The sequence below is a fragment of the Haemorhous mexicanus genome, chromosome 15 (genome assembly GCF_027477595.1).
Source record: "Haemorhous mexicanus isolate bHaeMex1 chromosome 15, bHaeMex1.pri, whole genome shotgun sequence".
Taxonomy (NCBI): Eukaryota; Metazoa; Chordata; class Aves; order Passeriformes; family Fringillidae; genus Haemorhous; species Haemorhous mexicanus.
The window spans coordinates 6,824,863-6,894,619 of NC_082355.1; the positions used below are offsets into that span (position 1 = coordinate 6,824,863).

General features: G+C 47.5%; 3 protein-coding genes and 1 pseudogene across 6 annotated transcripts; 1 reads left to right on the top strand and 3 right to left on the bottom strand.

Annotated features, from left to right (window-relative positions):
* Nucleotides 1-1,081: 1,081 nt before the first annotated feature.
* Nucleotides 1,082-20,862, top strand: CSF1R (colony stimulating factor 1 receptor). 2 transcript variants are annotated; one of them, XM_059860416.1, is made up of 21 exons: nucleotides 1,082-1,297; nucleotides 5,771-6,016; nucleotides 6,792-7,076; nucleotides 7,789-7,925; nucleotides 8,608-8,767; nucleotides 9,651-9,840; nucleotides 10,812-10,927; nucleotides 11,176-11,296; nucleotides 11,987-12,177; nucleotides 12,759-12,871; nucleotides 14,297-14,423; nucleotides 14,904-15,008; nucleotides 15,337-15,447; nucleotides 15,607-15,769; nucleotides 16,307-16,407; nucleotides 16,550-16,665; nucleotides 17,425-17,547; nucleotides 17,667-17,778; nucleotides 18,075-18,174; nucleotides 18,744-18,849; nucleotides 19,324-20,862. In XM_059860416.1, exons 1-21 carry the CDS (start codon nucleotides 1,249-1,251, stop codon nucleotides 19,453-19,455), a joined length of 2,904 nt encoding a protein of 967 aa, XP_059716399.1. In that variant the 5' UTR covers nucleotides 1,082-1,248; the 3' UTR covers nucleotides 19,456-20,862. The 2 variants fall into 2 exon arrangements, with proteins under 2 accessions (XP_059716399.1, XP_059716398.1); XM_059860415.1 differs by having other exon boundaries at nucleotides 1,105-1,297; nucleotides 5,771-5,824.
* A 218-nt stretch (nucleotides 20,863-21,080) lies between these two features.
* Nucleotides 21,081-40,744, bottom strand: HMGXB3 (HMG-box containing 3). 3 transcript variants are annotated; one of them, XM_059860414.1, is made up of 20 exons: nucleotides 40,555-40,744; nucleotides 39,746-39,893; nucleotides 39,155-39,329; nucleotides 38,247-38,714; nucleotides 37,395-37,493; nucleotides 35,775-35,906; nucleotides 33,559-33,971; nucleotides 33,034-33,209; nucleotides 32,646-32,743; nucleotides 31,986-32,084; nucleotides 31,317-31,466; nucleotides 29,388-29,689; nucleotides 27,932-28,059; nucleotides 27,261-27,392; nucleotides 26,808-26,992; nucleotides 26,000-26,219; nucleotides 24,797-24,930; nucleotides 24,295-24,411; nucleotides 23,752-23,961; nucleotides 21,081-23,027 (listed from the first exon to the last, which is right to left on the bottom strand). In XM_059860414.1, the coding sequence occupies exons 2-20, from the start codon at nucleotides 39,889-39,891 to the stop codon at nucleotides 22,557-22,559; spliced, it is 3,855 nt and encodes a 1,284-aa protein (XP_059716397.1). In that variant the 5' UTR covers nucleotides 39,892-39,893; nucleotides 40,555-40,744; the 3' UTR covers nucleotides 21,081-22,556. The 3 variants fall into 3 exon arrangements, with proteins under 3 accessions (XP_059716397.1, XP_059716396.1, XP_059716395.1); XM_059860413.1 differs by having other exon boundaries at nucleotides 33,040-33,209; nucleotides 38,151-38,714; nucleotides 40,555-40,743; XM_059860412.1 differs by having other exon boundaries at nucleotides 38,151-38,714; nucleotides 40,555-40,742.
* Nucleotides 40,745-49,245: 8,501 nt separating this feature from the next.
* Nucleotides 49,246-50,829, bottom strand: LOC132334451 (E3 ubiquitin-protein ligase makorin-2-like; annotated as a pseudogene).
* Nucleotides 50,830-58,862: 8,033 nt separating this feature from the next.
* Nucleotides 58,863-60,094, bottom strand: LOC132334379 (neuropeptide Y receptor type 2-like). The gene has a single exon (XM_059860385.1). The coding sequence runs from the start codon at nucleotides 60,045-60,047 to the stop codon at nucleotides 58,863-58,865; it is 1,185 nt and encodes a 394-aa protein (XP_059716368.1). The 5' UTR covers nucleotides 60,048-60,094.
* Between the last annotated feature and the right edge of the window lie 9,663 nt (nucleotides 60,095-69,757).

Below are 69,757 nucleotides of genomic sequence, written 5' to 3' on the forward strand. Positions count from 1 at the left end.
TCCTTCCCAGCACTGCCAGGTGATGGCTGTCACTTCCCACCCCAGAGCTGCTGTGGACAGCCCTGAACTTCTGCTGCAGCCTGAGGTTATCCAGAGACAGAACAGAGAGCAAGGGGCTCCCTGTGTCTGACAGGAGCTGCTAATCCTGCTGACCTGAGTGTCCCTGGGAGAACTGGCTGACTTCAAGCCTTCCCTCACACCTGTTTTGGAAGGCCCACAGTCCAGTGAAGGGTTAACAAAGTATCTGATTTATTAATTACTAACACTGCTAATTAGTTTAATTACCACTTCAAGTGCCTGCCAGGTTGCCAATTACAGAACAGCTCCCAGCAGCTTCCCCACCCAAGGCAGAAAGGCTGGGTGGGCTCTGGGGGAGGAAGGGTCTGTGCTTGAACCCTGCAGCTGCCTGGGGGTGACAGGGCCACTCTGAGCCCCAGGACTGGAGGTACTGGGACAGGAAAGGACAGGGGTCCCCTGTGCCCCCATACCAGAAGGGGTCTGCATGCTGAACTCCAACACCCTCCCTGCCAGGGAGGGGGTGAAGCTGGCATGGGGCTTGGGGTGATCCTGTGTGGCCACAGGGCCCCTCTGTGCACCAGGGATCACACTTTTGGTTAGCACAAAATAATTTGGTATCTTCACGGGCGTTTTCCCAGCTGGTAGCTGCCCTGGGCTGAATTGCTTCTGTGGGCCTGTTGTGAGGAGTCTGCCATGTCCTGTGAGGGTCCTCAGGCCCCAAAGCCAGCAAGAGCCCCTGGGCCTGAGGTGAAACTTGTCCTGCTGAAATAAAATGGAATCTGCTGCCTGCAGGTGTGGGGACACTTTGTGTCCCCATGCAAGGCAAGAGTGTATAAATGTCCCTGGGGATTGGAGTGGCAGAAGCCAGCGAACATCAGGATTGTCCCAAACCCCAGCATGGTGCAGTGGCCCCTGCCAGTCTGGGGATGGACTCCTCTCTGATCTGAGGGGGACCCTGCAGCAGGGCGTGCACATGGCCCCACCTCTGCCATGGGTTTGTCACTGGTGACGTGACAAAGCACGGCCTGTTTTTTTTCCCCCTGTTTCAAAAACAAACAAAATAGGGAATTTGTTAACTTGTGGTCAGCTCAGAAAGGAGAAGCTCCTGAGAAGGGAGTGCTGGGGACGGTGCCCACGAGAAGAGGCACCCACTGCTTGAGAGGATCCTCCAGCAGCATCGGCTCCACGCTGGGGACACCCTGGGCCTGGGGACACCCTGGGCCTGGGGACATGGGTCCTGCTCTCCTCCTGCTGCTCACCACAGCTGGCTTCTGGCATGGTGAGTACTCCCAAAGCCCCAGGTCACTCCAGAGGAGCTGTGGGATGCGGCGAGGGTTCCCTGGGTATCTGGTGTGAGTGCTCCATTGCTTCTCAGATGAGGAGGGGTGGTGGCCTTGGTGGGGACAGGGATGTGCTGGAGCTGGGCCCACAGACACACAGCTCCTGGAGGTGGAGGGTGAATGTGGGCTCCCAGTCATGTGTCCCAAAAGGCTGCTGTGGGCTGGGATGGTCCCTGTTTGCTGCTGCACGAAGTGGACACTGCTGTGAGCAGGTTCAAGGATCGTTGGCATGGCTGGGCAGAAGGTGTGTGCTCTGTGGCACTGCAGGGAAGAGACACCAGCTCAGGAATTCACTGCAGCTTTCAGAAGCTGTAGCAGCTTTCTGAAGGTCATCCAGAGCTGGCTGCAATTAGAGAGGGAGGCCAGTGGTGGAAAGAGGGTGTGTTGCTGGTCTATGCTAGCTCTGGAGCCTGGCTTGCTCTTGGCTGCCTGCAGCCCTGCCAAGGCAAGGCCAAGGAGGATGGAGAGGTGCATGTAGCACAGGAGAGCCTTGGCTGTGGGGAGACAGGAAAGGGAAACTTCCCACTCTTTAGGTCTGGACAGGGTTTAAGATGAAGGAATGGTCCAGCAGCAACTGTGTCCTGAGAGAAGCTCTTTCCAAAATAATACAAATGGGGAAGGAGCTGCAGATGTTTGGTCTGCAGGTGGAGCTGGGAAAATCAGCTGCACTGGCACCTTCCAAAGCACCTCATGCCCAGCTGGAGTGTCTGGGGATTGCTGGTTTCTGGTGGTGCTGGCACACACAGCAGGGCTGTAGAGCCAGGGTGTGATAGAAACAACTCAGCCAGCCATGAAGGGAAAGGTGAACACACCTGTTTTTGAGGCTGCAGAGAGGGCCAAGAGGTGATAACCCACCAGCCTCAAAAAAGAGTCACTAACCCTGTTTTGAGGTTTACAACCAAAGAGGTGGAAGCCAGCATTACTAATCTTGCATTTTGAAGTGCTGGGAACATCTCAGGTCCTGTGGGGCACTCACCTTAATATTCCTTTCGAGCATGCTTGGGGACACGGTGAGACTGTGGTGTGAAGTTCTCCTTGGAAGGGGACAGCCTGTGGGGACAGCATTTAGCATGTGACAGGCAGTGGATCCTTCTTGGGCCACTGCAGGGCTCATCTTTCCAGCCCAGGGCATTTGCATCCCTCTCACTTGTTGTTTCACTTCAAGTGACATTTGCAACATGTTGAGCATCATTTTCTAGGTTTGCTGTGCTGGGAACTGGGTTGTGAAGGCTTCAGGGTTTTTAATTTCTTGTGGTTTTTTACAATAATAGGGAAGAGACAGGTTTAATGCAGATCTGTGAGAGATCATAACAATAGCTTTTAGGATCTCCCCAAAGGTTCCTTGAGCCACTGGCCAGTGCCAGATCACCAGCTGTGATATCTTCATGAGGCACTGTCTGCCATGCCAGGCTGTGGAACACACATTTGTGTGGGTACCAGCCCTGCTGGCCATTTGCAGCTCAAAGCTGCACCATGCCAAGGTTCTACAAAGTAATAGCCTCCAGCTGGAGCCAGAGCCCAGCTTCCTTCTCCTGCCTCCTGGATTGCAAGGGCATCTTCTGTGAGTACCCAGGGCTGATGTAATGTGATTGTTGTGATCTGGGCTCTTGCTGAGGGAGGGTAAGGGGCTCAGATCAAGCAGAAGAAATGTTTTAAATCTCATCATCTTGCATCTGAGCTCTTGGCCATCTTGAGATGTATTCCTGGAGGTTTTGTTTTCTTATTGTGGGTAACCTAAACCTCTGAGGTAGAAGCCCCAAAGAGAGCTGCGATGAGCACACTTTTCTCCATCCCTGGTTCCCCAGATACTGTAGATGATTCTGGGGTCCTCAGAAATCAAACTTTTCCTTGCTCTCTCTGAGGGTGGGACAAAGGGACCTCAGGTCTGGTATGGGTTCCTCTCAGGGCTGGACCTTAGCCTAGTTACTCCCCAGAACTAACTCAAACTCCTGGTGGCTGGCTCCTGTGGTATGGATCCAGCCTTCACTTCTCCTTCCTCCCCAAATGCTCAGCAGAGGAAAGCAGTGTTTTGGCTGGCATGGGAGAGGCAGGGACAGTCTGCAGCTGTAAGGAGAGGTGGTGGTTACACAACCCAAATGTGGTAAAACCTCTGGCCATCAGTTACTGGCAGTGCTGTGGAAGCTGCTGGAGAGCAGAACAGAGACATCCTTGGGCTTCGTGCAAGATTGCACATTGGTCAGCAGGGACAGAGCCTCCCCCAGCAGCCCTGCTTCCCCATTCTGGAGAAGGACCCACTGCTCTGACTCATCCCCCAGCACACGAGGGAGTGGGTGCTCAGTGACCTGCAGCTCTCCCTGTCCTGCGTTTGGTGTCTCTGTCTTGCCTGTCCTTGCTCCACCTGTGTGGTGCTTACAGTGTTGATGTGAGGCTCTAGCGACAGCCTGAAGGCTTTTTCCTCACTGTTCTGGAGAGCACATACCCAGAGCCTTTTCTGGCCCCAGCACCTCAGCAGTGCCTGTAAGCTGGTGACAACAAAGATGCACAGTGAGATGACTCCTGTTCCTTTTGGTTTTTTTTCCTTGTCCTCCTGCAAAAAGAGTCATTTTCCCCACAAAATGCTTCCAAAGCCCTGGATGTGGATGGATAGCCAGAGCAGAGAGTAGGTGAGGGAAAAGGATCCAGTGACAAAGTGTTAAAGCAACAGAATTATGAAACCCCACTAGAAAGCACAGCTTAGCAAAAGGGGAGGAATGTTTTGCCTCAGATATATGGAAAATGTAGCTTTGTAAATTATTCTGGGATATGTTTTTCTCCACTCTGTGCTTCTCCTCTTTCCACAGAAAAAGTATTAAAAAAAAAAAAGGGGGGGGACCAGGGAGATAAAATGTAAAATTTTCCATGCTCCAAAGATTCTTGTTCTCTGCTTCTCCCTACAGGGCCAGTGAGTTTAATCTAGGCTTTGTCTGAGCTTCCCCATGACCACTGTGTCATTGACACCCACCAGCAACACTCTCCAGGGTCTTCTCAACCCTTTGTTGCACGGAGGGAATCATCAGCCCAAGATGGCTTACATGCTGCTCTTTGGGCTCTGCTCTTTGGGTTCTGGAGGGCACAGCCCTGAGCACAGCTGGTAGTCCAGGACACACAGCTGTACCTTGGGCATTGCCTTCCTCCCCTGAAGAGCTGTGATCAGGGGTGGATGAGGATGGGGTTTTACTTCTGCTGGCTCTTACAGGGCCAGTGTCCATGGCAGGAGGATCACAGCCTGGAGAGCAATGAATTGATAAACTGCACAGCTCCCTTTATGCTTAGTATTATTTGAATGAGGGTGTGTGCCCCTTTAAGATGTGAGATTGGGTGAGCGACTGGGAAGGAAAGCAGAAGTGGAAAAATAGCCCTGGAGAGGGGCTGGAAGGGGGTGCAGAGCCCCCCAAGCACAGATAGCCATTTACAATGTGTTTCCTGTCCTCCCTGAGGGTCTGGCGTGGGGTGGCTGCACCACTTCTTCCCCAGCCCTGTGGCACTGATTCATTTTGCACTTCCCCCACCCTAAATATAGGAGGTGACTCAAAGAACTCGCTGACAGGGCAAAACTGGGAAAAAATATTTCCCTCTGACACAAAGGCTGGAGTAGGACCCTGGTTCCCCTTTATTCAGCCATCAGGGCAGGCATCTTCAAAGCAGAGATGCATCGGAGCTCTGGCTGGTTGTGATGCTGGTGTCTGCAGGACTGTGTGTTGTATGAACAACTGCAGCTATGGGCTGTCATCAGCTCTTTAGCTTTTCCATGCCTCAGTTTCCTCTCCCAAATAGGAGAAATAATGCTGTGTCATTTCATAATGTTTTGTTGGTGTCTGTGAGGGGAATGCAGTGGGTGACTCCATGGAACACATGAGGAGGTGTCCTTCAAAATCCAGTCCTTGGCAACAAAAAGCCAAATTATATGCACTGACCTGCTGTGCAGGAGCCTTCCAGGTCTGCTCTAGCTCATCTCAGCCTCAATGCAGCAAAGAGCCCTGTGCACCAAACTTGGCTTAAACTCCCCCAAATGATGCTATGGGCTAACCCAGTTCACAGAGAAGCTCCAGCTCTGCCACTAAAGGAAAACTATTGTAAGAAGAGGCAAAAAATCAGCAGGAACAATTGCCAAACTGGCATTTGCCCTAATCAGCTCCAGATGATTGTTTTTCCTGTCCCAGTTGTCTAAATGTTCAAATGGAAGGGAAGTGTGGAGGGTGATGTTTCTTCCCTGAAATTCATCCCTTGGAGTATCAGGCCATATGTGTCTGGTGGGACAGAGAATGGGTGGAGTGACGTGGGCCAAAAATCCAGTCTGAATCCCAAGCTCTGCCTTTTCCTGATGCTGAGCTACTCCATTCTCAGCAGTGTGGACTCCAACAGAGGATCTTTAGGGATCATTTTTGCATTCTCACTTTCTCTTTTCCTTGCAGGCTCAGCATCTCCAGTGATCAGCCCTGAAGTCCCTTCTCTGGTTGTCAACACAGGTGATCCAGTCCTCTTGCACTGCTCAGGAGAGTCTGAAGTTGCATGGAATAGCAAAGAGGTTACATTCAGGAACCAAACCTTTAGCACCCTCAGTATTGCCGAGGCCACTTACAGGAATACAAGCACCTATAGCTGTGGTTATGTCAACAGCAGTGACAAGGGCATTGCAGCCATCCACCTGTTTGTGAGAGGTAACCCTGCTTGTCTCTTCCCACACCCCCTGGCAGAGCAGCCTCCTTGCAGGGAGCCACTGCACAGGTGCTTTCTGCTGTGCTGTGCTTGTGGGTGTGCCTGGGGAGCACTGCAGGCTCCTGGTGAAGCCACAGCCATGTGAGTCAACACAGAATGGGGCCCATGGTTAAAGCACTGGGATAAAGTATAGAGCTACAACTCACACATTTGTGGATCTCTCCCTCCTTCTGCTGTGGCTTCCCTTCTTGAAAAACAGTCTGTTCAGTGTTGTAATGAGCAGTGAGATTTGTAAATCAGAAAACTGTATTGCCAGTACCTCAGATAAGGGAGAGAGTCATATGAATTGCATCCTCCCAACATGACCTGAACCCCAAATATTCATTTATCCCAGAAGAAGCTGTGCTGTGGTAGCTCTACCACTTGACTTCCCCCCTTCCCTTGTATCAGAAGTGCTGCCCTGAGCAGGGAAGCTGGGGGTCTCATAAGTAAAACTTTCACCACAGTGAAAAGTTTAATTAGAGGTATGCAAAATTTCAGCCTCTTTTATCCATAGACATTTCTGAACTGGTTGCTGTGATCCCCTCAAATGCCTTAGCTGGAGCTGGGTTTGTCATGTGAGTGTTTGGAGGCTGAGTCAGGCAGGCTGAGCAGGGCTGCCCCAGCATCGAACTCCCACTGGGCAGCAGTGCTGGAGGCTTGCCCTTGCTGGAATGTGTTTCTCACTTCAGTGCATTTTCTGACCCCTCTCACAAGGCTGTCCTGTCTCCTCTGCAGACCCTGATAATGTGTGGTACAACCCCTCTTTCCATATCTGGGGAATCAAAGGTGGGAATGTTAATTTCCCCTGTCTCATCACGGCCCCTGAGTACGGATCCAGTGTGACTCTGATAAGGGATGATGGCTCTCCTCTCCCACCTGGGACCAACTACTCCTTCAGTGCTGAGAGAGGAGTAACACTCTACAACATGCAGATCAAGCATAAGGGCCATTACCGATGCCAAGCACAGATAAATGGAAAAATAAAGAATTCATCAAGAATAAAGCTGGTTGTGGAAGAAGGTAAGAAGCAGGGGTTGTTGCTGTCCTAAGGGCCAAAAATAGCTCAGCTGGGCACAGTAGATAGTAAAGGAAAAGCTCCTTGCCTGTGGCAGGAAAGACCTTCTGAACCTGCAGTTTCTAATAGTCATTTCATGGAGGCCAAATTCCATCAGCCTCTGGCAAATTGGTACCTTCAGATGGGTTTGCATGGGTTTAGCAGTCTTCAAATTTTTGCAGGCATAGTCACAGACCAGAGTAAAATGTCCACCAATGTCTCCAATATTCTGCAAGTCCCCAGGCCCTGATGCTCCATCTATAACCCTGGCAAAAGCTTCTCCTTCCCTTTCAACTCACAGTCCTGACTGCTGTGCTCTCCCCCCCTACTGCTTCCCACAGACACGTGCTCAAAAGGGAGTGGTGATCTTTAGGGAAGGGGAAGGCAGGGGGTAAAGAGGCTAAAGAGGATGGAAAGGAGGAGGTAGAATCATAAAATAGAATTATAAAATAGTTTGGATGGGAAGAGACCTTGAAAATCATCTAGTTCCAACCTGCTAGATCAGGTTGTTCAGGCCCCACCTAACCTGGCCTTGAACACTTCATGATGGGGCATCCACAACTTCTCTGGGCAGCCTGAGCCTCACCATCCAAGGTAGCCAGGTCCTGGGGAGTCCCCAAAGCACATGGGATCACTGGACAAGCTGACAGGGATCTTTCCCTGCTTGCCTTTGTGCAGCACTGGAGAAGCCTGTGTCCGTGGTGATGGACCCTGCAGACCATGTGCGAATCGTGGGAGAACCTTTCCAAGTTACCTGCAGAGTGATTGCTCCTTCCCACAAGTATGATATCAGATGGGAGACAGCAGCAAAGACAGTAAGTTGGGGTGTGGGGCTTTCCTGGAAAATGCGGAACACAGGGTGGTAAGAACAGCCTAGACCCACAGCAAAGCCTTGAACCACCCAACCAAAGCAGCTAGTCAAGCTGTAGAAATTTGAATATCCTTTCTTTGGGATGACACAGGATAAAGAAACACCTGCCTGTTGTCAAAACAGTTCTTCAATGGATGAGAATGTGTTGTTTCAGCTGAGTTTATTGGACAGGAGCCACGGTACCTATTAAAGCAACATTTCTCCACCAGCCCTGCCAGGGCTTATAAAGCAGCAAATATTTTCAGGACAGAGTTCTCCAGAGAAGAGATATGTCTGAAGAAAAGGAATACATTTCAACATCTCCATGATGCAGACTTCTAACTGCTAGATGGTTAGATCAGGTTTGCTAGAAGTCCTTATTATAACTGATGCATTTATTAAGGAAATGAAACCGCACACAAGGTATGTTTGAATCACACAGTGTAAGGCCAGGTTGCAGTCAGAAGGCTGACAATAGCTGTAACATAACTGCTGTGGAATATCTGCCCTGGATCCTTGGGGTTAATGTTTCTTGGGTTTTCACACAGCTAGAGAGCTCTCAGTGATGAGCTGTCTAGCCCAGAGCAGGTGAGATGTGTTTGTTCTGCCTTCCCAATGTGTGCTGTTCCTTGTTCTCTGCCTGGCAGGTCGTGAGAACTAAGAAGGATGGCTTTAAAAATGATAACTACTTTATCAATGACACCGTGTCCATTGCAGCTGTGACCATGGAAGACAGTGGGAAGTACATCTGTATAGCTAACAATTCAGTAGGATCCAGAAATGCCTCAACAATGCTCCACGTAGTAGGTGAGTCCTTCCCCAAAAGCCTAGTAGGGCTGAATCATGTGTATCCTGGAGTATTTGCTGCTTCTGCCTCCATTCTCTTCCTAGATTTGTTGTTGAAAACATAATTCCCACTTGTGCCTGGGGGCTTACATGAGAACTATGGAGCTACTAGGAAGGAACTGGTGTTCCCTTTGTATCTGGAGGGGCCAGAGGACATGTTTTGGGCTCTGGATGAAAAATTGGAGTGCTCCTCTCAGTCTCTGTGCATTTATAAACAGCTTTGAAACAGTAAAAAGGGAATGGGGCAATATTGTGCTGGAAGACCAGGAAAGCTGGGTTAGAAGGAAGGGTGAGCCACATGAGCAGAGTATGGATCTGGTCTCTTCCAGCCACAAATCCACGCAAGGGGATTCAGGTCTGTTACACACTTGTTTGTATCTCAGAATGGGAAATTCATCCTTACAGCTCACAGGCTGGAGTTTGCTGATGATCCAAAGCTGCTGCATACCACAGCTCAGAAAGAAGGCTCAGTCTGAGTTACCTCCTAGTGAGAAGTCAGGATTTTAGCTAAAGGGCCTGTCTTTTCTAAACTATAAGGAGATACTGTCTTAACCTTGTCACTTCTTAGGATACAGCATGTACAACTTCTTTCCTCAGAGACTTCACTAAGATTTTCTAGCTCTCCTTAAGCAGTTTAATCCAAGGTGCCATGACAAATAAATAATTTAAGAGAACTCCTTTGGGAACATAACCTGTGTAATGTTGCATTCCCTCCTGCAGTCTCCCAGCTGAGGCTGCTCTTTCCAATAATGATCCATTTAATGATCCTCCATGGGGCTGGTCTAAGGTTATTCCAGGTCTCTGGACATGCCTGCTGACAGTCATGCTCCCCTCCACCCTGCAGAGAGAGGTTATGTGCACCTGACCCCAGGGCAAGCCACCAGCCTGGAGGTTGCTCTGGGAGAGAGTGTGGAGCTGCAGGTCCACATTAAGGCTTACCCAAAACTTCTCCAGTGGGCCTGGGAACACAGGAATCCCTTGAAGCACTCTAAAACCACCATATCCAGGAGTGAAATGATCTCTGGAAACAACTGGTACGTGCTCTTTGTCTTCTACACTTCTATGGCATGATTCCAAGAGAGCTTTCCTTGAAACAGGCAGGCCCCATTCTACAGAAAACTCTGGTTTTAAAGAGGGAAACTGTTCTGCATTTCTGTTTTCTCTTTCCAGTATTATTAGCAAACCACAGTATGAGCAGATCAAGGAAGACACCACCCTTCTCTACATTGGTGGCCTTCTCTTTAGAAAGCTTTGTGGAAGTCAGTATCATGTTTGTGATCTGCTTGTTCAATTCTGCACACTCCTTGCCAGAAGAAATTGCAGGAGTGGATGAATAATAAAAAAAGTTTAATTCCCTCACTGGTCCTTGGACCCATCCCTTGCTCTGAGGTTGAAAGATGTGCACTGAGAGGCACTGAAAGCCCCATGTCACAAACATTTTTATGTGAATATGATCTAACAGAGGGTACAGGTCTGCTCTTCCAAAGCCTACAGCAAACTGAGACCCAGGGGAGACGGAAAGAAAATCATTCCATTTGTTGGGGTTTTGGGCAATTCCCCTTTCATTTTCTTAGAAACAAAAAACAATCCACAAGAGGAACTGTGCCACTTGGCAAAATTATGGCTTTAGGGTGAACTCTTTCTTGCACTGGGGGCTGAGAAAATGGGCTGAGGGCAGAGGGGAGTGGGCACTAGGGAGCAGGACTTCATGGAGAAACTCATTCTGCCAAAGGCAGGAGGACCAGCATCCCCTGACCCTTGAAAGGCAATGATTTAGGTGTTAAATTATTTCTGAGTGTTCACCCACCTGTAGCCTTTCAGAAGTGCTGAAGTGAAGTGCACTTGGTGGCAAAAGGTATTTCCCCTAAGGAAGATCAGCTCCTCCCTGCTTCCTCCAAAGAAGCAACTGGCAGGGATGGGATTGGTGCTGAAGTGTTCACTGCTCCAGAGCACAGGGAGCAGCAGCATCTCACTGAGCAAGGCCTGTGTGCTCCTCTCTGTGCAGGTACAACAACACACTCTCCCTGAACCGCCTGAAGGAGGGAGAGGGAGGCTTCTACACATTTTATGCCTTCCACAGTGAGACCAATGAATCAGTTACCTTCAGCATCTCTCTGAAATGTAAGTGCTCATCCATTCTTTCACCCTGATTGCCCCCAGGACTGCTTCCCAGTTGGAAAAAATAGTTGGTTGGGGTACCAGGCTGCTTCCAGCTCAGTACCCACAGGGCACAGAGCCAGCCCAAAGCTGCCTGTGTGTAGGACAGGGGTTCCTTCTGGTTTATTGTTGCATGGAAAGGAAACCAGAGCATGGGGGATGTGCTCTTCCTCTGGTCACAGCATTCACTGCTTTTGTGGCTTCCCCAACAGCTTCTCCAAGGTTCTGCAAAATCAAGGTGCCAGCTGATGACTCCAGCTTCCTGCAGTGCGTGGCCATCGGGTACCCTGCCCCACGCATCGAGTGGTACCAGTGCCCTGTGCACTCTGACAGGTGAGGCCAGCCCAGGGCACTGAGCCCTCCAAGCTGTGCCCCTGCCCTTGCCTGGCATTCACTGAGCAGCACCACGTAGGCTCCTGGACAGGCAATACAGCAATCCTGCCCAGTAACAGCAACAGGGATGCTGCTCTGCTGGAAAAAGAGGTTTTTGGGGTCTGCCTGAGAACAGGGGGCACTTTCTATTCCTAAAGTCCTGAGCTTGAAGAGATTACCCACCTGTGATTCATGTTCTCCCCATGCTTTTCTAAGGAATATATGGATACTTTGGAGAGGTGCCCTGATGTATGTTGCTGTAGAGGTGCATCCTGGCTGGCCCAGTCATCTTTTTGGGACTTCCACAGGTTTGAGGCTCTGCAGAGCATGGGTTTACTGAGCTACAGAGTCATGGGAAGCAACTGCAGCTGCCTGGAGAGGGCTGTTGTGTCTCAGGACCAGCCCCACTGAAGGGACTGACAGCAGAACACGTAAAGTGTTAATTATGAGTGCTGAGCCACAGAAAGGCACTCATGGCTCTGTCTGTACAGGGCTGTGGTGTTCAGGGAGAGATCTTTAATTGGGCATAAAGTAACACATCTCACAGAGCTGCAAGCCTAATTCCCTGTGTCTCCTCTCTAGTCTGGCCCAGGCCCCCCCTCAGCTGTGCTGCAGAGCAGCACTCACTGTCCCCTCTTGCCATCCCTGCAGGTACAGTGAGGACTACAGACTGATAAGCAATGACTCCAGACCCCAGGTGGTGAATGTGTTGCCCTTCCAAGGGGTGGAGGTGGAGAGCAGCATCCTTTTTGAGGAGCTGGGTGACAATTTCACCTTCTGCTGCGTGGCCATTAACGGGGAAGGGAATGCCTCTGACGTGTTCCACTCCCTCACCATCACCAGTAAGATACAAACCATCAGCTGGGCAGGGTGGGGGAGGATATGGGGCCTTTGAGATTACATCCTTTATGTATATCCCCACTGTCTGGCAAGAGAGCTGGAGCAGATTCCATAAGCCCTTCATCCTCATAGGTGTGAGGCTTTGGCATTTGCCAGTCCTGAGAGGCCTGTGGGAATTTCTAGTTGGGTTATAGCCTGGAGCCAAAGGCTGAGCCACACCATGAGCATCTTATAACTGCAGCACTCAGCTCCAGGGCATGGTGCATCCAGCAGCTTCTCAGCCCATGAAAATACAGGGGCTGCATCTTTTGGTGGGGCTGTTCTTGCTGCACAGATCTTGGTCCCCAGTCAGTCTGACCTGCATCTGGTGTTGTTTGTGTGGAAATAGGGGGGTATGAGGAGAGCCATTGCAGCCTAGAGTTTGGCATCAAGACCTTCCCTCAGCTCCCAAAAGGGTGTACTGAGGGCAGTGCTGGGGTGTATGGCACACAGAGGAATCCAAAGTGAAGAGCTGGGCAAAATGCTCCCAGAGTTGGGATTGAAATAGGAGTGTTTACTCATTTTCCTTTTTTTCCTCTTCCAGGGAGTGTTGTGGCCCTTCCAAACAAGCTCTTCAGCCCTGTCCTCTCCACCTGCATAGGTGCATTGGTGCTGCTGCTCCTCCTCCTTCTCTTCCTGCTCTACAAGTATAACCAGGTGAGATTCCCTGTTCAGAGCAAGGGCTGTGAGGGCTGCCCAGCCTCAGGGGCACACAGCCTCTGCTGGCAGCCAGGCCAGGGACCATTCAACTTGGAGGTACCAGGCAAGCTGCCTCCTTTACCTCCCCTGCCTCCCGGATTGCATCAGGAGTTTCCTGCTGCAGGGCCAAGCTCGTGCACCCCAACCCTCTGTATTAAAACCTCCCCTGCCCTGGTCCTTCAATCTTGTAGCTCTCAGGTCAGTGTGGTTATTGTTTGGTGTCAGACAAAGGGGCTCACTCTGTGCTGTCAGTTGCAGCTGGTTTTTGCTCTGGTCCCCACAAATCCATGGACTGAATTAAGGGAGAAAAAAAAAAAGTGATTTGCAGTTTGCATCTACTTTTTATTCTGCTCACTGCTTTATAAAAAAACCTGTTTTTATTGAGAAATGGGATGGTGTTAGAAGAAGGTTGTTTCCAGGAAGACTTGGTCACTATTTTTATATAAGAACTTGCCCCATTTTCTCTGCAAGGCTCACTTCCAGCATTTGGATTACTTCTCTGTTTTTTCCACAAACTGAACCAATCAGTAGCCACCTCTGCTTCATCAGTGGGTGAAAATCTCCTGTTTTTCATCTCTCCCTTTTGGCACCCTTCCTTTGACAGCCTATCAAGGCTGAAGATTTTGCAGCAAAGTTCTGGTGCTGGTTATCAGAAGATCCATCAGAGCCCTCTCTCAGACAAGCACCTACAGCTTAGCAGGCAGAGCTGCCTTTGGACAGTGCTCCAGAGACAGACAAAGATGGATCAATGTGTCAGCACAGATCTGAAATTTTGGAAGGGCTTGCAAGCCCAAGAGAAGCAGGACATGTCTGTAAATAACATGGTTACCTATCTCAAACAAGTCCCAGCCTTCTCTGCTCAAGGACTCCAGCTCTGCTGCTCTGCCTTGCCTGTTTACTTCTGCCATGACATTCTTGGAAAAGAGAAATTCTTACTTCTCTTTCTCCTTTTTTATTTTACCCTTGTAAGGGAAGTGGGGATGGGCCAGCTCCACTGTTCTGCTGTGCTCAGCAACCAGGGGTCCAGGAAGGAGACACAGTGGGGACATCTCCCTCCAGACCCAGCTGGGCACTGTCAGCCACTGCTCTGGTGGGATATGCTGCATCTACCAGCTCTGCCATCCCAAATGATGGCAACAGGCTGCTTCCAGTGCAAGAGAGCTTCCTTCAGTCATAGGTGATGGCCTGGGGGGATTTCATAACTGCAAAGAGTCCAGGCTGTCCAGAAAAAGCCTCTCTCACTCAGTCCAGATTCAAAAGATATTTGATGGGCTGAAATCTGTATCTTCCCTCTGCACCTGCAGAATGAGCTTGAGGGGATGCTGGGGCTGGGGAACCCTCCCAGCTTGGGAAACACTGAGTAATGGAGCCTCTTCCTTGCAGAAACCCAAGTACCAGGTGCGGTGGAAGATCATCGAGGCCTGTGAGGGCAATAATTACATCTTTATTGATCCCACCCAGCTGCCATACAATGAAAAATGGGAGTTTCCAAGGAACAACCTCCAGTTTGGTGAGAAACCTTCCCTACTGCTTGCTTGGTGGCATGAAGCTCCTCAGAGAGCTGAAATGCTTCAGGAGTCAGAAGCAAAGCTCTGGGTGATATGCAAAGCTGCATCCAGACATTCCAGCAGCATCTGTAACCAGGCCTTGCTGCTCTCTTCCACAGAGGATGGCAAGTGGCAGGGTGTAGCCTGCCTCCCTCCTCCTTTGCTCCAGGGAAGGCAGGGGTCATGTCCCTCCTCTTGCATGTGGGGTCATTCCTAAGGCACAGACTAGGTGAGGCAAAGAGTGGAGATGGCCTTTTTCACACCACCTTTGCTCACAGTAGAGTTCCCCACAGATGTTTTCCAGCTCCTGACTAAGGGATGTGTCATCTTGTGTGAGCCCAGCAGGCATCCCCATCCACCAGACATCCTCCTCGAGGCTGTGTGCAGGACAGCTGCTCATTCTCTATCAAATGTCTTAAAAGTACATTTTCTTCTCTCTGCAGGAAAAACTCTTGGAGCAGGAGCCTTTGGAAAAGTGGTGGAAGCCACAGCTTTTGGGCTGGGCAAAGAAGATTCAGTGCTCAAAGTGGCTGTGAAGATGCTAAAGTGTGAGCACAGAGCAACTTGCAAGGGTTGAAATCCTCCAAACTCCTCTGGGCAGGATGTAGAGTGTGTTCACCACATGTTGGTGCTCACTGGCTGCAACAGCTACTTTTAAAAGTTGTTTCTGTGCCAAGTACCAGATGCTGGAATCACACTACTGCCTTTTTTGTGGACAGGGGAGGCCAGAGGCACAGCTAGAGGACATAGTTTTCACTCTAAGTGTGTTTCCTCCGTTTGTTCCATAACTCTATCTACACCTTTTTCTGTCCTCTCCCTTAACCTCCCCCTCATCCCTCCCTCACTCCTTCACACAGTCCTTCTCTCACCCTACAGCATCAGCAGACAGGGATGAGCAGGAGGCTCTCATGTCTGAGCTGAAGATCATGAGTCACTTGGGACACCACGAGAACATTGTTAACCTGCTGGGGGCATGCACCTGTGGAGGTAGGGTCCCCCAGCCCTGCTGCCCCCACAAACCCCTCCTCTAGGCACAGTGTGAGCCGATGAGCTGTGTGGATTCTGCTGCCCTCCCAGGGAAAGCAATCCTCAGGGCAGGTCACAGTATCAGCATTCCTTAATGAGCCCTCTCTGCTGCTCTCCCAGGCCCAATCCTTGTCATCACCGAGTACTGTCGCTATGGAGATCTGCTGAACTTCCTGAGGAAGAAGACTGAATCCATAATTATCCAGGATTCTGCCCTGGACACCTCTTTAGACAGTGCTGCTAATTACAAGAACATTGAGCTAGAGAAAAAATACATCCGCAGGTAGGAGCCGAGCTCGGGGGGCTGCAGGGCTGAGCACTGCAGGCCTGGGTACTCACTGGGAGAAGTGGGAAGAGCACTGTGCTGGGGAGAGAGCAAATCTTGCCTGGGGACAGGCAGGATACCAGGATGTAAAAGCTACTGGGGTTGCATGTGTTCAGACATGGTTATAATTCCAAATGTTTCAAGGATTTTGACAGCAGTCATTGAATATCCCACAATAAATGCAGTTTCCAGCCCTCTCTGTCCTTCCACAATTCAGAAACAAAACCTTTTGGCTTCCTGCACTGTTGGCCACTTGCATTCGGTAGGATGGAGCTGACTGCTCCCCATCATCCTTAAAAAAGGGGAAACCTACAGCCCCATAACACAGAGGGCCCAGGTCCCCTCTCTGAATCAGCTTCAAGTTTGCCTTTGCCCTTAAGCCCCTGTCTAAGTCACCTCCTGGGGGCTGGCATGTGGTTTCTCCTCTTGATGGATTTGGAGCAGGGCAGAACAGGTTCTAACAGCCTGCCCTCCTCTCTGTTGCTTCTTATTCAGTGACAGTGGCTTTTCAAGCCAGGGTTTGGAAACATATGTTGAAATGAGGCCTGTGTCATCATCATCATCTTCAGCAGCATCAGATTCTGCGCAAGTCAGGGGTGAGTCAAAGGCTCATTTCTGTCATTTTTGATTTCTTTCTTGTAGCCATCCTGTCTGGTTTAGCTCTGGGAACCACAACATGCCACAGTTTGCGTTACCACCAGCTTTGCAGCAGATCTAAATCTCTGCTTTGAATTTCAGGGAGAAGCTTGGAGGAAGATGAAGCCAGGGAGGATCTCCGTCCCCTCAATCTCTCTGACCTGCTACAGTTCTCCAGCCAGGTGGCCCAGGGCATGGCATTCCTGGCATCAAAGAACGTGAGTGCCCAGAAGAACACTGCCCCCAGCACACCCAGTGGACAACACCAGTCCAGACAAGCAGGAGCCACTCATCCTGGCTGCAGAAGGCTTGGGATGTCTTTGGATGGGGTAGCCAAGCTCAAGCAAGCAGCTGCTGCACATGGGCCTCGCTGCTGTGTCTGTTGGGTTCAGACAGGCTGGGCCCTGCTGTCTGGTGTTCCCTCCACAGCCTTTGCTCTCCCATGGCCATCATGGGAAGGCAGTGTTACAAGGGGGAACCTAGGGCTGTGCATCATGCTGGTCTCAACATTTTCTCCCCTGCTTTTACACGAGGTCAGGAGCTTTGTTGTGAAGCTTTCTTGCTTTGGCAGTGTCCCTGCTACCCCAGGGACAAGGAACTGAAAGAGGCTGTTGAGCTGACTGCCAGAGCTGGCTCAGAGTGTGACAGTCACTGTGTGACTGTTTCAGGGATGAGGACAGTGTCAACAGCCCCTGGTTCTGACCGTCCCCTTGTGGGGAAGATGACAGCCCCATGAGTGATTAAAGAACAGAGCATGACATGTCACAGTGTCTTAACACTGCAAATGAAGTGATTGAAAGAGAGCTACAAATGTGGAGTTTGTACATGACATGGTGCCTCAGACAGGGCTCTTCAAGCAGTACATGTTTCCCTTGCCCCTGCAAGCGTTGTTTTGGTGGCAGGCCTAGGCTGTAGGGAATTTTTTGGGACTGCTGCGGGTGAGTGATTGGGTCTCACTTGTGGTCTCTTCTCCCCAGTGCATCCACCGTGACCTAGCAGCCAGGAATGTGCTCATATCAGATGGAAAGGTAGCCAAGATCTGTGACTTTGGCCTGGCCCGGGACATCATGAATGACTCCAACTACGTTGTAAAAGGCAATGTAAGTAATTAAAATGGGCACAAGAGAAGGTACAAGGGTAGGAAGGGCTGGAAAGGATAGACAGGGTGTAGCAGAAGCTGCCAGCTTGTCCCAGTCTACAGGACTCTCTGCTCTTCCAGGCCCGCTTGCCCGTGAAATGGATGGCCCCAGAGAGCATCTTTGACTGCATTTACACAGTGCAGAGTGATGTGTGGTCTTATGGCATCCTGCTCTGGGAGATCTTCTCCCTTGGTAAGAAAGAAGCAAGCTTGCAATCCCCTTTTGTTTTCTGTGGCTCACTACTGCCCTAATGTATCTGCAGAAAGATTTCCAAGAAAGGAGGAAGGTTGACAAAAATCTAGGTTTATCAGGGCTGTAAAACACTGTGTTACATTTCCAGAGGGACCATTGAAAACAAAGAGCCCCACATCATTTCCTCTAACTCAGACCTCCCTGGTGATGCTCCAAGCTACCTCTTCCCACCCCTCAAGGTTGGAGTGTTGAACACTGTGGTCTGAAAGCCACCTCTGCTCCTTTTACTGTCACAGGGAAGAGCCCCTATCCCGGCATGGTGGTGAACAGCAAGTTCTACAGCATGGTGAAGCAGGGATACCAGATGGCCAGGCCTGACTTTGCTCCCTTGGAAATGTGAGTGGATGCACTGAGATCCACACAGCAGTGACAGGGGGGCTGGCAAAAGGCAGGGACATGGCACAGGGATCTTGTCCACAGCTCTGCCTGCTGCACCGAGGTATCTGCCTTGAGGTTAAGGATGGATCCTCCCAGGCTGTTCCTTGCTCCTGTAGGAAAACAAGGGCTGGGGCAGTCTATCTAGCATCTCCTGTTTAGGGACAGGAGGATGGGAACACTCACATTACGTGTGTACATTCCTGAACCTGGTGGAGTTTTCTTCTTTTTTTAGATAGCTTCTTTTGACTATATGATTATGAGAAGACAAGCCTGGGTAGGCTACAGGAGGTAATGAGTGTAAGCCTGAAGTCTTGATGGCATAAAGCTGCTTGTTGATTAGTTTGTTCCATCTTCTCCAGTGTTCACCATTCCCTGGAGCACTGCACTCACCATGGGTTTTGTGGAAGAAGACAAGGGACTGCTCAGTTCTGTGCTCCTGACATGCAGAGTGCTGCAGGGAAGAGCCTGGGGTTGCAGACTCCTCCAGCAGCACCATGCAACCTCCCTGTCCCTGTGTGGCCTTGCAGGTACAGCATCATGCAGGCGTGCTGGAGCCTGGAGCCCACACGGAGACCTACCTTTGACCAGATTGGCTGCTTCATCCAGAAAGAGCTGGAGGTGCATAAGGAGAAGGTGAGGACTCTGGAGAGAAGGGGGAGGATGTCTTTCCCCCTATACGAACACACTTCTGGACATGTTTCTGTGATATCCCTTACCATAAGCTGATGGGAGCAGTGTAGTGTTGGTGGGAAGTGCAGAGATGCATCCAGCTGAAGGGTTAAGTCACTCTCCACCATGGCCAAAGAGGGCTGGACAAGGAAGCACAGCTTCTTGGCAGAAACCTCAGTGTGACAGGCATTCATACACTGCCAGCACAGCATCCTGCCCCATTCCCCTGGACTTGCTGTGAACTCTCTCAGGACTAGCTGGCCACAAAAGCACAGGCACATGCCTGCCCTACCTGTTAGCCATGCCCTGTGGGCACAGCAAAGGGTGGTAATGTGGAGTGAGCACATCCCCAGCTGGTCACCCACATGGCAACAGGTGTCAGACATGAAAGGGACCAAAACACACTTGGGGTGTTCTGTTTCTTCCTTTTCTTTCAAGGACTACACCAACCTCCCCTCCAGTGCAGAGGAAGACAGTGGCTGTGACACCTCTGGCTGCTGTGAAGAGTCCTGCGAGCAAGAGGAGAGTGGGCAGCCGCTTCTCAAGGGCAACAACTACCAGTTCTGTTAGGTGGGACCTTCACCCTGGGGCTGATCCTTGTCCTGGCTCCACAGAGCTCACCCTAGGACACCTTCTGCTTTGGCGTCCTCTGTGCTTTCTGAAGTGTGAGTGTTACGGACTCTCTCACCAAAAGGAGAGCAAAGGAGACACCTTGGGGTCCCTGAAGTCTTATCTCACACATAGCATAGAGCTGTTAGGATGGTAACAGGCTCCATCTCTACAAGGTACACAGAGGTCCCCAGCAGCTGCCTCCCCATGCCACAGAGAAGGCTGTGGGAGTTTGGGTTTTATAGTTTTTAAAAAATACTAGTCACAGCCAAGTAAGACATTTCCAAGTGTCACTCACATTACTGAACCCTTGAGTGTTATAAGCACATCTTGAAATATGTCTTGGCACTGGAACTACTCCCCACCCTCCCTTTTTGATGGTTCTGCTCTTTTCCCTTTGTCAGTCTGACCCTGGACATTGCAGTGTGTTTAGAAATAGGTAAAGCTTCTACATAGCATTAAATATGCATTAGTCCCTACACTTCCTTGTGCAATCCACCTCTCTGCAGCTGATGCTTCTGCAGGGAGTGTTTGGGTGAAGTGAGCCACAGAGCCAACCCCAGGGTTATGTGAACTTGTGCCTCACTAACAGGACAGAAGGACAGTTCTTTCTCAGGTAAAATACAGCAGAAAACAGTGCTCTTCCATGAGAGCACTGAACACAACCCCAATCCAGGAAAGAATGGCAGCTTAAAGAGTTCTGGAAATAATCAACATTACACATATCCTACAGAACTTCTGAGTTACTAAGCATGTAGCAATCACTGCCTTTGTCACTATTACAGACTTGTACTAAATTTCCTTAATGTACTTTTAATAGTACAGCTGAGGTGATTTTTTTCATAAGCTAGGGCATAATACACTTCAACCTATTTCTCAGCTAGCTCTTCCTCAGGTTTACTACTGCCCTGGCCACCCAGTCCTGTGTACCTACCAGAAGTAGCTAAAGAACCTTCTCAGCTTCACCTGACTCGGTGGGTAAAGGATTTCTATACCAGGTACAGGGAAACTGCAACTGACAGGGCTCAGGGAAACTACGACTGCACTGCAGGTGGCCTTTGTCACACTCACTGTGGGCCTTTTCTGATTCTATTAAACCTGGTTTTGTGCTAACACCAAGTGATTCATTCTTCCTTACTAAATGAAAAGCTAATGTAACTCTGTCAGCATTATAAAAAATAAAATATGTTTAACAAAATGAGTCTCTCCTAGGACTCTAAGGACTGTTCTCAGAAGGGAACAGCTCAGAGCATGGATGATGCACTGGCCTACCCACTCACCCTGCAACTCTGCTCCTCAGCACCAGTTCTCAAAACCACTCATTCTTGTGTAACACAAAAACATATTAAAAGCAAGGTTTTAAAGCTCTGAAGTAGTCCCTGTGCATGGATATAATGGAATGTAATTTCAGTTGTGATGATGGGACATCTGACAAGTCACCATGTGGCACATGGCAGCAGTATCTGGGGCAAGTGCAATGCCAAAGGCAGGGCAAATGCAGAAGAGATAGAGCAGTGTTTGTGCCTTTTCTCCTGGAATCATCCAGGTCTTGCACACAAAAAAAAACCCAACCCAAGGCACTTGACCACAGTTTCACCCCCAAAATTGGAGATAATTTATTAAACTTTATCACTGACTGAAAAAAGTCACTAATGTCTCTAATAATAAGTTAATGTTCTTAACAGAAAAACCCCAAGCCATGATTACTGCATTTGCTCAGACTTAATACATTTACTTTAACAGTATGGTACTCAATAGGTTCCCCTTCACAGAAGGGAGTTTTCAACCACACCGCAAGCCTCAGAATCTTCCCCACTGCTCACTCAGACAAAATAAACTCCCAAGATGGCAATTTAGCAGTCTGGCATCCTGCTTGTCTCCTCTGCAGGTCACAGCAAACACCAAACACATTCACCACCAGCCATGGCCAAAGGGAGCTGCAGCAGTGACAGCACAGCTTTGCACCCACAGTCCCAGGTGTTCCTCAGGGGTGCTGCACAGGCAGAGGTCTCATCCTGACTCCTCTCAAGGGGCTGACTAAGCAACCTGGGCAGCAGGAGACTCCTCTAACCCCCAGAGTGCTGTGGGAACATGGGCAGGGCAGGTGTGACACCTGACAAAGTGATGAGATTGCACATGTGGGTGCAGCTCTCCCAGTATGTCCATGAGGGTGGAATACAGAACCCTGCTCGCTCTGGTGACACTGCATTCATCATTCCTCCTTGATCCCACAGACAGTGTTTGAGTGTCCCTCCCCTCTCCACAGCCACTCCCTGCACAGCACTTCAACCATCCTCCAACCCTCAGCTGCCCTGGGGCTCAGTTCTTACCTTACCATACAGAACACTCTGCTCTCACGGTACCTTTTGACTCCTAAGTTATTAGTGCTCATGTGAAGGGACAAACAATTCTAGAAACTCCCTGCAGCCAAAGCACCCACAATCCTGGACCAGCCTCCCTCCAGGGAGGCTCCCCAGATACAACATGTTAGAGCAGCACAGCTCCTCCTCCTCCTCACGACTCCTTGCAGCCAATGCCTGTGAGAGCTCTGCAAGTTTACCAAGCAGGAGTCAGTATCCTAAATTCACCTATTCAGAATGTTTTGGGGGAAATCGTTGTAGCCATCTACTGTTTATGCCTGGTCCCACACCCCCAGCTCTGCCACCAATAAGCACAAAGAAGTCAGCAAGCAAGATTCAGAATAAAATGACCTGTGTGTGCTTGACCACGCACACTCCCTGCTACCAGCAACTCCTCTCTCCTCTCCAGCTGCAGGGAGGGCAACATCCCACAGCCCTGAACAGCAGGTCCATCACATGCCTTGGAGGCAGCTGCAGCATTCTGCAAGGGGGTGACAGACCCATGCTCACAGCAGCTTTCACGATGCTATGGAAGCACAGAGCTCTTTGGTCAGTAACAGCAGTCAAAGCCACCAGCATCACATCTCCAACCTGTGGAGGTTGATAAAATAAAAAATAAACTCTCAAGCCAGACAGCTGCAAAAGCTGGCTCAGCCCACCCATCCGCACAACCAGAGAGAAACCAACAAGCTGTTCTGTTACTCAGCAGCCTCTATCCTCCTCCTGCTTCCCCCCTTCATCCTCCTCCGTTTCTGTTTTGATCTGGGCCACGCCGAGCCGGTAGAGCGCGTCACGGATCACCACCTCCCCGGGCTGGCAGCTCTGCACGATCTCCTGGATCTGCCTGTTGACGATTTCCCTGCTGGTGAGGAAGTCCATGAGGCGGTTGTAGAGGTAATAGTGCGTGGGGTTCTCAAAGGTGATGGGCCGCTGGCGCACAGTGCTGGTTTTGCTGTTGCCGATGGCGGCAGCGATGGCGCCGTAGGGCTCCAGCTCGCGGCACAGGGCGATGCAGCGGTGCCGGGCCGTGGCGTCCCAGGGGCTGCTCTGCTCCGAGCCCGCCTGCACGATGCGGCGCACCGAGGACTTGGTGATGGGGTGCTGAAGGGAGTGCTCAGCCACCGTCACGTCTACGCTGTAGTGCTGGTCCAGCAGCTCAGGGCAGGACACGTACTGGGGGAGAGACACACGCACACCAGGTGAAACAACAACATCCCCATGGCTGAGAAGACAGAACTACTGGCTGGCCAAACTCTAACCAACACTATGACCCAGGACAGATGGAGGGCTAAATGATCCAGGCTTCCCCTACGCGCCACAAAGATGGTATGTACACTCCCTCCTCACTTGTATGCCCTCAGATAATCCCAAGGCACTAGGAGCCATCTTTCTCTCCCACTTCTCAAGGAATAGCAGTAGTCTGAAAGAAGTGAGTTGCTGTGTCAAAATAAGTGACGTGCTCCAAAGTTCACGATCTGAACTGTTACAATGCACTCCCAGCACAGCTCTTCCTCTTAAGGACAATTAATCAAACATTAATCAAACACAATCTCCAGGCAACACCTAATACATTCTGCTATGCCGAGGAGTGATGCACTGGCAAAGCTTGAATCAGGAGCTACTTATCAGGTCAAATTCACCCTTGGCAGTGTTCAAGACCAGGTTGGATGGGGCTGTGAGCAACCTGGCCTAGTGGAAGGTGACCCTGCCTGTGGCAGGAGGATGAACTGGATGAGCTTTAAGGGCCCTTGCAACCTGAACCATTGTGTGATTCTACAAAATTATCTTGAGCCACAATGCAGGTTACATAATGGGGGGTGTGAGGGGTGTAACTTCAATTTCCCTTGCAGCTTTTCTATGCTGGACTGGCACAGCAGAGAGCAAAGACATAACTAACCGTTGGAGGTTCCATGGGGTCAGAGAAGCAGCCCTGGTTCTTCCCCCACATCTGGGAAGTCAGGCCAGGCCAGCAAAGGTCTGCACACAGTGCCACTGAAGAGGCTGAATCAACAACATACACTGGAGGCCAGTGACGTGAGGATACCAACAAGTCCACGTGATCCCGAGCACTTTCTCCTCTTACTATGTACTTGGAGCCACACACAACCTAGAAAAAAGAAAGGACTGACATCAGCAGCACAATAAAACTGAACACTTACAGAAAAAAAAAATCTAGTCTTAAAAAAATTCAGCTTCCTTCCAGATATTCCAGACTATACAGTAACCAGACAGCTATCTTCTCTAAAGATACTCTGTTTCCTCCTCATACCCATTCAACTTGTCATGGGGAATTTTCCAAGCCCTGAGGAATATGTTCCATTCCCAGGGCTCAGAGAAGCCCATTCCATTGCTTCTATTCAATAAGGAAGTTCCATGCTGTTAAGTCAAATAATGAATAGCCAAGGAAGAAAAAAAACATTGTGGCCCCAGTCTTCCCTACCTGATGTGGACACACTTTGTAGATTTTCCCTCCTGTGTGATGAGCAGAAGATGGTGTAATGCTTGTCCCATTCTGTACAAACTCATAGAGAGCCAGGAGGGAGTAGCAGAGCTCATCCTAGAAAAGACAGGCCCAAAGAAAGTGACTAAAATTAACAGACTCCTGCAGAGATGGAAAAGGCATCATGCAAGGTCTCCCAAATCCTAATTTGCACTTCATCCAATAACTTCCTAATCCCACACTCAGCACTGTGAGGATGACAGCCAATTATACAATGCTGAGCCAGTGACAAGGTAATTACAGGCTTCCTTTCTTCTAGCCCACAAAGGTTCAATTTATTTCACCATGTGTAAATTATCCTATAACCTGCTGGCACCCATCCCTGCCCTTAGCACAGTCAGATGAGAAATTAATTGTCTAGGATGGCAAGAGTAGATGAGGGAAAGACACTGAAGAACAGCTCCACTCCTGCAGGCTTGTATGTGGGCAAACAAGCAATTACCTTTGTATGTGATGCCTCCCAGGGAATGCCACACTGTGTCAGAAAGCTCTGCAGCTCTTCCTCACTGTAAAAGTTTATCAGCTCAGGCCTGAAGACTTCTTCCTGAAGGAGCCTCACCAAGGCACTCCCATTACCTGCAAAGGCAGGAAACAGGTCTCAGCACTCATTCTCAGGAAGGGAACTTACCAAAATAATTTCTTAAGAAGGCTACAGAAGCAGAGATTGCATAACCCACAGCCAGCAAGAGAGAGCTGTGAACAGTCCTACTTGCAAAGCACATCACAGACCACTTGTCTTGAGCCCTTCACAGCTGAGGTCACCAGACTGAGCCCAGCATAGCTGCAGACCCCATAAGCACTTATCTATCCTGTCATTTGTAACCTTTAAAGGACTGATGAGAGGACAACCAAGTGAAGAAGAGCAGAGATAAATGTCACTGCAGCCCTTGGACTGAACAACTCCAAGCTCAGCCTTAACATCTCCCTGGTTCTTCCTCTGGAGCTCCACTTCCACAAAAGCCCACACAGCTCTTCTGCAGTCCAACTCTGAAGCCCCGTCTGCAAAGCCAACTCACACACTTGCTAAGCTTGCAAAGCCAGTTTTCCTTCCTATACACAACACCTAAATTCTTAAGGAACCAGGTGTTAACTGATCTTAGCTCTCAGATCTGAGATTATTCCTCTCACTGTTTCTTGCTCCACATAGTCAATATACAGTGGATGTACTGAATGTTGACAACTCTGGTCAGGACTAGCACACCACTCTCCTAGTTTTTTCTCAAGTTTTGCAAAAACTTATTCACCCTTTATTGAGATTGCAACACTGAGATACCAAGCACTACCAGTAACTTCCACACTCCAAGTATCAGTCTAACATGAAACAAACACTGACTGGCATTCAAGATGTGCATGCATCCCTCTGCAATCAGACTCTATCTCACCTGGGGTGCAATGCTCAAATGTCCCCCATGTCTCAAATGCATCAGAGCCCACCAGTGCATCCAAACTTTACAGGAAAAGCCAAGCCTCAAGGAGCAAAGTAGCCTCAGAACAGCTGAAATCACCTCAATGTTCCTGTCTTCTCTCAGCACACATGACTTTTAGAGTGTTGTGCAATCAGCTATTCTTAATGTTAAACATCACCAAGACTGATGTCACCAACATATCAAGCGCTTCCTTTAATAGGCACAACCTGAGCCATTACCTGGCACTGGCTGTGCATGCAGGTTCTTGTCCTTCTCTGTATTGATCACCACTGCTCCTCTCATCAGTGGAGGGAAGAAAGGAGCAACAATAGAGGCATCAAACTTTGTGATGGGGATGCTAGAAGGAAAAGCCACCTGCTCAATCACCTCTGTCTCCATCGTGGACCAAAAGTCTTCCACATTCACTTCACTTGATGGCAAGTATTCTGGCCAAGTAAACTACAGAGAGAAAGAAAGAGTGGTCAAATACAAAAATCACAGTTCATTTGACAATTCTGTGTCAGTCTCACTCACGGCATGAGGACTATCCAGGAGAGTGCTTAGCTCAAATATAACAAGATGATTTCAGTCTCCTAAAGCTTCCGACAACCACTTTGCACTCGGTAAGACTCAAAATTTACATATTTGACATAAAAGCCAGACATGCTACATTCTCCTACTAGGGCTTTTTTTCCCATTAGAGAAGACAGCACCTCAGGGAAACTTGAGAAAAAAAGGAATGTGCTCATGTCAAAGGAAGAAGACCAAATTCAACAACTTCCATCCAAGGTTCCTACTGCCCAAGCTGCTGGACAAAAGCTGTGGTCCAGGGACAAAGGATCTTGTTTTCCCTGAACTACACATCAACATCTCTAAGAGGAAGCACAGGCATTGCTGCTCCAGCCACATCCTCTTGTCAGGCATCAGCAGAAAACCACTCACAAAGGTCTCATGTATTTATTGTGCATCATGAAGACCAGAGTCAGCAAAAAATCATTATGATCTGCTTTGAACACAAACAGGATGTGAGCTGTGGGAAAAACCTACCTCTATATTTTTCAGTGCTAAGACATTTTCCGTATTCCTCTGGGCTATTTCCACCTTGGGGGTTATGCCACAGATTCCACAGATCATATCATTGTAATCCCGGACTGTCAGGCATTCAAAAGCCCAGTAGCCATTGCACAGCAGCTCCTGGAGCTGAGCCTGCTCATCAGGGCTAAGGCTTTTATCTGAAAAGAGAACATGCCACTGTTACAGTTTTCACATCATGAAGCCACTGGAGAGGTAGCAGGGCTCTCCTACACAGGGATAGAACCAAACCTGCCCTCCAGAGAATTGTTACAAAGAACTGGTCATAGAGGTACTGTTTGGTTCAGGAAGTGATTTAATAGAAACATACCACACTAAAATAAGTGAGGTTTGCCTTTCTATAACCTAACAGCCATCATCAGGTCAGAGTTTGGTATGTTATGGTAAAAAGCAAGAAGAAAAACCCACCAGTTTGCTCCTGAACAGAGTCAAGGATATTGCCAACAGCCACTCTGGGATCCTCTCCAAGTTTAATATGGTTTCGGATTGCAAACAGAAGATCCAAGCTCACTAACAATTTGTTACCCACATTGAAAAGGCCTGCAGTTAAAACAGGACAGTTATTGTCTGTAGGGTTCCAGATCTTCCTCACAAAAGAAATTTATTCCTTACTGATACACAACACACTCACGAGTATAGTTTAGAGGATAATGGAAACACAAACAGTGCTTCTGCACCTCTGAAATGCAGAGCTCCTTGCCGAAACATCAGCTCCTTTCACAGATTTTGTTGACTTAAAAAACTACAAGGAAGAACTATCAATCCATCTCACTAGCCAATGCCATCAAACAGCACTCTCCAGAGATGCCTCTAAGTAGGATCTCAGGGGCTGCGCCTTGAAGAACTCAACATTCAGAGACCTGCACCAGTGAATCAAGGCAAGGCCTTTCTCACCAGAACATTCACTCACAAATATAGATTTACTTGCAGAATAAGCAGAAGCAATTAAAAAATAATTCAAATTTAGTGCACTGGGGAAGGGAACAAGCTTTTCTGTGCCTGGACAATGCCCTGATACAATCCCAAGGCTTCCAAAGGGTTCAGACTGTAGTCATGCTGTATGCTCACATTTCTCCTACCTGTGTAAATGTCAGTGAAGCTATGGAGGGCCAGACACTGCAGGTTCAAGCACACTTTGACCTGAGCTGTAACCACCTGTAATCTATTGGCTGTCAGCAGCCAGCACTCCTGAGGACCAGCAAGGGAACTGCAACACACAAAACCAACAAAAAAAACCCACTCTGAGTGAAGCCAATGGGATTTTTAGTCCAACCCTGTAATAACTTCAGACATTCTAATTGACATGAGTTCATTATTATGTAAATCTAAGCCAGCTCACCACATATCACACCAGAAAAAGTTACATTTTAAAACAGATTTCCCAGGTAGAGGCAGGTCATAGCTCACATTCTTTTAAACAGCACTAGAACATCCCTTCACCTCCATGAACTGGGTACCTACTATTGCAGAGGTGGAGAAAACCTATGGCCCCAGCTGTCCTGGGAGAAGTGGCCGTACCATTGCTGTGGTGATCAGTAACACATTCCACCAGCCAGCCTGTCCTGCACACAGAGATTCAGAAAGGTCTGCTCCTCTACAATGTAACTGACAATGGGGAAGTTCAGACAGGAGAGTGCCAGTGACTGCAATACTCCTGTCCACCTGAGAAAACAGGAAGCAAAGCCAAAGTCACCTCCTTCCTACTGGCAGGGCTTCAATTAGAGCACATGGGAGAGTCCCACATGCAGAGCACTGCAAAGCAGCCAGGCACAGACAAGGATTTACAATGCACTGGGTGGTAAGACCCCTGGTGAGGGGCAGGGTGTGAGACTGCTCTGAAAAAAATACAGAACACAAAAAGTAACTCTTCTGGAAAGATCTCAACTAGTGCTCTCCTGACCAAAGCAAATATCCATCCTTTGTGTCAAGAATTTTTTTGTGGAAGAAAGAAACAACATTTTGCCGTAAGAAAAATCGTAGATCATATTTTCAGAAATAAGAGAATGCCTGGCAGACTCAGGGAAGAGATATCCTACAGGCTTTCATACAAATCTAGTTAAGGCAATCTAGCTTATTTACTAAAAGTTTCTTAAAGTCCTTCAGGTTTCAATTTGGATATTTGTTCCAAATAAGCATTCACTCAAGCACATGCTAAGAAATGAAAGGAATGAAAATATCATAAGCAAAAAGACCCATACAGGAAATATTCAAAAAAGGGAGAGAGAGAAAAAGGAAATCACACAATGCACATCTGTAAACACACAAGTTTTCCTCTCTCAACCTCAAAGCATCAGAATGGAAAACAAAGAGGGGATAACTAATGAAAATATTCTGTTTCAATAAGAAAAAAGTTACATCTAGACTTTGCAGTCACTCTTTGATCCTGCCAAACCCTTTCCATACACAGCTAGCTTACTCAGTGTCACTTTCACCAGCTTCACTACCAGGGGCCAAAGCAAATATTATTTCAGGCGGACTCAGAACAAAAAAATCAGCATGAGTTTGAAAGAGTCAAAATCCAAAGCAGAATCTTACTTCTGTCCCCCTTTGAACAAGGGGCTGTTACAGAGGAGGCACTGCACACACGGAGACTCGTAGTAGCTGGACCAGGAGGTCTGCTCGATGGTCACTGTCTCCTCACTCACGTTGGACAGGATGAGCCTGGAGCTGTTAAGCTCGTGGATGAGGGTGAAGATCTCTGCCAGCTCTGACTCGTTCTCGGGGATCTGCATCACCTTGCGCAGCAGCTGCAGCGTGGACTGGCGCTGGGTTTCCTTCTGCGATGGCGTCAGGGGCTCGCTGGTGTTCAGCACACCCGGCTGACCTGCACTGACCTCCTACAAAGCAACATAGCCAAACAGGCAAGCATGGGGATGAAATATTAAGCCCAAAGAAATCATAAAAGGCAGCAGAAACACAGCAGTCTTTGCATTCAGTAAACCTGACTTCTACTCTACTGCTGAATCATTGATTCCACTTCAAGCTCAAATTACTTTAACAAAAATAGTTTATTACAGCCCAGCCTTTCAAGAACTCCTGCAATGCCAAACCATCAGAGATTGGGCATTAAACTGTTAAGTGCAGGGATTGGGGATCCAAAAGGTGAGGATAACCACCAAAAGGTATACAAACACTTCAATAACCCTCATCACTTGAACCTCCAGTTATCACTTTCTCCACAGGTTATCAGGCACAGGCTCAGGACAGCCTGCACAGCTCTCCAGAAGCCGGAGGAACCAAGTACTAATGGAGAACTAGGGGTTGTGATACACAGAGCACACTAATCAATAACAATTGATCAGCTACAGTCTACCCTTCTCCAACACATACCATCACAACAAAATGCACAAACACAGGAGAACCAAACTCCAGGCTGTGCCAGGAGAACAAAGAGAACCCAAACAGGCTGATCTGTCTAATCCCTGAAACTCTTCTGTCAACATTTCAACCTGGTTTTCTGACTAGTCCAGCAATGAGATAAATGATCAAAAGCCCAGAGACAACAACGAACTGTGTGACAGGAATGTTAAACAGACCTACAACCAGAAAAAAAGAAAAAAACCTAAATGAGGAAGAGACAAGCCACATGCCTCTCAGAATGGAAGCTGAGCTAAGCACACCGCTGTTCCTTACACAGCTGTTTGTGTGAGTTTCACACAGGCCATCTCTGTTTGTTTGCATTTTTAAAGAAAAAACAAAACCACTAAACAAAGTTATGTTCTTCAAAATAAAAAAAAGGCAAGTGGATGAGTCATTACTACACAGACTAAAATTCTGTCTATTTGCTGAGTAGGCATTTCAGCTAAGAGCAGGAAAGCTCCTTTTTTTCATTTATTGTTTCAAAAACATGACAATTCAGTATGAGAAAAGCTAACCTCTGAGACTGCAAAGGCAAAAAAACCCCAGAATTAATTGCATCCACATAGAATAGCAGACCACTGAAAACATATTTATACATAGAAAAAAAACCCCTACATCCAGAAATAAATTCAGGTTGAAGTAAAATTGCCCTTAAAAACAGGAAGCTCTAATACAAGATGTACTAACTTAACTGACACCAGCCCCAAACTGCTCACAAAGCAGAGCATACTTGAGAGTTTCTTGGTGAAGTCTGAAGTTCAACAAAGCTGACACAGCAATGTGGTGCCTTCAGGGTCGATTTTCCCAGCATGTACTGACAACAGAAGGATTTTTAAGTTGAGGAGACACCCAGAGGTAGCAACGGGTGTGCTCAGACAATTTCAGCCTGAAGCAGCACTGCTACAGGAATTCAACAAACATCACAGATGTGATAGGAATAGGAATTTTTTCTGACAGAATAGGAACCATTCTGTCAGAAAAGTTTTTCATGATAAAAAAAAAAAAAGCAAACCCCAAACCATGTTTCCATAGGGACTTGCAAACTAGACTTCTCCGCCCAGCTCACAACAGACATGTGATAAAACAAGCCAGCTTGAACCTTACCAGGGATTTAGCTGTTTTCTCAGTCCTGTCTTTGGCAAGGTTGTATCCACAGCTCGGGCAGATGCGTGGCTTGTGCCTGTTTGTATACACATAACTGCAGGAGGGGTTCTTGCATTTCCCTCTGCCACGTGATGTTGCTAATCCCAAATCCTGAATGACACAAAAGAGATGTCTGCTGACCTTGACTTTTAATAGTTGGACTCCATGATCTTAAAGGTCTTTTCCAGCCTGAATGGCACTATGATTCTAAGCCAACAAAATTCTAAAAAAGATTATTACATGTTTTATCTCCACTTTATAACATCTTGTTTAAACATCAATAGCAAGCCCTGTCACTTTGCACAGAATCCTGTAAGTAGCACTTAAACATTCTGGTGCCAGTTCTCCAGACCAGAAGCACATTAAATTCATTCAGAAACCCCTGATCCTCCCTGCTGACTCAAGGAGGGTATGGGGATTCTGCATGGGGACATGAGTTAAAATCCATCTCTTAACAAGGCCCCACACGGTCATCCTGGACTAGGTCTAGAGATGACATAAAGCAGAGATTATTTCACATTAAAAATGAAATGTATTTGTGCAAGTCAGTAAAACAGAAGTCCCATATCATTCTCATCCCAGAGAGGACACTCCCTGAGGCAGAAGTCACACTATTTGAAAAATTCTCACCAAAGTTACGGTGCAACTGTACTTGTAGGAAGGGAATATGTCTGGTTTGACCTCCACAACTTTAACCTGAGATGCCCTGCTTGTCACAGAACTGTGGATCTAGAGATTGAAAGCAGAAAAAACAACACGCATCAGACATCTATTACTAAATGCATACATGCACCAATTTCCGTATCTATTAGCATTACTGCCCCTAAGAGATTGATTAATGTTCATGTAATATCCCAAATACCATAAGACATTATTTTGCATGTAAAGGCATTACAATTCACAAATTCATTTCAGCACCTTGGCATATTGAGTCATATTTTATAGGTGAAAAGCTCAGTATTCAACATTGCATGTCAGATTATCAAAGCACCAGCAGATCCTTAAATCATCTTCTGGAAGTGGCTGGGAGGTTTCCAAAGTAACCAACTGCAGGATTGTCCAACAGCATCTCTCAGCTCAGTTCCCACTCAGCCACAAAGCAGTCATTCTGCTATCCAGCCATATCATAAAAACAGCCACTCACAGATCTCATCATCATAAGGCAGATACATTTTTTGTTCTATTTCTCACTCAGGTCATATCACTCACCTGGGAGAAAAAAGAAAAAAAAGCCAAACAAAATCCTCCCCCCAAAAAATCCAGGAAAATAGTTAGCATTTGAAGAACAACCTTTTGCTCCTCAGCAGTTGGTGCCTGCAGAACTGACTGGCCCAACTGTTTCAGTGTACTGGGCTTCAAGCCTGATGTTCTCACAGGGGAATGCTTGTCTAGAAGGAGGAAAGAGATATATCAGGTTAAATGTGAGAAAATAGGTTCTGTTTCTTTCTGACATCTTTGTTAAATGTTACTATAGTCACGTGAGATCTTTCCTCTGAGCTTGAAATAACCCAAGCAGGTGTTTCATAGCCCATTTACTCCACTCAGGCAGAGAGAAATTGTTTTTTTCCAAGCACTGGTAACCACCTCCCCTGAAACCTATCTTATTTTTGGCAGACACCATTTTAGCAAGGTGAGGAAAGACAACAGCTCCCAAAGCACACTGAGATGCTGCTTTTACCAGTACTTGCAAAGGCCTGCCTGCTGCTCAGCTGCTCTGTGCTGGCTTCTCTCCCCACGATGGCTGGAGCAGGCAGAATGGCTCGCATGGGTCTAGCTGCAGCCAGCAAGGAGGGCTTGGGTCTTGGTTTACTCTTTGCTTCTTGTCCCTTGTGTGTAGCAGCTGTTGCATCAGTTCTAAAAAACAAGAGTTACAAGTGGAAAAATATTCTATTTCCCCTCAGCTTCAGTTTCCCTCTTTTCCCTGAATTGTGCTTTGTTAGCACACTAATCACAGCTATTGTAATAGAAAGAGAGACAGTGCTAAGGCTGCATCTGCCCTGTGACTACAATCTGTCACTTAAAGAAAAATATTAGTTCTGATGGACAAAGACTCAAAGGAACAATCCTGAACTGGCACAAAACAGAGAGCAAATACAGTAAGTCTTACAGGAAGCACTGCCAACAGCCTTCAACTTCTTGGACTAGTCCCATGAGCACACAATAGACATCATCTGCTCCCATAACACATGGAAAACTGACTCACCCCACCACTGGCTTTTTCACAAAGGCATTTGGACTCAACACCTCAGAAGACGTGGACATCCCCAGCCCTACACTTCCTTTCTCTGCCTGCTCCGAAGGGTCCGCTTGTCGCTGGCTCTCTTGGCCCAGCACCACTCCAACAGCACTCCTCCTGTCTTCAGCAAGCACATTATTTGGGAGAAAGTGGCCCTCAGAGATGATCACTTCCTCCCAATCCATCTCAGGCATTTGCCCTCCACCAGGCACAGCATTCAGCAGCTGGCTGACAGCTTCGGAGCTCTCCAAGGCGGACTTGGAGGAACTCTCGCTGGCGGCCATGGGTTCTGTGAGGGCTGACTGCTGACCTCTTTTAGCTGCTGGAGTTTTAAGAGAGGTGCCTGAATTTGGCTCAGATTTGCTTTTTGGTTGCTTTTCCTGGAAACAAGGAGAGAGTCACATTCAGAGCTTTCAGCTTTCACAGATAAGCAGGTCCCCTGCACATATGCCATGTTTCCCGTGGCCTATTTAATGTTGGATCAAAACAGCAGAATTCTAAGTGTTTAAGCAGTGAATTGTATGGGAGTAGACAGACAGGATCTCCTACAACAGCAAAGGCCCTGCTAACATTGTATCTGGCCTCTTGGCCCTTCATGTATTATTTTTAGACACTGTTTACTTTGAAAAATCAATCTTTCTTAAACTCCCATAAATATCACCATTAGCATCAACACCACAAAGTCACCCACCACCCTCTGTAGCAAGGGCCCACCTCCTACACTCCTCTTTCATGGCTTCAGCTCTCTGATGCTGTCTGCTCTTCAACATTATTGAGCAATCAAAGGGAGTTAAGACAGAGAATTTGCATCTTTTGGATATATGCTTTCAGAAAAACAAGCATGTGAGCCAACCAGAAAACAGGATTACTTAGGAAGATTTTCTGACTTTAAGAAAAATGTTAGTTCCAAGACTAAAGCTACAAAAATCATTGTACTGGAGTCAACAAAGATGCAATGAACACTGAACTGGAATGTGGAAAAATGTATCAGAAATGGAATCCAGCAGACTGAAGTTTGAAAGACAAAAAGGAAAACTCCCTTTAAAACCTTTCAGTTCTAACCAAAGTAGGCTTGAACAGCAGCAGACATGCCCTGCTCAGGCAGAATCCAAAAATACTCTTTGCATTCAGCCATCTCTCTACCTCAGCAAATTTACCAAACAAAAGTGAAGATGTCACCATCAACTATTTGTACCCTACCACACAGGAAGCTCAGCCTTCAGCTCAGACACCACAGAGTCTGCAGGCTGCCCAAAAGAATTCTCATCCCTGAATGTTTAATGGATCCAGACACAAAACAAAGGAGGTTCAGAACAAATCCACACAAAGCCACTGAATGTCAATGCCAATTTTCACACTGAGAACATCCTTTTAATTGTGCCTGAGGAGTCTTGCTTCAGACAGAAATGCACATCTGTTCAGAGCTGACTAATTACCAGGATAGTGCCAAGGTTTAAGGATCAAGTGTGTTTTTCTGTACACAGCTAGCAGAGATGCCAATAACTTAAGCAGAGTAGGCATCATGTGGAAAAGGACTTTTCCACTCAGACAAGCTTCACAACTCTACCAACGCCTGGAAACTTCCTTCCAGTCAGAGGTCAGAAGATCATGATCAGACACATGGCCATGAGACAACAATACTCGACAGCACTTCAGCTTCCACTAGATCAACTTTATTAACAAGCTCCTAAAGGATCATACAACTCCTATAGCTGAGAGTTGTTCCTCCTCTCTGTTAAAAAAATAATGTTGAAAGACCACAAAAAACTAAATTTGTGGAAAAACTTCAAATGCTGATATTAATCACCACAAAACAACTTCCCAAGCTTACTTGGGGCTATAGCAGGAGGAACAGGCAACGCCTTCCAGTCACAGGAAGTGTGCAGGCAGAGGGCCAGAAGAATGTGTATCCTCTCAATGAGAGAGTTAGCAAATGTAGCCCCATCTATTCTAACAGATATGAGCAGCATCTTTACCCAAGCTGTGGTGATTTCAGGTCTCACCTTGGCCAAGTGTCCTCTGCATCAGTCACTTGCTCCAGCACATGCATTGGAACACAAGTGCAGGGATAATTTCTGGTGTATCTGACCTCCCATGCTAGATCTACAGGTTTAGAAGTATCACAGGCACTCACAAAACCAGCACTTTTTGTCTCAAAGTCAGGAAAAGAAAGACAAATTTACCTTTGGGATCCATTTCCCTCCCAGGAAGTTCCCACACGTTGGGCATTTTGGTGGCTTATGCCTGGTGACATAAGTGAAGGAACAGCCAGGATTGGTGCAATTTCCATGTCCCCTGCGAGTATAGGTGGTTGTCTGAAACAAGAATTGTCAAGAATTTGTCTACAGACCTGAAAAATACAGAGCTGTGCTGATCACTTCTTTTTCCTCATAAGCACCTTACAAATGCTATTTGGCAAATCACCAGCCTTCCACTATTATTCATTTTACTGAACAAACATCACACAGCTGGGTCAGCACCATAAATGCTTAGACTACACAATAGCCTCTGGTATTACCAGAATTTAGATCAACCTGCAGAGCAGAGTTGAACAAAGCACATAACCTCCTGGAGAAGCTAATCTTGCATTTACAGTGATGTGAAAGTTCTTTTTGAACATGAAAAAGTCATAGTAAAATGCATTAAAATGCTTCTAACAGCAATCCACAATAAGACAAGATGTTACTAACACTCATGACAACACAGCAAAAAGACTTGAAGACAAGCACTCATGATGCAAAGGCAGTTTTGTCAGTAACTTGTTGCTGTATGGGATGGTCAAGTGTTCCCTGGTCCTTCACTGTAATTTGCTAGGAACTACTGAAACACGAGCAGCATCACCAGGCACTATTTATACAAACACTAAAGTAGGACATGTCATCTGTGCCAGGACAACTGCAGCAACACACGAGTTTTTGTCAGCACAGCACTTCCCAATATCCCGTTCTCAACACTCCCGAGGGAGCTGTTGTACTGTAACTCCCTAACTAGGTACAGATTTTTTCTAGAACTGCAAGTGCTGCTGTCAAGGAAATGAGTCAATTTTAACCAGATTTTTCTCAGGAATAAAAACCTGAGGTATTTCCATTCTCCCCAGGACAACTGGAAGAGCATCACACTATGCACCACTATAAATATCTACAGTGTTCCACCAGCTGGAAGCATAGAGAACCTGGAAAAAAAGGATTTGATGCTAACTTACATAACAGAAGGAGCTGCAGTACTGACTGTACAATGAACTCCCAAAAGGGCTACAAAAACACAGGTTGCTGGAGTGGTTAGATCAGTGAAATAATACTATTCTTCCTCATGCAACAGGCCACACAGCCTTTGATATGGCTTCTCAAAACCTCAGGTCATTGCTCCCCTCCTGCCAAAGCAAGAGCTCTGGAGTTCATGTTTTCCTGCCATAAGAGCAGATCCCTGCCCTTGAAAGGATGGACACTGCTTTTTATGAAGAGAAATATGCATCCAATTAGTGGATGTAGATGGCTACACAGAAACTGCTGTTGGCCAGATGGGTTGTGATAGCTTTATCTACTCCACCTGTATCCAAGAATTCCCTGAGGAAGAAGACAGAAGAAATGAGCCCTGTAAGTCACTCTAGGAAGTCAGAGACCCTCTTAGCCTGTACAAGACATAATACAAGGGACAAGAAATACATCAAGTGATACAGCAACTCCAAACTGGAATATTTTTAGAAACTGAACCATGAGCAAATCCCTACCTTTAACATCTTTAAGACAAATCTATGACAATACATCCAAGCCTTAACATACCATACAAGACTCTGAGTCCCTTACCAATTTAATTGATGCTGGGTTCTCCACAACAGAGTGAGCTGGTAAAGGTAACATGATAAACTGTGTTGCAGGTGTGGAGGAGCTACTCTCTTCAGTATCCTAAAAAGAAATCAAAGGGAAAATACATGCAGAAAACAAGACATAGTGACCCATATCCCTCCCTCTCATGAACATTAATGTGTCTTAAGGACTGATGAGACCAGAATACAGGATAGAGCAGCAATCATTTCAAAAGCAATGGCCTTTCCAGATGTACTCTGGAAATTACCAAAGTCCTCAAACAAAACAGAGGATTCAACTCTTCACAGACTAAGGTTTCTATGACTGATCCCTAAAATTTCAGCTTAAAAGGACTCCCTTCTACCTCTCTACAACCAGGAAAACAGCTATCAGGAGCACAGCAGTAGCATTTTTTTCTTGCCAAAATCTTGGAGTGCAACTGCAGAACCCAATTACTGGCACTGCAATACCTCAAATATTGTTATAACAAACAATTAAAAGAACTCAGGCACGTTAAGACAATTGATATCACCACAGGGCTGAGTCAATCGGCAAGCAGAGACAACTCAGTCAAGGAGTTACTTTTGTATCATTGATTACAAAAGTTTCTGTTTCTCTCAGCACTGAGCATCAGCAAGTTGGGCAATCAGAGGATCTCCTGCACCCACTGAGGATCTCAAGTAAAATGGGGGAAACAGCACTCAGATGTTTCAGGTGAGATCTGGCAGGAGACTGAGTGTCACTGGAAAAACTTACCCTCCCAGTGACCACAGTCACCACAGACACCCCATCGGGCACCTGGGGATGGGCCACAGTGATGCCCCCGTTGGAGAGGTCTGTGGAGCTGCTCACCAGGGTCTCCTCAATAACCACTCGGGCTGTCTGGTATGGCTGTCCTTCTATTTCCAAAGAAGCCTCATCCAAGAGGATCTCTCCAGCCACTTTCTCTGTCACAGGCCCAACATAGTGAGAGAGAACCTCTGAGGTAACAGCTTCTTCTGCAGCCTCGGGCTGGGCAAAGGCTGCCGTGTCCTCTGCCAGCCCCTCGATGGCAATGCACTGCTCCAAGACGCCGGCCTGGCCTGAGTCCACGGAAAGGATGTTCTGCACGGTGTCACGGGGCACGCTGCTGACATTCCTGGGAGCTGCCAAGCCTTCAGATGCTGCTGGGCTCTGTGTCACACACAGCTCCAGAGACTGCTTGCTCCTGTCCTCCTGAAGAGTGGTTTTGGGAATAATTATATAATCGGAGCGGGGAAGAATCTTACGGAAGCCTGGAATGTCAGGGACTACTGCAGTTCGAGTGGATGCCTTGGAGTTCTGTGGGCAAAACCAGAGCACGGAATAAATGAAGATGAGAAAAGGAAGAGATTCAGTTCTCAATCCTGCTATATTAGTGCCTAAAGTTCAAATGGTTTCCTGAAGCAGTTTGCTGTGAATTTCTCCACATGAGAGAGCCTGCAGAATCCTGCTCAGTCCTGGTTTTATGACCCACCTTACCAACACTCTGATGAAAGGATACAAAATAGCCTGCCATGAGCAGGTACCAGGCATATCCATCCTGGATTACTAACCATCCTCCCTCAACTGAAGAGAAGGCAAAGGCAAAAGGCAGTGGCCTCACTGGCTTCTCTAAAGGCTGCCCTGAGCCAGGATACAAACTGGAATCTGCAGTTAAACAACTCTCGCACACAGGGCTATGTGAGCAGGGAACTGCCTCTCTCCTCAGCAGCCAAAGAACTTCCAGAAAGACAACTCACCGGGTCCAGTCCCTCTTTCTCTAGCTTGGCTTTCTCCAAGTAGTAGCTCTTTTCAGCCACACTGAGCAACCTCCAGCTCTCACTGATCTTTTTGTTGATTTCAGATTGAGGGAGGTGTGGAAGCTCTTGTTGCACTTTCAAGTAAATATCATAATAGTAGAGAAGGTAAGCAGATCTGAAACACAAAGAGAAATTGAAATATTAAGGTCTTTTTACCTAAATTCCTTGGAGAAAAATAAATCCACAAGGTTTAGGTTTGTCTCAAGGTCATGTGACAAGCAAGTTACATTTAATTTTATTTGCAAATGCATTTTTTAACCAAATGAAAACTCTCTCTCTCTGAAGAGAACATCAAAAGAAAAAGAGAACCTCTGAGGGACAGCCTAAGGCAAATTATTCTGGGGTAAATAAACTCTAAACTGAGCAACAGTGGCACCTGTAAAGAATGTCTGAGCAGGCCCAAAGTGTCAAGCTGATATTTCATATACAATGCTCTACACTATGAAGTGCTCCAAGTCCACTCATGTCAGAAACAGGGAAAACTGCTCCCACACCCTACAAAGGAACTAAATGAAGGCAGAAAGAACTTACCGAGGTTTTTTGGCTTTTTCTCCATGATCACCAGTACTTTTATGTTTCTTCTTCTTCTTGGATGGCACTGGTGACGTGTAAGTGTAAGCGCTCTCTATCTCCTCCATCACCACCGTTACCTCAGCACCATCATAGGGAGCCTCCATGGCTAAAACACATGCTCTGTGTTATGCTCTTGCCAAGTTATACACTGTTTCTCCCAAGAAATAGCATTTTAATCACTTCAGTAAACTAACAGCACTGCTGGCATCTATGTCTGACTCAAATTAAATGAAGATAACTACGTGTTCTCTATTTATCTACTTTTAGAAGGAAATTTCTATTTCTACCACCTCAATACCATCAGTTCAGCGCGGATACACTGCACCTGCATTTCCACAGCTGCAATTGTAGGGGAACTCTCAGGTAAGTTGGTGACCCAGAGGGAGCCACACACCCAGCCAAGAGCTGTCTGGCGACAAGGTGTCACATCACGGCCACGCTACAGAGGCACGGCCAGAGGCTGAGGGAGCAGGGAGCCCCACAGCCCTCACCCACCGCCAGCTCCCCGGGGCTCCTCGCTTGACAGCGGTGACGGACGGCTCTGGGACCGCTGGGAGGACACAGGACATAAAGGCAGCAGCACCTACGGCAGCACAGCCCCGGCAGGGCCCGCACCTCGGCCCCGGCAGCCGGTAATGCCGGACGAGTCTCGGGCCGTTACCCCGAGCCCCGTCTCCTCCGCACCGCCCGCGGCCAAGCGGAGGGGCGCGGCTCCCTCTGGTCCTGCTAAACGTCTCCGCGGCGCCCTCCCAGGTGTCCCCACTCACCGGACAGCTCTGCGGCCGCGCGGGCGGACAGGCGGGGAGCTGTGGTCACGTTCCGGCCGGGGCGCGGCGGCGTGGAGGAGGCAGTGCCGGGGCCAGGGGCCGGCCGCGCAGGGGGGAGCGTGAATGCAGACGGTGCGGGGCGGGCGGGATGTGCGGGGCGGGCCGCCCCGGCATGCTGGGCCGGCTGCGGGCCGGGCCCGGGCGGAGCGGGGCTGCACCGGGGGCCTCCGCACCGGGGCCGCCGCCGGAAGTGACCGCGGGAACGGCGTCCGGGGCACGGCGGGGCGGGACGGCGGCCGGGAGGGGTCATTACTCCTGCGCGTGCGTAGCGAGGAAGGGACAAGCACGTGCGCGGTTCCCGTCGTTTCTCGTGAGGGCGGCGGCGCGCGAGGGTGGGGCAGGGCACGGGCATTGCACCACGGCGTTAATTAGTGCTTAATTAGCGCTTTGTTTGTAACGGGCTCGGGCCTGGCAGTGGGAGTGCATTTTGCAGGAACAGCATCGAGCTCGGTTCATCAGTCAGTGCAATTGTCAAAAATAGGTTATAAACTGTTGTAGAATAGTTGATAATTGTTAAGCATTGTTAGTTTGGTTGTTATATTGTAAAAGGAGTTAAAAGGGTCGTTATAAAAAACACGGTACTCAATGTACCGCATTACACCTCAGAAAAGTGCAGCACCCCCCAAGCAAAATGAGCCGGCCTGGACAGAACTGTAATGGCCAATCAAGAGCCTTAAACCTTCATGCAAATTAAGGATCCCAACAAAAACCAACCCAAAGGGACAAAAAACAGGATAAAAAGGGGCATCTGACCCAGTGAAGCTGTGCTGCTCTACCCGGAACATCGGGGACATCGCTGCTCAAGAAAACCCAGCGCCAGCACTGCAGCATCCTCGACAGGAATGCTCCTGCTCAGCCCGCGGGTCCCTGTGCTTTTGGTCTTTATTTTATCATAATAAATGCTGAAATCACTTTAGTACTGGGATTGTGGTCCCGTTTCTGTGCCATCTTCACGCGCTACTCCCTCCCGCGCTCCTTGGAGCAGCGCTCCAGGCCCAGTCCTTCCCCTGGGAGAGCACAGCACCCAGGGCAAAGCGCTGCTCCAGGCTCCGGTGATGGCATCCCAGCAATCACAGAATCGTTTAGGTTGGGATAGATCTCTGAGAGCATCGAGTCCAGCCTATAACCCATCACAACACCACCATGCCAGACCATGCATGCCATGTCCAGGCTCTCCTTAAACACTTCTGAGGATGGTGACTCCACCTCCTTGAGCAGCCTGCTCCAGTGTCTAATCACCTTTTTGTAAAAAAAATTTGTTCAACATGGATTACTAGGGGAATGTGAGTCAGAATATAACACTCCTACCAGTAAAGCCCCATATTAAAGAATACAGGCTAGTACAAGCCCTCAGACCTATTAATAAATAGTTCTCCAGGGAGGGCAAAAGCAAAAGAACCAGTAAGAATACAGCTGAAACCTGACTGGTAAGGCAGAAACAATATACTTAAAAATGAGAAGCTAGGAAAGGGTTAGAAGAATTAATAACTAAATTTGTGAAGTAATTCCTCTTGTTGTTCAACCTGAACTTCCCCTGGGACAGCTTAAGACTCGTTGTGTTGCTGGATATGTCACTGTAATACATATAGATACAATTTTAAAAATAAATTAGTAAAGTTAATCAGAATAATTAATTAGGAATGGTACATCATTTCCAAGGGTTACCTGGGAACAGAGGCTGACCCCCACCTGTCAGGGACTTGCAGAGATAAGGAGGCTTCCACCCCTAAGCCTCCTTTTCTCTGGAAAGTTTCCATACACCACAAAGTAATTGTTTTCTCAGTTTTCATGAACGTTAAAACTTAGTGCTTTGCTCCTCAGGAAACAAACAGCCCCATTAGGCTCTCTACCCATAACCCTCTTCCTTTGAACCTTTTGGGAAGCAGGATATCGTGCAGCTATTGCTTGAACATGTTTTTCAAATTACACATTTTTGACTTTTTCTGTATTCATGTCTATTTCTGCAATATACATCATGACTTCTAACTTTAGATGAATGTAAACCACATCTATCTCGTGCCTTCTCTGATTGTGGAGGAGTAGAAAAAGGGCTCCTCTCACCAAGCCAGTCATTAATAAACCCCACAAAGCAGTGATACAACAGCCAGTATTCAATCTGCAAATGGTTATTTATTCTCCTAAGTCCTGCAGTCGTTTCTGTGCTCTGTTAATGTTTATTTCTGATAATTTGAGGCAAACTCTCTGTTCTGCATCGAACACTCCATCCAACCCCTCTACTCTTCCAAAGCTCCATACTTTTTTTCAGATCAATAGATGACCACTAGAATTTTCTTGGAATTATTACCTAGCCAAATATTTGGCACAAAATGGCTGGTTGACTTTACAGAACAACTGAAAGTAATAATGTAAGAGAAAAACACTTGGAGGAAAGCAGCCATGTTTCTCTCATTGTTCATGGAGGAGTTCTGACCGTGCATGCTGAGGATGGCATTAGAAATTCAAATTCTTTCCTAAATTGGGCATTTTGAGTCTTCCATGGACATTTACATGGCTTTATCTCAGAAAAAAAAAAAATTAACAACACGCAAATTATTTTAACTACACGGTGCTGGCACTTTGAGGGGCAGGGGAAGCAGCTGTGTCTGTTGTGAGCCCCAGGAGGGAAAGGGCTCTCTCTCCCCAGGACACTTCGTGCATCGTTACCTCGGGAAATGAAAGGTATTGGTGGAGATTACACAGGGATCTCCCTCTTCATTTTCCTGACAAAGTACCAGGGCCTCTTTGAAGGAGTTCAAAAGACAGTCAGGCACACAAAACTGCAGCAGGTACCAGCCTTTACTTCTGAAGAGTTGACTTCAGAGCCTGCTTAAATAGACGAGAAGTTGTAACAGATTATTCAGCTATTCAGTAGCAGTTCGTGCAGCTCCAGCTCCCCCACCTGCAAGCCTCCCAAGGCTCCATCCCTGCTCCAGTCCAGCCACCACGATGTTGTGTGAGTGCTGTGTGGCAGAGGTGTCATCTCAGAGTGTGATTTGACATCATCTCTATGTGTCACCTCGAACAGCACCAGTTTCCAGGAGGCTTTCGTGACCCCATCCCCTGAAACAAAAGCCAAATGAGATTGAGACAGCATGGCAGCAAGGAGAAAAACACTGCCCAGGGCTTGGGGGAATCACCTTCCCCGTGGAGGTGGAGAGCTTAAACCCCCATGGTACCTGCTGTGGTAAAGAGTGTGTGGTAGGGGGTTTAGGAGTAGCCAGGGGGAGCTGCTGTCAGCTGTAGTCACCAGGGACAGTTACTATGAGTCCTTCCAAGCTGCTTTAAACCTCCCTCAGATTTCCTCTGACTCTGCACTGGTGACTGTGGGCACTTTCTTTCCTCTGAGAGTAAAACCACACTGAACCTACCCCTCTTTCTATGCACACATCTGCTCCAGCTCCCATGTCATTGTGCCATCCATGGGCTGTGTGCTGACAGTAACTGCACAGCGTGAGAGCAGCAGCCAAAGGACTGGAGACATCTGTCTGACTCCTGAAGGGTAAAGAAGCCCCTTTCCCTCAGAAGTGCTGCAATAAAGATGTTACTATTTTTAAAATGGCGCCAGTAGAAAAGCAACAAAGGAATTTGTTGTATTTCTGATGAATTTGGTCTGTTTGGGAGCTTTTTGCAAGAATAAACATCAAGGATCTCAGAAATGTTAACATTTTCAGTGTTTCTGGTTATATACACAGGTTTTGGGCGGTGGGAGTAACAAAACAAACTTGGGCTGTTACTGAACTCACAGCACAAAATCAATAAGAAAAGGGACCAAAAGTGTTACATTTCATTTAAGCAGCAAAAATCTCTTCTTGTGTTATCCAAAACAAAGCATACATTAAACCAATAGAGTTATTGCACCAATCTCTCATTTAATCTTCTAGGATCATAAAAATTTCAATTTCTCTGTGACACAGTTCTAGCCACACACAGCATTTGGGATTTTTGTGTTTATAAAACAGAACTCACCTCTCCTTTGAAATTGCTTTGGCTCCTGAGTCACCATCCAACCAATCTTGTCCTCAGCAGGCAAACAAGCACATATTTTACAGTCAGTGAAGTATTTTTCTTTCAAAAAGATTACAGAAAACATTTTCTAGACATTTATTCTTTTTTTCCTAAGTAATAGAAGAGAAGCAATGATTCATATGACTTCTCTATTTTAGTTGTTTCAAAAAAATTGTTAACAAGGCTTCATTTTTAAACGGAAATTTGATCTTTACAGTTTTCCACTAAATGAGACATAAAAGTATTATATGTTAGGTGTTGAAAATAATGAAAGCTATCAGAAGAAGCACAGTTTAAAAGCCTGTCTGTAGAGACTTTATGAAGAAGAGAAACCTAGTGATACATTTGTGTGAAATAATGATCAGTGCAGAACAGGCCAGGCAAGCGTTCCCATTTCTTCTTTATTGCTGATAAAGGAAAGGGGAGAGCTTTTGAAATTGGAAATTCTAATTTTGTTCAGATTTGGAAAGTGAAATGGAAACATAACCATTCAAAGCTCAGAGGAAGAAATCCCTCCAGCTTTACTGCTAGTGGATCACAGAGTAGAACAGGATATCTGCAAGTACCCAAAACCCACTAAAGCTTCCCATGGATACTGCACCCATCTAAAAAACTGTGTCAAGATAAAAAAACACAGGACCTGAACAACTTCCCATCTAAAGAATAAATTCATCACTGTCTAAAAGACCAGGACAAGTTCCCCAAGGCCCTGTGTCACCCTAAGAGTGTATTAGAGGGGATTGAATACAGAGCTGGTGGCTATTGAAGGCACAGTCTTGATGAAGTCTGATTCTTCATAGGATCCAGAATATATTTTCTTTAAATACACATTTCAGTCCTACTCATTTCTTTCCTCAGGCACATCAAGACTAACGTGCCATTATCCCTGATTAAGCTGGAGCTCTCCCCAGTGAACCAGAAAAATGGTCTTGCCTCAAGAAACAGATTCTGAGTTTTCTCCCACAGTTTGTAAGTTGTGTTCTCTATTTACTTCCACAAACCCCTGTGGAGCCCTGAGCAAGGTCTGTCTGTGGCACACTCATGACATCTTCCTGAAATGAATCAGGATAAATCCCTCCTTCCTTTTATGAGCATGTTGATGCTTTTGATCCCTGTTGGGTGTTTTTCACTGTTCCCAATGCAGTGTGTTTGCTCACGTCCCTTTACAACTTGTGAAGTACAGAAATGTGTTTCACTGCATGGGAAATCCATTCATTAATAGGGAGCTGTCCCTTATGAAGGCATCACCAGGTGGAATTAGAGTGTTCTTTGTGCTGAGCCTGTTCACTATGACAGGCCTGACTTAGTCTATGTGGTTTGTGAAGGAGAAGCTACCCAAAGCTCTGACACTTGAGGGTGCAGCTCTGATCTGAGACTTTACCAGCAGCAGCAGTGAAGCCTCCTCAACAAGAGTGTATGTGATGGAAGGCAGGAGAATGCTGCTTCTCACTCCCCACCTGAATGATTAAAAAACTTAGGTATAAAGAGATTAAAAAGAATACCTGAAGACTGATATCTCCCAAACCCGGTAGAGTCACTCACTGTTCAGCGTCCCTGAAAATTCATAACAGTCAGGCATGATTTTTGGGGGTGCTCTAAAATATTCTCAGCCCAAGAGCAGTGAACTGAATGGAGATAAATGTCTATTCCTGTCACTGTGAACCTCCATCTTCCAGCACAGCTGCCCCACAGCTGTCACCAAAAAAGCAGGACTGCAGGGTGACCCCACACCATAACTTATTTTTTTCTCAGGAATGTAGAGCCAACAAGGAAAGGGAATCTTCAAGTCATTTGGCTGACACTGTCTGAAGTCCCTGCCCTACAGTGCAGACAGGAGACCCACACATCACACACACAGCTGTACCTTACCTGGCACAGGCAGGGATTTGGTCACTGTGTAGCTGCAGCAGCAAGGACCTCTGGGAGAACAGGATAAGGTTCCTCAGGAAGGCTAAGGCTCACCATCTCCCAGCAGTGCTGGTCCTCACCCCTGCCCAATAAAAGCTTCCTCAAAAGGCTGGCAGAAGTTATGGACACACTTTTCACTGTGGCAGCAAAGGGCAGCACAGTGCCAGGGGTGAAAGCAAGAGCCAACAGCTTCTCTCCTGGCACAGCACAGCTGGTTGTCACAATAATAGAAGAGCTTGACTGGGTAGGAGACAGCAGAATCCTCTCAAAGATGATCTCAGAATGCAAAATGAACAGGATCCCAGGACCTGGGATCCATGACAAATTCCACTGATTTCTGGGCCCAGAGCAGTGAGACTGTTTTTTCAATCTTGACTCCTACAAGATAATTAAATACATATTTTTTAGAGAGAGCCACCAGAATAAGCCACTCCTTGCACTCACATGTTCCCCTGGAGATGCAATGAGCAACAAGAGAGATGTGAATAATTTAGTGCTGCATTGCAAAGAGCTCATACACCACTAGAGCTTCTCTGGGATATACAGAACATATCTGAATCCCTCCAGAGTCTTGCTCATTCTCCTGCTCTGCCGTGTTTGTGAAAGCAAGGAGGCTCAGGTGTGCTGTCCAGTGTCATGTCTGAGGTATGTCTGGGATGCTGACAGTGTTGCACCAGGGCTGTACAGTCAGAGCACAGCTAGGAGAGAAATGCTCCTTCAGTGGCAGCTGCTGGTTTACACCACACTCCTGCTCTGGGACAGGTACTGGAATGCCATGCCAGCAAGGAGGCATTTTGCTTGAAAACCATAACCAGCTCCAGCTGTCAAGTATAAAAGGTACAATCCTGGTCTCAGATATTCATCTGGTTTCAAGCAGAGCAAACTGAGTGTACAATCAAGTACTCTCACACAGCGACATTCACAACAATTGCATCTCCTGGTGTTTTGAGCAGGATAATGCCATTACTCGACACAATGCTGCTAATCTCAGCTCCACTCTTTCCACTGAAGGAGAGAACATCAAAGCTTTATCATCTGCACCTCCTACCTGGTATCTGTCTACTGTCTCTCTCCTCTCCCCTCCTGTTCCCTAGTCCATTTTGACCTGAAATCCTTGCCTTATCGCATTCAGCAGTTGTCTGATCAGTGCAGGAATTAAAAGAACTTGGAGCTGCATCTTGGCTTGCATGACAGCATTTCTAAATGTCTGCAAGTCTCTGGCAAGAAGAACTTGGTGCCAGGGTCTCTTTTCATGTAATACCTTGGAGTTATTTGGCATATTCATCACTCTGGAGGGTCCCTGAACAGACATTCTGTAGAACAGTTTGCACAGAGAGACACAGGCAAGCCGCCTCCAGCCTTCAGAGATCCACTGTCTTGCAGAGGTTTTGTGGACTGTGAAGTAGAATGACAGCCAGGAATGAAGTCTCATACCCATGCTTCCTTCCAACAAGCACTGACTTGTTTATACAATCCCCTCTGATAATATACTGCTGGAAAGTCCCAGCCAGAATAATTTCCTTGTCACGCTGTAGGGCTGCTCCTGTTTATTAATGCCCAAAGGCATCTATCTCATATTTATTAGCACAACACCCTGTGAATAGAAGGAATGAGCTCTATATAGCATTGTAGTAACCATGAAACTCAGGAAGTCCTAGAAGTTAGAAAAGGGCTATAGACATCCAAGAGAGTTTATTAACCAGCAAATTGAGCTACCACAATGCCTACAGTACAACAAAGATAGGGATTTTATAATCAAATAGACTGATAGGAGTGCATGCCCTTGTAACTCTGGATTGAAAACATCAAATCTGTACTGCATTACAGTCACTGCAACAACAGTGTTATATTAAATTCTGGTTAGGACCTTCATTTGTAACTTGCTTTCATAGATCATCAGTTATCTGAATGCAGAACTGAAGAATTTTTGCCACAGGAGTGGTTTTTAAGTGGACACAGGGAAAGGTGTGCATGCAAGGGAGTTTATTAATTTATTTCTCCTAAGATGGTGCAGGGTACCAGAAATATCAGAATACATGGGAGTGTGACCAGACCTGATGAGAACACTGTAACAAAGGGGAAATATGTGCTGAGAATCAGAAAGCAGCTGCTCATTCATCTGTGGAATGGACCCATAAGGATCCAAGTGGAATCCATGACTTGAAACAGAACTTGAAGAGACAAAACAGTAATGAGTGCACTGGAGGGCACAAAGAGTTTCTGCCCCAGCTCTTCTGTTTGTCAGGACATCCGTGGAGCTGCTGCCATGACCATTAATGAGAAGTCTCAACAAGAGAAAAAAAAAGCTGCTGAAAAATTCCAGGCACTGTCACCACTAAAAACCCTCCCACACCTTGATTCATAAATCACTACTTTTTTGAGAGTCTGGAATAAATATTTACCCCTGAGAATTCAAAATTTGCTTTTCTCTGAGTATTTAGCAGCACTTTCCAATAAGATCTGCCTCCTAGATCCCCAGCTGATGGCAACAAAATCATAGTAAGATGTGTTCAGTGACAATGCCTTTTGCTACAGCAGCACAGATTACAGGATTTACAAGCCTCTGGGTGCTGCACTTGTCCTGTCTCCTAGAAGAGGAAAGCAAGGCTCAGCAGTTTAAGATCAACTCATCAGGGATTTAACAAAACTGGAAGAGAGAACTAGCTGAAAAGAATTATACTTTCTATCCAGAAGGAAATAAAATGTAAGTGCTGTTCTTCAAGGGAAGGTGGAAGAAGTAGCAATTAAAGGTTGCCTGAACAGGAGCTACACAGGACAATGAGAAGGAAGTGACTGCTGCACTCATAACAGGCATGGAGAGTGCAGAAAGGTGAAGGCAGCACAAGAAATAGTCCTGAGGTTGACTCAGAGACAATTTGTGAGGCACCAGGTTCCTGAGGAAAGGCAGGTTTGGACATGACCACTGTGGCCTCCTGTCACTTGTGTCCCTCTGTCCTAGAGAACCATGGTCATGCTGTGAACATACCCTGAGCTGCACACATGAGGGAACACTCAGAAAGGGAAAAGTGAGAAAATCAGTATGACTGGCGCAACTTGTGGGGAAACTTTTGCCTCATAATTGTTTTCACCTGTGAGGGCTTGAACAATGCTGCAAATGCTGATGTAGAAACAGCCATGGATGAGTCAGAACATGGAAATAGCTCAGCTGACAGAGATACAAAGAGCCTGGGCTCCTGCCATAGTGTAGAGGCACTCACTGTGTTTGGAGAAGAGTAGTTTCCAATTGTGCATTCCAGCATACAGAGCAATTTCTCAGAGAACCCAACATTTCTGCAGGACCTTGTTACCTCCTTCAGCCCTTTTGTTCCCTGCAAAACTTCCTTCCAAAGACACTCTCATCCAAACTGGCACATTCCTTTCCCTTTTTCAAAGTACTTGCAGGGCTTTTTCCCCACTCAGCTTAAACTCCTTAATCAGCTCATTTTTCTTCTGCTTTTCTACCCAGTACACACTGGGAATGACAAACTTGAATATAACTTGGCACTCTGGACAGGACTTGATGATGGATTTCTTTAACTACTTGGCGCATCTCCACAGCCAGATGCAGGACAAGAAGTGTGTGTGGTTGCAGCTGGAAGGGATCCCAAACCTCCTCTCAGAGGCTGGTGGTTTCTCACACAGCATTTCCACACAGAGGTTGCACACCATGACCTGACATGCCTGGAAAGCAGAGGTCTTCTCCATATCAAGCTCAAATGTTGCCATGCACATACCCTTGTTAGCCTTCCTCTGTCCTTGGTTGAAAGGGTGAAGCATTTGCTGCCCACATATCTCACCCACGACAGGCAGCACTCTCCCAAGTACCACATTCCCTCCACCATGTATGGACACAGCTGCTCCCTGTCACCACAGGAGCTCCCAGATCTTCCATCCACTACAAATTGCTTCCAGGTGGTAATGGGGCTTCACTTCCAGATTGTTATTTTGGTCACTGCAGCACAGCACTGCTCTGAGGGCACTGGACTTCTGCTGCTCTTCACTCAAGCCACACAGATTTCTGTCCCTGAGCCTCCTCTTGCTCTGTGCTCTGTGTGGTGGTGGGACCCCCCTCAGGCTGTGGGGGACTGCCAGGGATGGCACAGTGGCTGTGGCTCACCCCAGGGCTGTGAGCCTCATCTGATCACACCTGTACCAAGCACTGTAGGCACACTGTCCCTTCTGGTGGTACCTAAAGATGGTGGAGGATTTGCTTATAGGTAAATCATGTGAGAACAGACACTTGTTTGCCTCCCAACACACTCTCTTCATGTAGTACCTGCACATCACCTGCTCTGTGCTCATCGTGGCAGCACACTGCCTGGCCCCTGCCCCGTGACTTCTGGCTGTTGAACACAGAGAGACCAGAGGACAGTGGCAAGAAAACCAGAGGTACAGCAAATGAGCCCTGCAAGGAGGTACAGAAAAAAATTACTTGATTTAGTCTGGGGGAAATGGAAGAGATGCATGATGATACCCTTCAAATAGGTAAAAGTGTAGTATAGAAGGTAATAAACTATCATCTGTGTCTGCCAGGGGACAAGAAGTGGTAGGTTGCAGTAAGGGAGATTTATTGGTTACAATTAGGAAGTGCTCACATTAGACTGTGTGGGGAGCAGGTGAAACCACCATCAGAGGAGCCTTGGAAGAGGTTGAAGCACCCCGTGATCAGGAATGGTTTAGCCAAAGAAGTTCCATCTCCCTCACATTTCCTATGATATTTTCTTATACTATGCACATGATGAAAATATCCCAGAACCTCTCCACACTCTCTGGGAGACCTGTGAGCAGTGCTTTAACTCTGAGTCTCAGAGACAGGCTCTTGCCAGGCTGTTCCGGGTGCTTGGGCTGCAGTGAGATCAGCTCATGTCCTTTTCATGACGTAATTAGAAAAAAAACAGGATTCCAAATGAACTACTGGGTATTAACAACGCAACTATCATTGATTTTACATGAAGCCAACTGGAATTTCACAGAAAAGACTGCAGTGCCAGGCAGACCTTACAAGGACTGCAATAAGACATCTTTGCCACTGTAGCAATCTCATTCCTTGAAGCAACAGACTGTTTCAATCAGTTCTTGTCATGGTAGTTTTGTTATCTTACTTTTACTTAATTGGTTACTGCAGGGTTGTCTTGGAGACTTAAGACCTGCTCTTTGAAACCACTGGATTCTTATATGTAGCCTAGGAAAGAGAAATGGGATTTCACACAGCAAAGTTGTCAGTAACAAAGCTGGACCAAAAATGCTGAACCACTGCATAAATGCATAACCTGGTGTCCAGCAACACAGCAGTCTGCTGAGCTCAACCTTGGAGATTGGCTCCCAGCAACTGAAGCCCTAAATTATTATTTTAATAATCAGGTCTGAATTCTTGTCTGAAGTCAACTGCCACTGCAGAGGGCAATTCAAACTTTACTCTGGCCTTGTTGCCTGGGTTTGCTATCCCTGTGTGTACACTCACCAGCCCTCAGGTTTGGTTGTCCCCTCCCCAGTTTTCACATCCAGATCTCTTGCTGATTCCTCTTTTGAAGGTTTTTTTTGTTTCTGGTGCTCAAGTCTTGGCTGACAGGAGTGCAGCCATGCTGTGTGCTGATTGCAGCTGGCAGGTGGATTAGAGCCCATTCAGATGGCTGTGAAATGCCTCTGCGAGACAGAAATGGCAGAACAATGGATTATTTCACCATGAAGAGCCCAGAAGCTGATGCAGACAGTCACGCGGAGGAGACAAGCTGAGGAGCATGAAGACATAAAGTAATTTTTGCTTCCACAAGCCCCACGAGATCTTTCCAGCTCAAAGTTTTGGAGATCTGCTGCCAGCTCCCTTCCTCCTCACCTAAGCTGGTTGCTTTCTCTGAGATACAGGATGTTCTCAATTTTTTCCAAAATATGTGGGAGCTACAGTTGCCAAGTAACAAAACCTCATCACTCTTTTCCTGAAATGCATAATTCCTCATTTCTCAGTTTCATGGAATGGACAGATGAAGCTGTGATCTATGACACTTGTTCACTATCAGGATCATTTAGACTCCAGTCTTGCCCCTGGATAAATCTATTGGATAGAGAGTTCAGGGTGAGGAGGGGATCTGACTGCCCTTTTGTCTCTCATCTTCAAAAACAAAACTGGGGATGCATTTCACGATTCACTGAACTGACTCAGTGACCAGTGTAATGAGATTTCATTAAGAATACAGCAGCACTGCAGCCAGGGACAGGCAGCCTGACATTTTTTTCAAGAGGTGTCCTTCCTCCTCACCTACTGCACTCATATGATCAATCCCAAACAAGGTCAGAACAATGCTGATAGATCCCACTCCTTCACAGGAACAGGGAGCAAAATTCCTCTCATTGTAGTATTTGTGGAACTAAAGGAGGTCCACAGAAGGACAAACAAGATGATGAGGGATGAAGAAACTGTCTTAGGAGATGTGAATTGAACCATGAGAGAAGAATGCTGTAAAATGAGGACCAGCACCAAGATTTGTAAAAGGAAGAAGGCCCTAGGTAAGCTCTGGTTCAGCTCTGTTCAGGAAGTCCTAGAACCAGCAGGCATTTGCTGAATCTAATAGGGGGTTGGTTTTAACAGATAAAAGGAAGTGCTTTTTCACACTCTGCAAGTGAACTTCTGGAACTGGCTGCCCTGGGAAGCAGACAGAATTGTCAGAGTCAGGCAGCAATTAGACAAAATCACAAACAAAAATCCTAGACATGGTCACTAAATGCCCTAGGCAGGGATGTCCACTTTAACGTAGCTGCTACAGCAATTGTGGCTGTTGTTAGAGGAATGAGGGAATGGACCACTAAAGTGGCCAAGCAAGTTGCTTTCCCTAAATAGCATCTTTTATTGCCTCAATCTGCTACAGAGTACTGGACATGATGGATCCAGGTTTGCTCTTATTTCTTACTTGCCTCTAATTTGATAGAGGCTCTGTTCTTCCTGCACCACGGCAGAGTTCATTCCCCTTTGATCCTGCTCCCAATAAAGCCAACAATCTAGCCCAGGTTACATAAAGAACCACATAACCTCCAGATTTCATCGAAGGGTTCATCTTCTTCTGAATATCTTGAAATCCTTATCTGTCCCCTAATTTCCTTCTTCCTTCCACACACCAGCAAGAACCATGTGGCTGAGCTGCTTGTGAATCTCGAAGATGAGCGGTGTCTGAAAGTTTGTGACACATTAGCAGAGTGACACAGTGACAACTCCATGTCTGTGCACTTCAATAAGCTTGTTATAAACAAGAGGGTTTCTCCTCTAATGTTCCCAGTCCTTGCTACCACACTGGAGAGGACTGGACTAATGAAGATTTCCTCCTGTGAGCTCCATGAGGCATCTGCACTATTCCTTCTGAACTCATTACAGTGAACAGAACATAGAGCAGGAAAAGCATTTTTTGCTGGCTATAAATCATGAGTGACACTAAAGTATTGCTTTTAGCAGCAGAAAAATGCTTTCCTCCCCCCACCTCATCCAGCCCTGTGTATGTACAACACTATGGCAAAGGGTGATGGGGTGTCTGGATGGAAAATTAAATAGAGGTTGTGTTGTCTGAAGATAAATTGGTACCTCCCTTGACGTGAGTGACTTTGTCTTTTTCTGATTTGTCTTTTAACTTAAAAAACACTGAGACTAGAGATAAGGATGAGCTTTAAAACCCTAGCCTTTGTCCCCTCCCAGGCTCTCCTGAACAAGTCCTGTCTCTGAAATGAGCTCAAAACGAAGATAAATGTTCTGGCAGTAATATGCAATATTATTTTTGGCATTTGAAGAATCCCAAGATAGATAAGGGAAAACTGAAAGGAAAACAAAGCTCTGTTTTTTTTCAAATGCAAGAGACCAAATTCTGCTTACCCATATGAACCCAGAATCTTTTCCTTTTTTTCCAGATTATTGCAGTAATTCCTGGTTTTCACCAGAGTAGCTGATTATGGGGCTTTATTTAAAACCCAGCATATTCAGAGACCCTGGTGGAATCACACAATAACACAACTGAAAGACAAAAGCATGAGAAGACAGTGCCAACTCCCCAGTCCTGCCCAAAGGCTAATTTGGTTTTGGACCATGTTAGCTGTAACAATGATAAGATTAACACCTGATATCAAGGGAAAGGCTGAACTGTCTGAGACCTCCTGCAGCAGAACAGAACTCACTCCAGTTCCTCTGGCATATTAGCATATGTTAGAGGAATGGCCTCTTTCCTGGACTAGTGTGAATTTCCCTATAGAGCCTTAGTGCAAAGCTCAGAGCAGTGTTTCTGCTGATACATTTGTGGGTATGTTGAATAAAACATGTGCCATTTGACATTGTTTGCTTGGGCTTCCATGGAGAATGGGAGAGGGCACCTGTTACTGTAAGGCAGAGAGCCGTGAGAGGCTGAATCTGGCCTTTCTAGGAGCAGGATGAAGCCCAGGCAAATGCAGGAGCATGTCATATTTTTGATTCTGAGAGAGCCCTGACCAAAGGACACAGCTGATCCTGCATTGATTGAAGTGCCAGCTGAGTATGTTACTTTCACACAAAGAAAAGTAAAAAGCCAACAATACAAACCTTTGCTCTGTGTACATGCATTGCCTTGTTACAGATCTGTATGATTTAGAAATTAAATGGGAAGGGATTTTCAGAATAAGCTAAGTGTTTTAGAGGCAAAATTTCTAGTGCTTAGAAAGGCTCCTGTGTCCAAAGGACAGCCTGTGCTCTGCAAATTTCAATGTGCTTTGTCAAGGCTGGAAGTTTGATAAGAGACTCTGGTTCTCAAGAGCTCTTAGGGCATCCTGTTCTAGGGAACAACAGCTATTGATGCTGCTGGTTTTAAACTAAGAAGTTGTCACATCTCAGCTGTTCTTGGATTTGGCTGGCATGTGAGGAATGGTTGCATGGAATAGCTAGAGGCATTGCCACCTGTTGTGTCTATTCAAAGTTAATAATTTTCTAGGCAATTAAGAACTATGCAGTGGTACATTTTATAAAAAAAGATTTGTATGATGTGACCAGAAGGAGCATCCTAGCATAAGAAATAGGATGCTTCTAAAGGAATTCAGAATCTCCCACCTAAAAGCTTTGAAGTATTCTCAGGTCAGTTCAGAGTAGCAGCATATTGAGAAGGATGTCAGCAAGAATCAGGAAGAGCCCTAGAGGAAATTCATTTGGCCACCAGGTATAACACTGTCTTCTAGATAAGCTTTGATGAAACATTTGTTCATTTCATTTCTGTCACTGTGTTTCCAGCTCTGTAATGAAGTGCCTCATCCCTGGCAGCTGTTGTGCCAATGACAGGAGTCGTTCTGTCCCACGTCAGTGACACCAGGGCCAGCTCTGCAGAGAGGAGGGTCACTGGCCAGGCAGTCATGGATGTGCCTTTGGCAAGGAACAGGCAGTGGGAAGATGACTCCAAGATTATCTGTAACTACTTAAGGATATGCCCTTGACACCCACAGAGCAGGGTCATACCCTGCCCTGAGCCCGAAATAGTTCAAAAGCTAAAAAAGCTGCCAGTCTTTGGTTTCATGGAGCTGATCATGGCAGTAAGGCCATCTTTAGCAGGGTGTTAATATTTGGGGAGCCTTCATCTCCAAGAGATTTCTGTTTCATGGAAACAAATGAATTCTTGTCTTCTATGCAGTCACAATAGTCAAAACACACTCTTTATCTACTCTGACCACCCTTTGTTAAGCAGCTTTGCTTCCTTGCTCCCACCTTCTCTTGTTCTGTTTGGTCCCGGACGCTAAGGCCCCTTTCCCTCAATAGAGGCATCATAGTTTTCCACAGGAATACCCATAGTATGCACCACTAAGAGCTGGTTTCCTTGCCAGCAGTGCGTGCGGAAGGTTGTAACTTTTTCCAATGGCAAGGAAAAACCAGCGAGCTCACTGGCAAAAATCTATCAGTGAAGCTGCACAAGTGTATTAAACAGAGAAAACAAGAATTTTGCTGTTACCTTCCAAGTAAATAGTTTCTCCTTCTCAGTTTGCTCCAGCATAAAAATGCCTCTGCCCTGTACATGCCACTGCCAGTATTTATTTTTTAAGAACTTGGATCTGTTAATTTATCCATATTTAGTTTAAAAGTCTGGCTAAAAATTAAACAGTCATTCATAATGTCATTATCTGCCTTGTTCTGCAGTTAGATACTGTGTGTGGTGTCACAGGACAAAACCTTTGGCAAGGCCTCTAGAAGAGCAATTTAGCTCCTGATCCATCTTGCCTGGCAGCATGATTGGCTTCCAAACTTGCACAGCTAAATTTGTTATTTTACTCTGACTTATATTATTGAGTGTTAAATCACTTTCTGAAGTGTTTATTGGTAATAGTTGAATTCTTTCCACCCATTTGAACTACTTTTAAAACATAAACATTTCCTTGTATCTTGGAGCTTGATGAAAAGGTGGGGAGAGTTCCTCAGGAGGATGGGTTGTAGAAATGACCAGCTCATTAAGTAGGGACAGAATTTACCAGTGCTGTGGAGGAGAATATCCTCCCCCTTCCATCAGGATGAAACTCCTACTGCTACTCCATAGCACTCACATGAGGAAGGTTAACTTGTGTCTTGGTTCTCCCATCATGTCTTGGCCTGTCAGGAAGCAGATGACCTGTTTACTGGAACACCAGTGACTTCCTGACAGGATCTTTGTAGATCCTGGACCTCCCTGGATACAAGGCCAGGCTGTGAGCTGCGGGGTCAGGTGCTGAGGAGGTTATTAGGCACCAACATGCCCATGCTTCCAAGTGTGAAATGTGGTCTGCAGCCCCTCCCTGGCACTGAGGTCTCTTGGGAAGGAACCAGAAACAACTTTCTTATACCTTTTTGGGAAAATGGAGCAGAGGATCAGAGAGCAGAAATAAACAAAGAGCTTAAAATCTACTGTGGCAAATAGAAGCTGAGCTGGAGAACAAAGGCCAGAGGCAGGTCAAACTACAGAGAAGGCAGAATTTTGAATAAACCCTTGGGCAATTGATCTCTTGAGGACCCAGATGTGACAGCCCAGCAGCCTGATCCAGCCCAGTGTACGCAGTACTGCAGGTCCTCTTACCTCTTGTCCTTGCTTCAGTGAAGACCTACAAATCAAAATTTTTCTTTTAATTTTATTTTTCATGAGGAGATCTGTTGAGTCTCTTTCCTGCATCTGGGAGTTACTTTCCAATCTGATGAACACTGACTTTTAGAGATGACACCAAGATCACAGTAGCAATCAAGACTCCTTTGATGGCAGAGCTAAAAACACACTCCCCAGCTGACACAAGCCTTCAGGAGAACACAGAGTTTGGTTTGAAAGAACACATCTTCCTTAGTCTCCATGTCTTCTGCCAGAGGACACCAAATCTGTGAAAACCATGCAAGCAGGTTACATCTGTCTTCTGAAAGGAAGCACCCATATACAGACCCATACTCCCTTCAGCCTCAGCAAGGGGAAAGCTCTAAACCCTCTGAGTGCCTTGGAGAATGGTTTCATTGGCAGGTTTTTGCCTCTCTGATCATGTTGGCATTTGTCAAGTTATTGCATGGCAGGAGCCACATCTTTAGCTGCTTGCCCTTGACAATCCCTTAGGAAAGGAAAGACTTGGGGCAGCTGATGGACAGGACTGAAACTGAACCTATCTGCTTCCCTTCCTGCTCTCCTCCCTGCCAATCACAGGGTGCTGGCACACAGGCCCTGGCTAATGAGGCATTCCCAAAGCCCTGTTTCTGCACTTGTAAAGGAGGCTGTGGTAAGTAGTGCCACTGCCACCTCCTGGGCTTTCAGAGGACTTGAGCACATCCCGTGGGTTGCAAATGCAGATTTATGCAAATGTTGGGCAAGAGAAATGGATTGCCCAGCTTCAATCTGTGCCAGCCCACTCTCTCCCCAGGTCAGAGGAGTGATGGCACTAACAAGCAGGTGTTTGCAGAACAGAGTGCAGGTCTCCCTCCCCTTGGAGGCATTAGCTAAGATGGATCATTAAGGCTTTTGGGTAGGAGATGTACAGATGAACAATCACACACAATATCAACTCCACATTTGTAATATGTAGTGTGTCAGAGGGTAAAAGGTTGAGCAACCCACTTTGGCAAATGGAAATAGCAAGAAGGGTGTATTTTTCTGACTAAATAAAAGCCTTCTCTATGTGTTATTTTTTCTTGTGTCTCCATGCATAAGTTGAATGCAGTGAAAGGAAAATTAATTTATTTGCTCAGACAAAAATACACCAGATTTATTGTTTTGAGAGATACAGGGGGTATTTCGTATTTCTACATGGCTGCTGTGGCTATAATTGGCAGCACAATGTTCTGTCAAAAAAAGGCATTCACCCAAGAATGTCTCTGGGCCCAGCCAGCCTCAGTCTTGGAGGTGGATGTCCTATCCCTAAACCTCTGTGGGCAGTGCTCCATCGCCAGGAGTCTGTTTGATGCTCCCATTTAGGGTGTTTGCCCTGAAGATGTAAGACCTCCCTCTAACTGAGCCTTCAGTGTGGATGCTCTCGGGCTTGTTCTGGCAACGGAAGAACATAAGGAAGCCATTTCTGTAGTTCTTGTTCATCCATCCATAGAGCAGGGGGTTGACAAATGTAGAGCACATGGCCCCAACATGGAAGACAGTGTACAGGAGTTTGTACTCATGGAAGATAAGAACCAGATCAAGATCAATGGCAAGCTGGAATATGTGGAAGGGGAGCCAGCAGACTGCAAATACCACAACAACCATCACAAGCATTTTGGTTGTCTTCCTCCTCCGGCACTGGTTTTCATTCCTAGAAGTGGGACTGATGTGGTTTTTCAGCTTGAACCAGATCCTGGTGTAGGCATAACAAATAATTGCAAGAGGAAGAACATACTGCAGGAGGAGCATGGACAGACTGTAGATGGTGGCATCTCTGTTGTTAGCAGAGGGCCATTTTTCTGAGCAAACAGCCATTTTGAGGTTAATGGATGGGATGTCCTCGTATCGGTACTCCCTGAAGATGGCCAGAGGCCCTGCTAGGACAGCTGCTGCCAGCCACATGACAGCTATGATGGTGAAGCTGAGCCTCTTGGAAATCCTGCTGTCCAGGTGGAAAACAATACAGCGGTACCTATCCAGGGCAATCACAGTCAGGGTGAGAGTGGACACGTGGACACTCAGAGCTTGAGCATAAGGAACCAGGTGACAAAGGACAGCTCCAAACTTCCACTCATCCAGCAGGGTGTACACCAGGGTGAAGGGCAGACAGAGGGTGTCCACCATCAGGTCTGCCAGGGCCAGGTTAGCTATGAAGAAGTTGGTGACAGTCCTCATGGTCTTGTACTTCACTATGATGTAGATGACCAGGGAGTTCCCAATGAAGCCCAGCAGAATGATGAGGGAGTAGGCAGCAATCAGGATGACCTGGACCCCCAGGATCTTGGTGCTGTCCATCATGATACTGCGGGACCCAGAGAGATCCTGGGTGGAAGTGACAAAGTCCTTGGCAGGCCAGCCATGTGGCAGCTTCTCATCTAATGCTGTCTTCTCCACGGTGAATGTGCTGTTGGCTCCCTCCAATGGTCCCATGCCTGGCCTGAGACTTTCCATAAGGAGGAGAAAGGCGTCTGGAATACAGACATAGCAGAAGTGAGAGCACAGGTTGCACTCGTCTTGGATGAGATTTACTTGCCTACAAAAATTCCCCAACACCTTAAGAACGAGGAAAGGAGAGAAACACAGCACTCTCAAAGTCAAGGCGTTCTTCTCCACCTCCCTGTAACAATGTATTTATTTCCAGATTGCACATCAGGTTTTTTTTCTGTTTTTTATTTCTCACCTCTCCAGGTGTAAATATCTGTCTCCTTGCCTCTGCATAAGTCTGTGCCACTGCTCCTGCTAGTGATGCTACCACCCAACCCACCCAGTACTGTCTGCTCTCCCTCCCAGTAACGTGAGTAGCACAACTAATGCCATTTCATGAGCCACTCTCTGTGATCAGATGTGTCTCATAGCCATTTCCTGGCCCTCATTATCAGGCCCTCAAGGTCCTGTGGAGTAGCTTGACAAATCAGTTTTCTTCTTCCTTCCCCTGCCAGTCTCAGGGTTCCCAGGCATCAGGCAATTGTTGCTTGCCTTGCTGGCTTTGAGAGTCACAGGCACCCAGCCAGGCAGGTGTTGTGTTCCCCTCAGAGAAGAGGGAAGTGTGACAGAACACAGAGCACAATTACAAGTCCTAAGTAAGGAGCTACTGGACAGTGAGACCCATGAACCCTGTGGCCAGGAAACACCTCCACCATCCTCAGCCTTCTCCAAGGATTCAGTGAGCAGCTCATATTCCTTTATAGGATTTTTGAGTCTAGATTATGATTGTTACAATGATAAAACAAACCATGTATTAGGATTTGGCCCGATCTGAAGAGGGTCCAGGTGAAATTATAAGTTGATAAGTTATAAATTCTGTATTACTTAGGTGATTAGAAATCATAAATTATTTATAAATTTTGCATTTTGCTATTTGTAGATTGTACTATGTTGATTCTCCTTGTAGAAATCTTGTGCTGTTTCAATCATAAATTCAGTTCTACACTAATCATAATTTCCTGATAAAGAAACAAAGCTTTAACTGTCACCATGATTTAGTGCCATCTCCATTCTGCCCAGGATCCCTAAAAGAACCTCTCTGTCCTCTCAGTGTTGGTGACAGCCAGGCATCCTCTGGCTAAGCAGAGGAGGGAGCTCCTACAGGGACATGCATGTGCAGGGCATAAACCAGTGAAGCTGTGAACAGCCTCCCACAGAGCTGCTGCTGAGCATCCAGGCACAGAGAGGCCGAGAGCCAGAGCCCCAGCATCCCTCAGCCTCCTGCCACGTAGGGCTCAGGAGCCTGTGTGGGATGGCTGTGGGAGCAGGGAGCCCCAGGGGCCAGAGCTGATACAGCCTGGAAGCCCTGGCTGGCATTAGGTGCCACTGGAACAGCAGTGTTGGCACAGCAGGGTGTTCATTGAATCCAAACACAGCAGGAGAAAAGCCAGCCCTGTTACTGGCTCCTGCTCAGCCTCCTGGCTCAGAATTGCTGTGGGCTATGTGGAGAGGGGTGGACATGGCCTCTCATATCCCCTCTCCCCAGCCCCACTCCCACTGCAGACTTAAACAAAAGTGAGCAAAAGTCCCCACTCTGCCCAGACAGGGAGGTTGGCAAAGCATTGTGTTTTCTCTGACCTGCAGAGAGGGGGGAAAATGCCCTTTCACTAAGGCAGGGAGGCAAAAGGCTTAAATGAAGTGGGAATTAGAGGCAGACTGCTGGGTATCTTCTCAGGATCCTCAAGGAAGGAACTGGGTTTGCCCCAGAAAAGATGTGAGCACTGCTGACTGGGTGCTGGTGGGCTTTCTGCAAGTCCCATGCAAGCCAAAGGTTTAAGGACAGCCTGTCCTTGGGAAGGGAGAATGCTTTGCAACTGCATTTCCACCTAAGCTAAAACATCTGCTTGTCCTGTCATCCCTCCTCAGAGCCAGGGTTGTGATTCCCCCCCAGGAGCTGCTCCCAGGAATCTGCCTGGACAGCTGCAAAGCCAGGACCCTGCTGAGGCCCAGCAGAAGAGCTGCCTGCAGTAAAACCACCCCTGCTGGCACCTTTCTCTTCCCCTCTCCCTGTTCAGTTGCCTGCCTAGCACCTCACTCTGCAGACTGATTTATGCCAGTGGTTCCTGTAAATGAGGTTGTTGGGCTCAGACACTCTGAGATGGGGGGCACCATGTAGCTACTGCTGGGAGGGTAGAGGAAAAAATGGTTGGATCTGCTAGGGTCAGGGTTTGTTTGAAGGTGATCTCAGACCTCAACCACACCCCTGCCCCAGCCTTGGAAAGACCAAGGGGAAGCACAGTTTCTAAGACAGGAGAGAGGAGCTCAGAGCCATGCCATACAGTGGTGCAGGGGAAAGCAGAGCAGGCCCTGGGAAGGTGGCACAGCCACAGCACCTTTGGCAGACACCTGGCCCTGAGCAAACCCCACTGCCAGGAGAGCAAGGTCAGCCAAGGAAACAGAGCAAGTGCTAGGGACACTTTCAGTGGCTGTACTTTCCCTGCTTGCCACTCATCTGGGATTTAAACCTTCTGGATTGTCCAGCATTACTTTATCACTTGTTATTGCTTTTTTTGTGGCTTGCCTGTTCCATTTATATTCCATACCAACTCCTGGCACCAGGCCAGTGGACACTCCCTTCTCTTTTTCTCCATCTCATCCACCAACTGGCTGCCAGCTCCTGTGCTCACATCTCAGCCCATTTCCTTCTGCTGGAGACTGGCAGCTGCCCACCATCTGAGAGGAGCCAGGAACATCATGGCTGCTGGAGCTGCTTCACTTCCTAACAAAATGGCCTTAATGGAGTCACTATTTGATTTTGTTTGTTTTGGTTTTCCTCCAAAGGGGAACTATTACAAATCAATTAAGGCATTTTAATTAAGAGACAAAATGATGATAATAAATATTCCCATGCCAGGGGCTGCCTGGAGGTCACTGGGATGCTGCTAGGAGTGGACTGAGGTCTGTTCCAGCAAGTAATGGAAGTACTGGCATATGTGTAGGCTGCTGTCAGGCCCCATGCCTAACAGGCCTGCCAGAGTAGATGAAAAAATCCTTGGAGCTGCGAGCCAACTGTTTTTGGGGACAAGAAAGCAGCAGGAGAGACCAGGAGGAGGCAGAAGTACTATCCAGGTCCTTTCCTCTGTGCTGAGTTGCCATGAAGGGATGCAGAAACAGAGTGCTGCCTGTATCAAGATAAGCCTCACCCTCACCCTCTGCTCCAGCTGAGGCTCAGCCTGAGGCAGGGCTGGGACCCAGGGACGGCTCCCAGTGAGACAGAGCTGCTCCCTGTGTCAGCAGGCTTCAGCCTTTGGGAAGAGGGGCACAGAGGAGTCCTTCACTCAGCACACTGCTATCAATGACTGGGACAGTGACAAAGTGACATCTCCATTCCTACACAGGACCCAGACCAGGTGCCCTGAGACTCACCCACCTCTGCTTCCTGGGGCACCCCAGCTCCCTCCATGTCCCTGCTGCAGCCCCAGGCATTCAGCCAGGCTGGAAGAGGCCCATGCAGACCTGGAAGAGCCATCTGTGAAGCCTGGCAGGGTTCAGAAAGCGAGGCTGGAGGGGTGGTCAGAGGGCTGGAGAAATCAGAGCTTGTTAATTCAAATTTCTCTTTTTGTCCAAGCAGTGAGACTGGAGTCCATGGCATTAAAAGGAGGGAGTGAAGGGACTTGGGCCAGTCTCTGCTCTTTGGTTAACGACAAACTCTTTCTACAGCAATGCTGGAGTGTGAGGGCTGAGGCTGATGGATACTTCCATGGCTTGGCTCACTGATTTATTCCATGCTTGTCCTTCCTCCAAAGCAGCTCAACTCCACCAAATCCCTTAATTTCCAGCAGCCCAGTCCGGAGCACTGACTCATCTCATCCCCAGACCCATATCCAGACAGACATCCATGACAAGGAGGTCTGAGAAGCTGGTGGTCACCCTGAGACAAGCCACCTTCTACCACCTTCATGTTCCCTTCCAACACTCAAGAGGCAGCAAAGTTCAGCATCCCTGCACCCCACAGCACAGCACTTAAGGGAGGACAACACAATAAATGGGGATATGGAGGTTAACCAGCCTGCCAGGGACCACACAACACATCCATGAGGGCTTGGGCAGAGCCCAGGTTTTTTAACTCCAGCCTCCTGAATTCACCAGCAGAGAGGACTCTGCATCTCAGCATAAAACCTGAACACAGATCTCAGGAACTGCATGAAAATGCAAAATGTGACTGATGGAGTGGAACGAGTTTTATCTTCTCTGTGCAATGGGCAGGTTTCAAGACAAACAGCAGCTCTGGATGATTTCCTGAAGCCAAAGCACAGATAGAAATTATTCCAGCTCCTTCTATCTCCAGTGAAGGGATGTTTGCCTTGCTATGATACTCCAGCAAAAGGGAAGACCCTCTGACCAGCCCACCATCTGCTGTAGATTTTTAAGTTATCTATCCAACTCAGGGCCACTGGTGCAGAAACCTCATCACATCAGACACTCATTGCCACCCAGAACTGCTCCTGGGGGACCCCAGTGTAGAACTGGCACTGGGAGACAAAGTGCAAGGATAAGGAGATACACCAAGGAGTTCTTGTGGTTCCTCACACCAAATATTTTCATGTCCCAGCCTAGCTGGAGCCATGGAAGACTCTGAAGGCAGCAGGGCAATGAGGATGCTGTAGTCACCCAGCTCAGGACAGGATGAAAAAGGAGGTGGTGAGGAGAGATCTGTTTGGCAGGCAGACATGCTTTCTCATGGGAATTTATCCTACAGAAAGTAGGGGGGAGCAGGGCCCTCTGCCCTGTGGGATGTGCCATGGGAGCAGAGCAAGGCTGGCTGGGACATAGGGATCAATGGGTGACACTGAGATAGAGACACACCAGTTGCTAGGGCTGCAGAAAGGAAGAGACAGCGTGGTGGATGGATCCTGGTTAACCTGGAGAATCTGTTACCTCCTGAAATTTATGGAGTCTGGGATAGGTGAGACAGTGGAGCAGAGGGAAATAACAACTCATTGACAGAACAGAGAAAACACATCCTGCTTTGGGACAGACCAGAAGCTCTGTAGGTGAAATGCATCTGCAGCAGGACTATAAGAGGATTTCTCTGTTCAATAACTAACATGCAATGAGTGCTTAGAGAAAGCAAACACTGATTTTCCTCCTGTATCCCATTTCCCCTTTGCATCTCCCTCTCCGAGGACCCTGATCTGTGGCAGAGAGCTGAGTGCCAGCAGCGTATGCAGTCCCAGCACGGAGGAGCTGACGAGGTTTGTACCAAGCCACGAGGAGGCAGGCTGCAGGAGAGATCAGGATTTCTCAGACAGCCCCTCACCTGCACCTCTGGAGCTGCACATGCCCAGGTTCTGCAGCACCCTGGAGCAACCTGCTCTCCTGACTGCTCTCACTCAGCATCCTGCTTCCCACACTCCCTGCTTCTGCTCAAGAATCTTTCAAAACTCTCCTGTCAGTATTTCATTTGCTTTCTCTATTCCAGCTCTCAGGGCTGTCAGTCCCCAGATCCAGTTTCCCACAGATGCTTGGACCTTTTTTGCCCGAACCATCTGGCATGGACAAGACCTGGCCCCCTCTCAGCCCTGCTGCTCAGATGAGCCCCCCTTGACCCACCTGCAAAGGCCAGAGCTTCCTCCTCCTCCAGGAGCCGAGCTGCTCACCTCCAGTCACTGCCTCATCACTGGCCAGGACGGAGCGCTTGGTCCTCTCCACTCTCTGGAAGTCAACCTGTGGCAAAGGAATGAAAAGCACTTTTCTGCAACTGTCCTCGGAGAAGAGAGGAAGTCAGGTGACGATCTGAGCTGCTGGAGAGTGTTTCATCGCCAGGAGTAGCTTTGGAACTCCTCCCTGAGCAGCCTGAGCCCCTGTGGCAGGGTGACTGACAGCCCTGTCTCACGAAGCTGGATGCTGTCTTCACTCCTGAATGAGAGAAAGGCAGAGAGCGTGTGTTTAACAAACAGCAATGGAAAGGGGGAGGGAGCCTGCTGCTGCTGTTTATACAGTGTTCAGCCACTGAGGGGCTTCTTGCATCGAGCAGAGAGAAGCTTTTCCACCACATCCAGTTTCCTCTCCAGAGAGAAGCGCTGGGAGCTAGAGCTCTGCAGGCTCCCCATCCATACTATGGACCTGGGCAGATGTTGTCTGCCCTCACTCCACAGCTGTCCCATCTCCTCAAGCTTTGAACTCATTGGGACTGGCACAGTCATGTCCAAAGGGGGATCTCCCCTGCAGCAAGAGGTCTGCAGGTCCTGCAGCTCAGCAGAGCTTTCACAGGCCTCCCTCCACCTTCCTCTGTCTCAGTGTTTGCACAGTGCTCAGAGCAATCTGCAGCTTTGGGACAGGACTTCAGGGACTTCTGAGATACAAACAGAAGTAATGCTTGAAAGTTTTAGCCACTTTGCAGTGGCTTGCTCTGCTCCAGAGCCAGATTCATTGTGGATGTGGAAACCACATGAGTGACTTTCAGTTTTAGGATGCTCAGCACTGTCCACACACCTCAAGTAAGAAAGAGAGAGAGACAGAAAAGCAGCATCCTCATGTCCAAATCTGCAAAATCCAAGCTCACTGGAGCCCAGGAAAGCACTCTAAAGGCAACACAGGAAAGCAGATAAGCACAGATAAGCCCCACCTGTTCAAAGATTTTGCCCTCAAGGAGAAGTCATGTGTATTCTTAACATAGGATTTCCAACTCAGGCAATGTGTGTATTTGCAGCTCACCTGGGCTAGGAGATGCTCCCACAGGTTGAGGGGAAGGACAGCTCTCTTTGGCTTTGAGAACCTACAGCTGGAATTTTATCAGAGAAGTCTTGCTCTTTACCCCCACAGTTAACTTTGGTTTCCTTTTCTTTGTGAGAACGGAAACAGGGAGGCTTTTCAAGTACCCCTTTGTGCCAAAAATTCACTATACACCAGGAAAAAGAAAACACTCTAATGGCTCAGCAGAAAAAGAGGAATGAGAACATTCCTGAAATCACATGGAAAGTGACACTTGAACCCAAGACTTGGTTCCCCCTCCTCTCTCTATCTCCCCTTCGTAAGGAAAGGACTAAGCATGAAATCCACCAGTCGTGCTAACTGGATTTTTGTGGGAGTTTCATGTCTTCTCCCCCTTCATTTTCCCTAAGGCTGTTGATTTAGCTGCTCAGGAAAACTGAGAGTGGAGGGAAGTAGGACAAGACAAAACTGCTTGGAGAGAGCCATTGCTGTCTCCCAGTGGGTGCAGAGAGAGGCGAGGAGCAGCAGTGGGTGGAGCATTCTACTCCCCCTGTTCCCAGTGCATGCATACTCCTCCTCTCCAGGGTCCTCAGCAGTGGATGGTTGATTTCAGCTCAAGATTATTTTTTTCCCTCCTTTCTCTTTTGTGTGAGATTTTTCTTGCTTGCTCCCCAGATTCCTTTGCTACCATTCCCCACTCTTCTCTTCCCAGGGTTGAAGTAAGATGCCTGGGGAGAAGGCAGTGATTGACAAGAGAGAAATTTGTGCAGCCTGAAGCTGTGAACCTTCATCAGGACCATGGGGTGAATTCCTGTCATTTTTGGCACATGGTCTTTGCTGGAGGATAGCAAATGCAAGCTCTTAAATCATGGATTAGTCGGTGCAAGTCCCCAGAATGTCCTCTCCCACATCTAAGGGGTCCAGTGGAGCACCAAAACCTGCTGTTCTCCAAAACATCACCTCAGCTCTTCGACCAGACAGAGCAGTGCAAAAAGGTGCAGTTGAGCTCTCAGCCCACCTGGACTGTCATCCCAAATGGCACCCACCAATCTGGAGTTTGGTCCCCAGTCCCTGGGTGCTCCCCAGCCCTGTCCCTGGGAGTCAGGCTCTTCTCACAGTGCCACAGACACGGGCTGCCTGCCAGTCTGCCTAACCTCACCCAGCCACAACAGAATTACAGCAGCAGTAGGGGCAGCACAGCCTTAGCTCCTCCACAGGGGAGGGACACCTGGGGGCTGCAATGCCAGACCCCTCTCACTGCCAGTGGCTTCAGAGGAGCAGTCATGGCACAAACTGCAGCAGCCTGAACACCAAGGTGCAAAACAACCTCCCCACACAGCTTAAAGATCCCAAAGCAGTTGAGGGTCTTCCCAGCCCCAACCAGCAACACTCTGAAGGAGGAGGATGGGGGAATACAAAGATGGTGCCTTGCATTGTCCTGGGGTGTGGAAGGCTGTGCAGCCCTGAGCAGAGATGCCAGGACCCACTGCATGCTCTGTTGTCACCTCAAGCCTGGGGTATTTTCACACAGGCTGGATACCCACAAATGCCTGCATGGGTGTCCCAGGAGCCTTGTGTCCTTCCAGACATGATGGGATCTTCAAAGGATCTTTGAAGCTCAAAATCTTTTCATAGTGGTTGGGCTTTTATTAGGCAAAAGCAAGTCTGCTCACCCATGCTTCTGAGAAATACAACAATGAATTTTGTACTCCAGGGAGCAAAACTGATGTCAAAAGGCTGAGAAATGGGACAGAGAAGAGAGCTCTCTTATGGCCTGTAATCTGCTCTGCCTCTGTGAGCAGGCAGGTTCTCAGTCTGACCACCTTGCAGCTGTAAGCCATCTGCTGTAGTTTAACTTCTGTCAGAAAAGGAAGGTGGATTATCTGTTCACTCCCTGGGAGGAATCTGTAAGAAAACTGTTACCAAGGCTTCCAGATGCTCTGGTTCATCCTGCTTCATCTGGAGCAGCAACAGTGACATATTTTAACAAGCAGCTTTTCATCTTTTAAACATCTGTTTAATTCCACCTGCATGTAACCAAAATATTTCCACTGCTCCTTCCTGAGGTGTCGTGCCTGTGTTTTCCTGAGCAGCCTCCAAAGTATCAGCAAGTTTTAGTAACACAAAATCCCCTTTTCCATCTGAACCCCAGAGTTCACGGATGCAGTGGATTTGGGAGTCTGATGCATTTGGGAACTAAATTAGCCACAAAGAGACTCAGGGGTGGGAGGGCGGATGGAAGCTGTCTGTACCTTCTCTGAATTTAAAAACAGATCCTCATTTCATAACAGCTTTTTGTCCCTGTGTGAACATTCCTGGAATTAGTGAAGGAGCAGAGACACCATCAGGGGACAAGGTTTGACTAAAATATCTGAGCTATCTGACACTGATAGTGAGTGTCAGTGAGAGGCACTGGAGAAGCAGGAGGAGAGATGAACCATGGGTTGGCCTGAGACTGGCCTGGGTCTGCCACAGCTCTGCTCACCTTCAGGGCAGGCAGAAGTCAGGGATGCTGGCTGTGTCTCCAGGATGAGGGTCAGTGAGTCAGGAAGGAGATGATCATATGGAAAAAGATTTATGGGATTTGTCCTGCTGAACACATCACCACACTTCAGCTCCTGCCCCACTAGGGGCAAACCCACAGGGCTCCTTTGATTAAACAGTTAATGCCTAGGAAGGTTTACCCCTTTCATCCCCTTCCCACCCCTGGATCTCACTCTGACACACAAAATCCCCTTGATCATCCTCACATCAGGACAGAAGGACTCCAGGCAGTTTCTGCAGGCAGACATCAGCACTGCTGAGCCCAGAACTGGCCCCTGCATTTAGCTGCCATTTCTGCAAGTCACTGCACTCAAAGCTTTGTTAATTTATTAGAGGGTTGCTTGTTGTTTGTGTACTGAGCCAGGTAGAAAACAGCTTCTGCAGAAGAGGATAATTGCAGTCAGGTAAGCTCTTCAGAGCTGGGATTACAAAAATACGATACGATGTAGACCGGCAGTTGTCTGGGTAAAACAGAAACA

Bases quoted from the DNA above. Each gene is read 5' to 3' on its own strand.
- CSF1R (XM_059860416.1), top strand. From the start codon at position 1,249: ATGGGTCCTGCTCTCCTCCTGCTGCTCACCACAGCTGGCTTCTGGCAT. The intron at 12,872-14,296 runs GTGAGATTCCCT...TCTTCCTTGCAG, and splicing joins TGCTCTACAAGTATAACCAG to AAACCCAAGTACCAGGTGCG. The intron at 18,850-19,323 runs GTGAGGACTCTG...TTTTCTTTCAAG, and splicing joins TGGAGGTGCATAAGGAGAAG to GACTACACCAACCTCCCCTC.
- HMGXB3 (XM_059860412.1), bottom strand. From the start codon at position 39,891: ATGGAGGCTCCCTATGATGGTGCTGAGGTAACGGTGGTGATGGAGGAG. The intron at 39,330-39,745 runs GTAAGTTCTTTC...TTTGTGTTTCAG, and splicing joins GAAAAAGCCAAAAAACCTCG to ATCTGCTTACCTTCTCTACT. The intron at 32,085-32,645 runs GTTGTTCTTCAA...TTCAATCTCTAG, and splicing joins CAACTGCTGAGGAGCAAAAG to ATCCACAGTTCTGTGACAAG.
- LOC132334379 (XM_059860385.1), bottom strand. From the start codon at position 60,047: ATGGAAAGTCTCAGGCCAGGCATGGGACCATTGGAGGGAGCCAACAGC.